The sequence below is a fragment of the Tachyglossus aculeatus genome, chromosome 22, assembly GCF_015852505.1.
Source record: "Tachyglossus aculeatus isolate mTacAcu1 chromosome 22, mTacAcu1.pri, whole genome shotgun sequence".
Classification (NCBI taxonomy): Eukaryota; Metazoa; Chordata; class Mammalia; order Monotremata; family Tachyglossidae; genus Tachyglossus; species Tachyglossus aculeatus.
The window spans coordinates 49537175-49591041 of record NC_052087.1 but is presented as its reverse complement, the minus strand read 5'-3'; the positions used below and the strand labels follow the sequence as shown (position 1 = coordinate 49591041).

The window sequence follows — 53867 nt, the reverse complement described above, 5'->3', positions numbered from 1 at the left end:
TTGCCAACTTGTTCTTCCCAAGCGCTTAGTACAGCGCTCTGCACACAGTAAGCGCTCAATAAATACGATTGAATGAATGAATGAATGAATTTTCCGGGCTCTTGCCACTAAGAGCCCAAGCCCGGGCTCTTGCCACTAAATTATACTGGATAAAGTTCAACGTTGGGGCCGACAAGGGGAATGCTCAGCAGGTTCGTGCTACTCCAATAATAATAATAATAATAATAATAATAATAATAATAATAATAATAATAATAATAATAATAGTGGCATTTGTTAAGCGCTTACTTGATGCCAAGCACTGTTCTAAGCACTGGGGGGGGATACAAGGTAATCAGGTTGTCCCACGTGGGGCTCATAGTCTTCATCCCCATTTGACAGATGAGGGAACTGAGGCCCGGAGAAGTGAAGTGACTCGCCCAAAGTCTCACGGCTGACAAGTGGTGGAGCCGGGATTAGAACCCACAGCTTTTGAATCCCAAGCCCGGGCTCTTTTCCACTGAGCCACTAAAGCATCTGGAACTAAAATAGAAGGAAGTTGAGGCCTGGGATCACGACCCCGGCCTTGGCTCCAGAGGCAAATTGGAGATGTGGCAGAATCGCTTTTGCGGCATAATATCTGAGAGACTTTGGGAAGCACAGACAGGGAACAAAGAATAGAAGAGCAAGGGGTTTCCCGGGAGGAAGTGATTTTCCTTCTAAGGAAGTGCTTAACAATGTGCTAGACACTGTATCGGTCAATCAACGGTATTTATCAAACGGTTACTATGTGCAGAATAATCATACTGATGGGTTTCTTGGGAGGAAGTGATTTTCCTTCTAAGGAAGTGCTTAACAATGTGCTAGACACTGTATCGGTCAATCAACGGTATTTATCAAACGGTTACTATGGGCAGAATAATCATACTGATGGGTTTCTTGGGAGGAAGTGATTTTCCTTTTAAGCAAGTGCTTAACAATGTGCTAGACTCTGTATCGGTCAATCAACGGTATTTATCAAACGGTTACTATGGGCAGAATAATAATGCTGATGGGTTTCTTGGGAGGAAGTGATTTTCCTTTTAAGGAAGTGCTTAACAATGTGCTAGACACTGTATCGGTCAATCAACGGTATTTATCAAATGGTTACTATGGGCAGAATAATAATACTGATGGGTTTCTTGGGAGGAAGTGATTTTCCTTCTAAGGAAGTGATTAACAATGTGCTAGACACTGTGTCAGTCAATCAACGGTATTTATCAAACGGTTACAGTGTGCAGAATAATAATACTGATGGGTTCAATCGTATGACACTGTATCGGTCAATCAACGGTATTTATCAAACGGTTACTGTGGGCAGAATAATAATACTGATGGGTTTCTTGGGAGGAAGTGATTTTCCTTCTAAGGAAGTGCTTAACAATGTGCTAGACACTGTGTCGGTCAATCAACGGTATTTATCAAACGATTACTATGGGCAGAATAATAATACTGATGGGTTTCTTGGGAGGAAGTGATTGTCCTTCTAAGGAAGTGCTTAACAATGTGCTAGACACTGTATCGGTCAATCAACGGTATTTATCAAACGGTTACTGTGTGCAGAATAACAATACTGATGGGTTTCTTGGGAGGAAGTGATTGTCCTTCTAAGGAAGTTCTTAACAATGTGCTAGACTCTGTGTCGGTCAATCAACGGTATTTATCAAACGGTTACTATGTGCAGAATAATTAATACTGATGGGTTTCTTGGGAGGAAGTGATTGTCCTTCTAAGGAAGTGCTTAACAATGTGCTAGACATTGTATCGATCAATCAACGGTGTTTATCAAACGGTTACTGTGTGCAGAATAATAATACTGATGGGTTTCTTGGGAGGAAGTGATTTTCCTTCTAAGGAAGTGCTTAACAATGTGCTAGACACTGTGGTCAATCAACGGTGTTTATCAAACGGTTACTGTGTGCAGAATAATAATACTGATGGGTTTCTTGGGAGGAAGTGATTTTCCTTTCAAGGAAGTGCTTAACAATGTGCTAGACACTGTATCGGTCAATCAACGGTATTTATCAAACGGTTACTGTGTGCAGAATAATAATACTGATGGGTTTCTTGGGAGGAAGTGATTGTCCTTCTAAGGAAGTGCTCAACAATGTGCTAGACACTGTATCGGTCAATCAACGGTGTTTATCAAACGGTTACTATGTGCAGAATAATTAATACTGATGGGTTTCTTGGGAGGAAGTGATTTTCCTTCTAAGGAAGTGCTTAACAATGTGCTAGACACTGTATCGGTCAATCAACGGTATTTATCAAACGGTTACTGTGTGCAGAATAATAATACTGATGGGTTTCTTGGAAGTGATTTTCCTTCTAAGGAAGTGCTTAACAATGTGCTGGACACTGTATCGGTCAATCAACGATATTTATCAAACGGTTACTATGTGCAGAATAATAATACTGATGGATTTCTTGGGAGGAAGTGATTGTACTTCTAAGGAAGTGCTTAACAATGTGCTAGACACTGAATCGGTCAATCAACGGTATTTATCAAACGGTTACTGTGTGCAGAATAATAATACTGATGGGTTTCTTGGGAGGAAGTGATTTTCCTTCTAAGGAAGTGCTTAACAATGTGCTAGACACTGTATCAGTCAATCAACGGTATTTATCAAACGGTTACTGTGTGCAGAATAATAATACTGATGGGTTTCTTGGAAGTGATTGTCCTTCTAAGGAAGGGCTTAACAATGTGCTAGACACTGTATCGGTCAATTAACGGTATTTATCAAACGGTTACTGTGTGCAGAATAATAATACTGATGGGTTTCTTGGGAGGACGTGATTTTCCTTCTAAGGAAGTGCTTAACAATGTGCTAGACACTGGATCGGTCAATCAACGGTGTTTATCAAACGGTTACTGTGTGCAGAATAATAATACTGATAGGTTTCTTGGGAGGAAGTGATTGTCCTTCTAAGGAAGTGCTAACAATGTGCTAGACTCTGTATCGGTCAATCAACGGTATTTATCAAACGGTTACTATGTGCAGAATAATTAATACTGATGGGTTTCTTGGGAGGAAGTGATTTTCCTTCTAAGGAAGTGCTTAACAATGTGCTAGACACTGTATCGGTCAATCAACGGTATTTATCAAACGGTTACTGTGTGCAGAATAATTAATACTGATGGGTTTCTTGGGAGGAAGTGATTTTCCTTCTAAGGAAGTGCTTAACAATGTGCTAGACACTGTATCGGTCAATCAACGGTATTTATCAAACGGTTACTGTGTGCAGAATAATAATACTGATGGGTTTCTTGGGAGGAAGTGATTTTCCTTCTAAGGAAGTGCTTAACAATGTGCTAGACACTGTATCGGTCAATCAACGGTATTTATCAAACGGTTACTGTGTGCAGAATAATAATACTGATGGTATTTGTTAAGCGCTTACTATATGCCAAGTACTGTTTTAAGCGCTGGGGTAGATACAAGGTAATGAGGTTGTCCCATGTAGGGCTCACAGTCTTAAAGCAGCGTGGCTCAGTGGAAAGAGCCCGGGCTTTGGAGTCAGAGGTCATGGGTTCGAATCCTGACTCTGCCAATTGTCGGCTGGGTGACTTTGGACAAGTCACTTCACTTCTCCGGGCCTCAGTTACCTCATCTGTAAAATGGGGATGAAGATTGGGAGCCTCATGTAGGACAACCTGATCACCTTGTAACCTCCACAGTGCTTAGAACAGTGCTTTGCACGTAGTAAGCGCTTAATAAATGCCATTATTATTAATCCCCCTTTTACAGATGAGATAACTGAGGCCCAGAGAAGTCAAGTGACTTGCCCAAAGTCACCCATCTGATAAGTGGCGGAGCCGGGATTAGAACCCATGACCTCTGACTCCCAAGCCCAGGCTCTTTCCACTAATGATAATAATAATAATTTTGGTATTTGTTAAGCACTTACTGTGTGCAAAGCACTGTTCTAAGCGCTGGGGAGGCTACAAGGTGATCACTTTGTCCCACGTGGGGCTCACAGTCTTCATCCCCATTCTACAGATGAGGTAACTAACTGAAGCACAGAGAAGTTAAGTGACTTGCCCAAGGTCACACAGCTGACAAGCGGCAGAGCAGGGATGTACTGGGGAGGTTACAAGGTGATCGGGTTGTCCCACAGGGGGCTCACAGTCTTCATCCCCATTTTCCAGATGAGGTAACTGAGGCACAGAGAAGTGAAGTGACTTGCCCGAAGTCACACAGCTAATTGGTGGAGCTGGGATTCGAACCCATGACCTCTGACTCCAAAGCCCGGGCTCTTTCCACTGAGCCACACTGCTTCTCTGAGCCACACTAAGCGTTGGAAGGAGTACAAAGAAGAAGAAGAAGAGAAGCAGCGTGGCTCAGTGGAAAGAGCGTGGGCTTGGGAGGCAGAGGTCATGGGTTCGAATGCCGCCTCCCCCACATGTCTGCTGTGCGACCTTGGGCATGTCACTTCACTTCTCTGTGCCTCAGTTCCCTGATCTGTAAAATGGGGATTAAGGCTGTGAGTCCCACATGGGACAACCTCATCTCCTTGTGTTCCCCCCCAGCGCTTAGAACAGTGTTTTGCACATAGTAAGCGCTTAACAAATACCAACATTATTATTATTATTATTACAAATACAGCGGAATTAGCAGACATGTTCCCTGACCATAACAAGTGTACAGTGTAGAGCGGGGAGACAGATATTAATATGAAGAAATAAGTAGTTTATAATATATTATTTAACGATAGGCAGATAAGTGCTGTGGGGTTGGGGCCATCATCATCATCAATCGTATTTATGGAGCGCTTACTGTGTGCAGAGCACTGTACTAAGCGCTTGGGAAGTACAAATTGGCAACATATAGAGACAGTCCCTACCCAACAGTGGGCTCACAGTCTAAAAGGGACTAAAAGTCTAAAAGGCCACTATCAAATGTCCAAAAGTCACCGTTCCAAGTGCTTAGACGCTGTACTGAGCGCTGGGGTAGATAGAAGCTAATCAGGTTGGACACAGGCCCTGTCCCACACGGGGCTCACAGTCTTAATCCTTATTTTAAGAGAAGCTTTAAGAGAAGCAGCGTGGCTCAGTGGGAAAGAGCCCGGGCTTTGGAGTCAGAGGTCATGGGTTCAAATCCCGGCTCTGCCAATTGTCAGCTGTGTGACTTTGGGCAAGTCACTTAACTTCTCTGGGCCTCAGTGACCTCATCTGTAAAATGGGGATTATGACTGGGAGCCCCCCGTGGGACAACCTGATCACCTTGTAACCTCCCCAGCGCTTAGAACAGTGCTTTGCACATAGTAAGCGCTTAATAAATGCCATTATTATTATTATTATTATTTTGTAGATGAGGCAACTGAGGCTCAGGGAAGTTAAATGACTTGCCCAAGGTCACACAGCAGACGTGGGGGAGCCGGGATTAGAACCCATGACCTCTGACTCCGAAGCCCGGGCTCTTTCCGCCGAGCCATGCCGCTCATTCGCCAAAGTGACACTGCATGTCACAGTCCTACATTGCTCCTACAACAAGAGTCCCGGAAAGGTAGATTTTTGAGTCTGATATTCCCCAGACTGACTTGGACTGCCCAAGCGCTTAGTCCAGTGCTCTGCGCACAGTAAGCGCTCAATAAATACGATTGAATGAATGAATGAGTGAATGATCCGGGCAGGAGCGGCGTGTGAGTCCTCAAGAAAGAGCAGGGTGGGGGGTTTTGAGTTCGTTCAGTCGTGTGGGCAAGACACTTGACTCCTCTGGGCCTCAGTTACCTCATCAGGAAAATGGGGATTAAGAATGGGAGCCGCATGTGGGATATGGATGGTGTCCCATCTGATTAGCTTGTATCTACCCCAGGACTTTTTAGACTGTGAGCCCACTGTTGGGTAGGGACCGTCTCTAGATGTTGCCAATTTGTACTTCCCAAGCGCTTAGTACAGTGCTCTGCACACAGTAAGCGCTCAATAAATATGATTGATGATTGATGATGATGATGACTTAGTAAGCACTTAACAAATGTCCTTTAAAAAAAGGGAATCAATCGATCGTATTTATTGAGCTTTTACGCTACGCAGAGCCCTGACTAGACTCTAGACTGTAAGCTTATTGTGGGCAGGGAATGGGTCTGTATATTGTTATATTTTACTCTCCCAAGCGCTTAGTATCTATTTATTTTACTTGTACATATCTATTCTATTTATTTTATTTTGTTAATATGCTTTGTTTTGTTCTTTGTCTCCCTCTTCTAGACTGTGAGTCCACTGTTGGGTAGGGACCATCTCTAGATGTTGCCAACTTGGACTTCCCAAGTGCTTAGTACAGTGCTCTGCACATAGTAAGCGCTCAATAAATACGATTGACTACAAAGCGCTTGGCAGAGTACAATATAACACTACAATTATTTGTACATATTTATTGCATTTATTTTATTTTGTTAATATGTTTTGCTTTGTTCTCTGCCTCCCCCTTCTAGACCATGAGCCCACTGTTGGGTAGGGACCGTCTCTATATGTTGCCAACTTGGACTTCCCAAGCGCTTAGTACAGTGCTCTGCACACAGTAAGCGCTCAATAAATATGATTGATTAGTACGGTGCTCTGCACATAGTAAGCGCTCAATAAATACGATTGACTACAATCAATCAATCGTATTTATTGAGCGCTTACCGTGTGCAGAGCACTGTATTAAGTGCTTGGGAAGTACAAGTTGGCAAAATATAGAGACAGTGCCTACCCAAACAATGGACTACAAAGTGCTTGGGAGAGTACAATATAACACTATAATTATTTGTACGTATTTATTCTATTTATTTTATTTTGTTAATATGTTTTGTTTTTTTCTCTGTCTCTCCCTTCTAGACCGTGAGCCCACTGTTGGGTAGGGACCGTCTCTATATGTTGCCAACTTGGACTTCCCAAGCGCTTAGTACAGTGCTCTGCACACAGTAAGCGCTCAATAAATACGATTGATTGATTGATTAGTACGGTGCTCTGCACATAGTAAGTACTCAATAAATACGATTGACTACAAAGTGCTTGGGAGAGTACAATATAACACTATAATTATTTGTACATATTTATTGTATTTATTTTATTTTGTTAATATGTTTTGCTTTGTTCTCTGTCTCCCCCTTCTAGACCGTGAGCCCACAGTTGGGTAGGGACTGTCTCTAGATGTTGCCAACTTGGACTTCCCAAGCGCTTAGTACAGTGCTCTGCACACAGTAAGCACTCAATAAATATGATTGATTAGTACGGTGCTCTGCACATAGTAAGTGCTCAATAAATACAATTGACTACAATCAATCAATCATATTTATTGAGCGCTTACCGTGTGCAGAGCACTGTATTAAGCGCTTGGGAAGTACAAGTTGGCAAAATATAGAGATGGTGCCTACCCAAACAATGGACTACAAAGTGCTTGGGAGAGTACAATATAACACTATAATTATTTGTACGTATTTATTCTATTTATTTTATTTTGTTAATATGTTTTGTTTTGTTCTCTGTCTCCCCCTTCTAGACCGTGAGCCCACTGTTGGGTAGGGACCGTCTCTAGATGTTGCCAACTTGGACTTCCCAAGCGCTTAGTACAGTGCTCTGCACACAGTAAGCGCTCAATAAATACGACATTGATTGATTAGTACGGTGCTCTGCACATAGTGAGTGCTCAATAAATACGATTGACTACAAAGCGCTTGGGAGAGTACAATATAACACTATAATTCTTTGTACATATTTATTGTATTTATTTTATTTTGTTAATATGTTTTGCTTTGTTCTCTGTCTCCCCCTTCTAGACCGTGAACCCACTGTTGGGTAGGGACCGTCTCTATATGTTGCCAACTTGGACTTCCCAAGCGCTTAGTACAGTGCTCGGCACACAGTAAGCGCTCAATAAATACGATTGATTGATTGATTGAGTTTACACTCTAATGAGGGGGGTGAGGGTGGGGACAGGCGCTGCAGTAGGAGAGTTCTACTTTCTAGACTGAGCCCGTTGTTGGGTAGGGACCGTCTGTATATGTTGCCGACTTGTACGTCCCAAGCGCTTAGTACAGTGTTCTGCACACAGTAAGTGCTCAATTAATACGACTGAATGAATGAGAGGTAGGGACCATCTGTATATGTTGCCGACTTGTACTTCCCAAGCGCTTAGTACAGTGCTCTGCACACAGTAAGTGCTCAATAAACACAGTATGCGCTCCCCACAGCACCTGTATATAGTAATAATAATAATAATAGCATTTATTAAGCGCTTACTATGTGCAAAGCACTGTTCTAAGCGCTGAAATACGATTGAATGAATGAATATGTTTGTACAGATTGATTACTCTATTTTAACTTGTACATATTTACTCTTCTGTTTATTTTGTTAATAATAATAATAATAATAATAATAATAATAATAATAATGGCATTTGTTAAGCGCTTACTATGTGCAAAGCACTGTTCTAAGCGCTGGGGGGGATACAAGTTGATCAGGTTGTCCTGTGTGGGGCTCACAGTCATCATCCCCATTTTACAGATGAGGGAACTGAGGCTCCGAGAATTTAAGCGACTTGCCCAAGGTCACACAGCAGACACGTGGTGGAGCCGGGACTCAAACCCCTGACCTCTGACTCCAAAGCCCGGGCTCTTTCCACTGAGCCACGCTGCTTCTCTAATGATGTGCCTTTAGCTGTAATTCTATTTATTCCGAGGACTTGAATGAAGGAGAGGTAGGGCTCAACATGGCGAGTAAGATAGAGGCAACCCTTCCTTCGCTAAGCGGCAGTTGGGGGGTCTGATAAGAGAGAGGGAGAGAGAGATGGAGTGGTTGGTTTGACAAGGACAATTGTCTTTCCGGGAAAACGGGTGGGTGTATTAGGCCTCGAGGTGGAAGCAAGCTAAGAGAGCTCAGTGGCTTCCGAAACGGTTGTGCGCGGGCAATTTTTTTTTTTTTTAATGGCATTTGTTAAGTGCTTACTACGTGCAGAGCCCTGTTCTAAGCGCTGGCGGGGGGGCGGGGGGAGATACAAGGTGATCAAGTTGTCCCACGTGGGGCTCACAGTCTTAATCCCCATTTTACAGATGAGGTAACTGAGGCTCAGAGAAGTTAAGTGACTTGCCCAAGGTCACACAGCAGACGTGGGGCCTCCTCCAAGAGGCCTTCCCAGACTGAGCCCCTTCCTTCCTCTCCCCCTCGTCCCCCTCTCCATCCCCCCATCTTACCTCCTTCCCTTCCCCACAGCACCTGTATATATGTATATAGGTTTGTATATATTTATTACTCTATTTATTTATTTTACTTGTACATATCTATTCTATTTATTTTATTTTGTTAGTATGTTTGGTTTTGTTCTCTGTCTCCCCCTTTTAGACTGTGAGCCCACTTTTGGGTAGGGACTGTCTCTATATGTTGCCAATTTGTACTTCCCAAGCGCTTAGTCCAGTGCTCTGCACATAGTAAGCGCTCAATAAATACGATTGATGGTGATGATGATGAACTGTCTTTCCGGGAAAACAGGTGGGTGTATTAGGCCTCGAGGTGGAAGCAAGCTAAGAGAGCTCAGTGGCTTCCAAAACGGTTGTGCGCGGGCAAACAATTTCAGACGCGTGGCTTCGGTTTCGCCGTGAAGTTTAGAATCCGGATGAACTTGCAAGAATCTGCCCTCGGTCTCACTAATAATAATAATGATGGGATTTGTTAAGCGCTTACTATGTGCAAAGCACTGTTCTAAGCGCTGGGGAGATACAAGGTGATCAGGTTGTCCCACGTGGGGCTCACAGTCGTAATCTCCATTTTACAGATGAGGTAACTGAGGCTCAGAGAAGTTAAGTGACTTTCCCAAGGTCACACAGCAGACATGTGGCGGAGCAGGGACTCGAACCCATGACCTCTGACTCCAAAGCCCGGGCTCTTTCCACTGAGCCACGCTGCTTCTACTACTAATGCGAAGCAGCGTGGCTCAGTGGAAAGAGCCTGGGCTTTGGAGTCAGAGGTCATGGGTTCCAATCCCGGCTCCGCCAACTGTCAGCTGGGTGACTTTGGGCAAGTCACTTCACTTCTCTGGGCCTCAGTTCCCTCATCTGGAAAATGGGGATTAAAACTGTGAGCCCCACGTGGGACAACCCGATCACCTTGGATCTCCCCAGCGCTTAGAACAGTGCTTTGCACATAGTAAGCGCTAAACAAATACTATCATCATCATTATTATTATTATTAAATCCCGGCTCCACCAATTGTCAGCTGTGTGACTCTGGGCAAGTCACTTCACTTCTCTGGGCCTCAGTTCCCTCATCTGGAAAAATGGGGATTAAGACCGTGTGCCCCCCCGTGGGACAACCTGATAATAATAATAATGTTGGTATTTGTTAAGCGCTTACTATGTGCAAAGCACTGTTCTAAGCGCTGGGGTAGATACAAGGCAATCAGGTTGTCCCACGAGGGGCTCACGGTCTTCACCCCCATTTGACAGATGAGGGAACCGAGGCCCAGAGAAGTGAAGTGACTTGACAAGTGGTGGAGCTGGGATTTGAATCCACAGCCTCTGACTCCAAAGCCCGTGCTCTTTCCACTGAGCCCCGCTATCCCCCCAACGCTTAGAACAGTGCTTTGCACATAGTAAGCGCTTAACGAATACCATCATTATTATTATTATTAATGTGAGCCACAGAAATGGTGACGCGCGGGAGGCCCGTGTTGCTAGGGAAGCAAGGAGCGTCGGAGGGACCCAGTAGACGTAACACTAGTGAATGGCTCAGTTCAGTGGTTGGTCGGCGGGAGAGAAATACGGCCCCTTTTTAGAGCAGTGACCCTTCGGCTCGTTCCGGGGAGCCCTGGGGGTCCGGTTTTAGGGTTCGCCGAAAACCACGATAGCGGCCGCTGAATCTAGCGATTTAAAACAGGGCCTGGGGAGGGAATGCTGCATCTGAAGCATTCTGCTCTTTGTCGTTTGTCGCCTTCCTCCTGTGGAACGTCCTTCCCCGACATTTGCTTTCCGAAGGGACGAACGCCCGTTGGCCACCCCCCGGGGAGACGGTGCGGCTCACGGACCGGCGGGGTGGAGGGGAGAGGCGTTCCGCGCGGCGCAGAAAACAACCGAGGCCCTCGCTTCGATCTCGGCTCTGGGCTCCTTCAATCAGTGGGAAGCGGGGCTCCTGGAGGGAAAAGGGGGTCCCCGCTTCCAAATCCAGACCACATCGAGATCCAGCGAGGATCACCCGGGGAGGCGAAGGTCCGCTCCCCGAGGGCAGGCCGGAGGCGGGGAGGCGTCCTCGCTCTTCTTACCCGACGGCGCCCGGCGGGCCGCGGGGTTCTCGGGGTACCGGTTCCTTCCCGGAGGCGGAGCTGGGGGGGCTAGGAAGCCGGGGAGGACGAGGGGGAGGCCGCCCTGGGGGCCCGCGGGACCTTGGGGCTGGGCGCCCCGACTAGGGGTCGCAGCCTGGCGCGCAGGGGCCCGTGGACCAGGTCTCCGGCCCGCCGCTCCTGCTGCAGCCAGAAGAGCATCTCCACTTTGTCCCGCTTCATCTTGTCCAGGTAGGGCCGCCCTTTGAGGGTGACGGGCTCCCCGAAGGTCACCTGGATCTCCTCCAGGAGACGGCCCAGGGACCCCTCGGCCTCGGCCAGCTGCGCGTGCAGGAAGGCCCGGACCTGGGCCTCCTGGGGCCGGCGGCCGGGCCGGCCCTCGCCCGGCAGGAAGAAGCGGTTGGGGTCGGAGGCGCGCGTCTCGAAGCGCTCCAGCCGGGCCAGGGCGGTCTCCCGCTCCTGGATGGGCCGCAGGGCCCGCTCCCAGGCGTCCACCAGGTAGGGCAGCTGGCCCAGGCGGGCGTCCGAGCTGTACTTGATGGCCATGTCCAGCCGCTCCGGCTCGGGCACCTGCAGGACGGCCCACACCCGCTCCAGGCGCTTCTGCAAGAGGGGCAGCGGCGTCTCGGCCCCCGGCCCCTCGACCGGCAGGGTGCCGGGGTCCCACAGGCCCGGCACGAAGGCCGCGGGCCGCTCCCTCTCCCCTCCCTCGCCCTCCTCGCCGTCGCCCGGGCCCAGCGGCGGGGGCACCGGCGGCAGGGCCAGGGGGTCGACCTTCGGGGCCGGGGGCGCCTCCTCGGGGGGCTCCTCCAGGTAGAGGCGGTAGATGACCCGGAGGAAGTCGCCGCCCTGGGTGGCCAGGAACTCGAAGTAGTCGTCGGCGTCCGTCGAGGCACTCCCGCGGCGCCCGATCCCCTTCAGCTGGGGGTTCAGGACGGTCCGGCTGCTCGGGCGGAGGCTCGGGGCGGCGGAGGCCAGGTAGCAGGCCCAGTCCACCTCGGAGGCCGGCTCCACCAGCGGGCCCTGGTCGAAGCCCAGGTGGTCGGCGGACAGGCAGCCCAGCAGCTCCCGGTAGACGTCGCACATGGCCTCGCCGGACCAGAGCGAGGCATCCAGGTCGGCGACCAGCTCGGGGCCCAGCTCGCCCGTCAGGTGGTTGTAGAGGACCCGGGTGCAGGGGACGTGCAGGGGCTCCGAGAAGGCCCGGGCAGGGAGGCGGCGGGCCGCGGCCCGCACCGTCCGGCCCCTCAGCTCCAGGGTGACGGTGGCGGGCTGGGGGTGGACCGGAGCGGGCCCCGGCGGGCGGCGATCCCACCGCCCCGACCGCTCTTCGGCCTGCAGGGCCTCTAAGGCCTCCTGCAGCTTCTCCAGCCGGGGGCCGGCGGCCAGGGGCCGGGTCAGGGCTCCCAGGAGAGGGTCCAGGCTGGAGGTGGCACTGATGGCGGTCACGGTGCTGGGGGGCTGTTGCGGCTGCCCGGCGGGGACCCTCGTGGGGAGCTGGGCCCGCCGCAGCAGCCTCCGCAGGTCTTCGGCCCCGGTCCCGGGGGATGGGGAGGTGGCCCCCGTCGGGGTCGGTTGGCTGTCCCGGCTGAGGACCAGAGGGGTGAGGGGCCGGGGGGCCGGCGGGGGGAGGCACAGCTCGTCGGCCAGCATCCAGCCCTGACGCAGGCCGGGCAGGGACCGGACCCGCCGGGGCTGCCCGACGGCTGAGGCCTGGGCTTGGGCAGGAGGAGGAGGAGGAGGAGGGGGTCGGCTGGAGCCGGTGTCCGTCGGTGGGGCCCGGGAGGGGGCCGTCGGGCCGGTCCTGCAGCCCCGGAGCCGTCCGGGCCCCGTCGAGGGGAAGGCCGTCCGGTTCCTTGGGGGTTTGGGGGGCCCGGTGCCATGGAGGACGCCCGGGCTTAGGGCGGAGCGACGTTGGCCCCGGGCCCGGCCGGCCGAGGATGGAGGGCTCCCCGGAGGCGGCCCCCGGGCCTGGCGGCCCTCGGGGGCGGGGGCGGGGCGGCCCGGGGCCAGCCCCAACGCCGGAGACAGGCTCAGCGGCTCCAGGAGGCGGTGGTACAGCCGGCGCAGCGCCGGACCCTCCGCCTCCTTCTCCATCTCTCCGGGCTCCGTCGGCCTCCCGTCGCCGTGGCAACCGTCGCCGCGGCAACCGACGCCGTGGCAACCGACGCCGGAAGAGGGCGGCCGGCCGGAGGCGGAAGCGCGGGGATGGGGCTGCTCCTCCTCATTCATTCATTCATTCATTCATTCATTCATTCATTCATTCATTCATTCATTCATTCACTCACTCACTCACTCATTCATTCATTCAATCATTCATTCATTCATTGAATCATTCATTGAATCATTCATTGAATCATTCATTCAATCATTCAATCACTCATTCATTTATTCAATCATTCAATCACTCATTCATTCACTCATTCATTCATTCACTCATTTAATCATTCAATCATTCATTCACTCATTCATTCATTCACTCATTTAATCATTCACTCATTCATTCACTCATTCATTCATTCATTCATTTAATCATTCAATCATTCATTCACTCATTCATTCATTCATTCATTCAATCATGGATGCAAGCTATAATTCTATTTATCCTAACGGTTTTGACACCTGTCTACATGTTTTGTGTTGTTGTCTGTCTCCCCCTTCTAGACTGTGAGCCCGCTGTTGGGTAGGGACTGTCTCTATGTGTTGCCAACTTGGACTTCCCAAGCGCTTAGTACAGTGCTGTGCACGCAGTAAGCGCTCAATGAATACGATTGAATGAATTACTCTATTATTATTATTACTCTATATTTGTACATATTTATTTTCTTTTGTTAATATGTTTTGTTCTCTGTCGCCCCCTTCTAGACTGTGAGCCCACTGTTGGGTAGGGACCGTCTCTCTCTGTTGCCAACTTGTACTTCCCAAGTGCTTAGTACAGTGCTCTGCACACAGTAAGCGCTCAAAAAATACAATTGAATGAATGAATGAATGAATCATTCATTTACTCATTCATTCAGTCATTCATTCTATCATTCCTTCATTCACTCATTCATTTATTCAATCATTCATTCATTCATTCAATCATTCAACCACTCATTCACTCATTCATTCATTCACTCATGCATTTACTCATTCATTCATTTACTCATTCATAGCACCTGTATATATGTATATATGGTTGTACACATTCATTACTCTATTTATTTATTTTACTCGTACATTTCTATCCTATTTATTTTATTTTGTTGGTATGTTTGGTTCTGTTCTCTGTCTGCCCCTTTTAGACTGTGAGCCCACTGTTGAGTAGGGACTGTCTCTAGATGTTGCCAATTTGTACTTCCCAAGCGCTTAGTACAGTGCTCTGCACATAGTAAGCGCTCCATAAATACTATTGATTGATTGATTGATATGTATATATGGTTGTACATTTATTACTCTATTTATTTATTTATTGATTTATTTTACTTGTACATTTCTATCCTATTTATCTTATTTTGTTGGTATGTTTGGTTCTGTTCTCTGTCTCCCCCTTTTAGACTGTGAGCCCACTGTTGGGTAGGGACTGTCTCTATGTGTTGCCAATTTGTACCTCCCAAGCGCTTAGTACAGTGCTCTGCACATAGTAAGCGCTCAACAAATACGACTGATTGATTGATTGATATTGATTGATTCACTCATTCATTCCCGCAGGCGGAAGTTCCGGGCTCGCCCCTCCTCCCCGGCGGTTTCTCCGTCCCCCCCCCCTTCCCTTTTTTTCAGCGCGCGCCGGCTCGGTGGTCGCCTTGGCAACCGGCTCGGTGGTCGCCTTGGCAACCGACTCGTTGGTCGCCTTGGCAACCGACCGCCGGAAGCGGAAGTGCGGGATTCCCGGATTGACATCTCCTCATCCTCGGCCTCTTCCTGCTCCTTGTCGGCCCGTCTGAGGCCCAAGGATGGCGGCCGCCACGGCCTGCACGGTGAGGGCGCCAGGGCCGAGGGCATTTACTCATTTTATTTAGCATAATAATAATAATAATAATAATATTTATTAAGCGCTTACAAATAATAATAATAATGGTATTTCATTCATTAAATCGTATTGAGCGCTTACTGTGTGCAGAGCCCTGGACTAAGCTCTTGGGAAGGACTAGATGGGTATTTGTTAAGCGCTTCGTGGCTCAGTGGAGATAATAATAATAATAATAATGTATTTATTAAGCGCTTACTATGTTCAAAGCACTGTCCTAAGCGCTGGTGACTTGCCCCAAGTCACACAGCTGACAAGTGGTGGAGCGGGATTTGAACCCATGACCTCTGACTCCAAAGCCCGTACTCTTTCCACTGAGCCACGCTACTACTAATAAAGATGGTATTTGTTAAGCGTTTGCAACTACTACTAATATATGTTGCCGACTTGGACTTCCCAAGCGCTTAGTACAGTGCTCTGCACACAGTAAGCGCTCAATAAATACGACAATGAAGGAATGAATAATAATGATGGTATTTGTATATATGTATATCCTGTATATATGTATATATGTTTGTACATATTTATTACTCTATCTTGTACATATTTATTCTATTTATTTTATTTTGTTAGTATGTTTGGTTTTGTTCTCTGTCTCCCCCTTCTCGACTGTGAGCCCGCTGTTGGGTAGGGACCGTCTCTATGTGTTGCCGACTTGTACTTCCCAAGCACTTAGTCCAGTGCTCTGCACATAGTAAGAGCTCAATAAATACGATTGATGATTGATGATGATGATGATATGTTGCCAACTTGGACTTCCCAAGCGCTTAGTACAGTGCTCGGCACACAGTAAGCGCTCAATAAATACGACAATGAATGAATGAGTAATAATGATGGTATATGTATATATGTATATCCTGTATATATGTATATATGTTTGTACATATTTATTACTCTATTTATTTATCTTGTACGTATCTATTCTATTTTATTTTGTTAGTGTGTTTGGTTTTGTTCTCTGTCTCCCCCTTCTAGACTGTGAGCCCGCTGTTGGGTAGGGACTGTCTCTATGTGTTGCCGACTTGTACTTCCCAAGCTCTTAGTACAGTGCTCTGCACACAGTAAATGCTCAATAAATGCGATTGATTGATTGATTAGCGCTTACTATGTGCCAAGCACTGTTTTAAGCGCTGGGGGGATACAAGGTGATGAGGTTGTCCCACGGGGGGCTCACAGTCTTCACCCCCATTTTCGAGATGAGGGAACTGAGGCACAGAGAAGTGTAGTGACTTGCCCAAAGTCACACAGCTGACAAGAAGCAGTGTGGCTCAGTGGAAAGACCCCGGGCTTGGGAGTCAAAGGTCACGGGTTCAAATCCCTGCTCTGCCGCTTGTCAGCTGTGTGATTTTGGGCAAGTCATTTAACTTCTCTGTGCCTCAGTTCCCTCATCTGTAAAATGGGGATTAAGATTGTGAGCTCCACATGGGACAACCTGTTCACCTTGTATCCTTCCCAGCACGTAGAACAGTGCTTTGCACACAGTAAGCGCTTAACAAATACCAAAATCATGATTTTCTAGACTGTGAGCCTGTTGTTGGGTAGGGACTGTCTCTATACGTTGCCAACTTGTACTTCCCAAGCGCTTAGTCCAGTGCCCTGCACACAGTAAGCACTCAATAAATACGATTGAATGAATGAATGAAGTGGCGGAGCTGGGATTTGAGCCCATGACCTCTGACTCCAAAGCCCGTACTCTTTCCACTGAGCCATGCTACTACTATAATAATAATAATAATAATGGCATTTGTTAAGCGCTTACTATGTGCAAATCACTGTTCTAAGCGCTGGGGGGGATACAAGGTGATCAGGTTGTCCCACGTGGGGCTCACAGTCATCATCCCCATTTTACAGATGAGGTAACTGAGGCTCCGAGAAGTTAAGTGACTTGCCCAAGGTCACACAGCAGACACGTGGTGGAGCCGGTACTCGAACCCATGACCTCTGACTCCAAAGCCCGGGCTCTTTCCACTGAGCCACGCTACTACTAGTAATGATGGCATTTGTTAAGTGCTTACTACTACTATTAATAATAATAATGTTGGTATTTGTTTAGCGCTTACTATGTGCCAAGCACTGTTCTACGTGCTGGGGGGATACAAGGTGATCAGGTTGTCCCCCGTGGGGCTCACAGTCTTCATCCCCATTTTCCAGATGAGGGAACTGAGGCCCAGAGAAGTGAAGTGACTTGGCCAAAGTCACCCAGCTGACAAGTGGCGGAGCCGGGATTAGAACCCATGACCTCTGACTCCCAAGCCCGGGCTCTTTCCACTGAGCCACGCTGCCTCTAGTAGGATACACAGTAAGCGCTCAATAAATACGATGGAATGAATTAATGGAAACCTTTAGAGAAGCAGCGTGGCTCAGTGGAAAGAGCCCAGGCTTGGGAGTCAGAGGTCCTGGGTTCTAATCCCAGCTCCGCCGCTTGTCAGCTGTGTGACGTTTGGCAAGTCACTTCACTTCTCTGGGCCTCAGTTACCTCATCTGCCCCACTTGGGACAACCTGATCACCTTGTATCCTCCCCAGCGCTTAGAACAGTGCCCGGCACATAGTAAGTGCTTAACAATTACCAAAATTATCATTATATAATAATAATAATGGCATTTATTAAGCGCTTACTATGTCCAAAGTGCTGGGGAGGTTACAAGGTGATGAGGTTGTCCCACTGGGGGCTCACAGTCCTAATCCTTATTTTACAGATGAGGTAACTGGGGCCCAGAGAAGTTGTGGCTTGTCCAAAGTCACCCAGCTGACAATTGGCAGAGCTGGAATTTGAACCCGTGACCTCTGACTCCAAAGCCCGGGCTCTTTCCACTGAGCCACGCTGCTTCTGATTATCACCATAATTATAATTATGTAATTATAATTTTTATAATAATACAATCATTTTAATAATATAAATAAATACAATATAAAATATTAATATATAACAATATAAATAAATAAATAATAATATAATATAATAATCCCCTTTTAGACCCCCTTTTGCACCCCCTATTAGACTGTGAGCCCACTGTTGGGTAGGGACTGTCTCTATATGTTGCCAACTTGTACTTCCCAAGCACTTAGTACAGTGCTCTGCACACAGTAAGCACTCAATAAATACGATTGATGATGATGATGATGATGATGATTATAATTATATAATCCCCTTCCTTCCTCTCCCCCTCGTCCCCCTCTCCACCCCCCCATCTTACCTCCTTCCCTTCCCCACAGCACCTGTGTATATGTATATATGTTCATGCATATTTATTCCTCTATTTATTTATTTATTTTACTTGTACATATCTATTCTATTTATTTTATTTTGTTAGTATGCTTGGTTTTGTTCTCTGTCTCCCCCTTTTAGACCGTGAGCCCACTGTTGGGTAGGGACCGTCGCTATATGTTGCCAACTTGGACTTCCCAAGCGCTTAGTCCAGTGCTCTGCACACAGTAACCACTCAATAAATACGACTGATTGATTGATAATTATAATTATATTATTATTGTTATTATTAACAACGACCTGGGCAGCAGGGTGAAATTTGGACCGGAGCATCATCATCATCGATCGTATTTATTGAGCGCTTACTATGTGCAGAGCACTGGACTAAGCGCTTGGGAAGTACAAATTGGCAACATACAGAGACAGTCCCTACCCAACAGTGGGTAGGGAGCAGGGAGGTCAGCGAGGAGGCCGACGCAGTAGTGAAGGAGAGGCGCTTAGTTCAGCCTCCCCCTACTTCCCGCCCTCCTCTTCTTTCCTCTCTCCCCCCCCTCCTCATTCTTCCCCTTTTCCGAGGAGGGCAGACCCTCCCCACCTGACTCCCCCCCCCCCGCCGTGATTCCCCCCAGCTGGAGTTTGCCGTGGAGATGAGCTGCGAGAGCTGTGTGGACGCCGTCCGGACGTCGTTGCAGGACGTAGCAGGTATGGTGAACCCCTCAATTCCCCAGCCCACGGGCATTCCCACCCCGGATCCAAGGAGCGTCCTGGCCGGAGCGTGGTGGGCACCGTGCTCTCCCTGAGACGGCGCTGCCTAGGAGACGGGAGGCTGGGTTTATTGGCACTGGGAAGAAACAGCATCATCATCATCAATCGTATTTATTGAGCGCTTACGATGTGCAGAGCACTGGACTAAGCGCTTGGGAAGTACAAATTGGCAACATATAGAGACAGTCCCTACCCAACATCATCAATCGTATTTATTGAGCGCTTACGATGTGCAGAGCACTGGACTAAGCGCTTGGGAAGTACAAATTGGCAACATATAGAGACAGTCCCTACCCAACATCATCAGTCGTATTTATTGAGCGCTTACGATGTGCAGAGCACTGGACTAAGTGCTTGGGAAGTACAAATTGGCAACATATAGAGACAGTCCCTACCCAACAGTGGGCTCACAGTCTAAATGACTGTTCAGTGGATGACAATATTTATTTTACTTGTACATATCTGTTCTATTTTATTTTGTAGTATGTTTGGTTTTGTCTCCCCCTTTTAGACTGTGAGCCCACTGTTGGGTAGGAACTATCTCTAGATGTTGCCAATTTGTACTTCCCAAGCGCTTAGTCCAGTGCTCTGCATACAGTAAGCGCTCAATAAATACGATTGATGATGATGATGATAATAATAGTAATGAAGGTGTTTGTTAGCGCTTACTATGTGCTCCATATGTTGCCAACTTGTACTTCCCAAGTGCTTAGTCCAGTGCTCTGCACACAGTGAGCGCTCAATAAATGCGATTGATGATGATGATGATGACAATAATAATAACAAGGAAGGCGTTTGTTAGCACTTACTATGTGCTCCATGTGTTGCCAACTTGTACTTCCCAAGCGCTTCGTCCAGTGCTCTGCACACAGTAAGCGCTCAATAAATACGATCGAATGAATGCTAAGCACTGTTCTAAGCACTGAGGAGGTTACACGGTAATCAATCAATCAGTCGTATTTATTGAGTGCTTACTGTGTGCAGAGCACTGTACTAAGCGCTTGGGAAGTCCAGGCTGGCAACATATAGAGACAGTCCCTACCCAACAGTGGGCTCACAGTCTAAAAGATACAATACAAAACATGTAGACAGGTGTCATAGTACATACTAAGTGCTGAACAAATACCACAGTTACTGTGATCATCAGTGGAAATAGTACTGGACACTTGTACATATTTACCATTCTATTTATTTTATTTTGTTAATATGTTTTGTTCTGTTGTCTGTCTCCCCCTTCTAGACTGTGAGCCCGCTGTTGGGTAGGGACCGTCTCTAGATGTTGCCATCAGGTGGTCCCACGGGGGTGCTCGCAGTCTTCATCCCCATTTTACAGTCGAGGTCACTGAGGCCCAGAGAAGTGAAGTGACTTGCCCAAAGTCACCCAGCTGACAATTGGCAGAGCCGGCATTGGAACCCACGACCTCTGACTCCAAAGCCCGGGCTCTTTCCACTGAGCCACTCTGGAGCCCCAGACTGAGCCCCCATTTCATTCATTCATTCAATCGTATTTATTGAGCGCTTCCTGTGTGCAGAGCACTGGACTAAGCGCTTGGGAAGTACAAGTTGGCAACATATAGAGATGGTCCCTACCCAACAGTGGGCTCACAGTCCTCCCCATCCCCCCCACCCTAACTCCTTCCCCTCCCCACTGCACCTATATATATGTTTGTACAGATTTATTACTCCATTTATTTTACTTGTACATATTTACTACTCTATTTACTTCGCTAATGATGTGCATCTAGCTTTACTTCTATTTATTCTGATGACTTGACACCAGTCCACATGTTTTGTTGTCCGTCTCCCCCTTCTAGACTGTGAGCCCACTGTTGGGTAGGGACTCACAGTCTCTCCTCGACCCCCTCCAGTCTGGCTTCCGTCCCCTACATTCCACGGAAACTGCCCTCTCAGAGGTCACCGATGACCTCCTGCTTGCCAAATCAAACGGCTCATACTCCGTCCTAATCCTCCTCGACCTCTCAGCTGCCTTCGACACTGTGGCCCACCCCCTTCTCCTCAACACGCTATCCGACCTTGGCTTCACAGACTCCGTCCTCTCCTGGTTCTCCTCTTATCTCTCCGGCCGTTCATTCTCAGTCTCTTTTGCGGGCTCCTCCTCCCCCTCCCATCCCCTTACGGTGGGGGTTCCCCAAGGTTCAGTGCTTGGTCCCCTTCTGTTCTCGATCCCGTCTGGACTACTGCATCAGCCTTCTCTCCGATCTCCCATCCTCGTGTCTCTCCCCACTTCAGTCCATACTTCATGCTGCTGCCCGGATTGTCTTTGTCCAGAAAAGCTCTGGGCATGTTACTCCCCTCCTCAAAAACCTCCAATGGCTACCAATCAATCTGCACATCAGGCAGAAACTCCTCACCCTGGGCTTCAAGGCTGTCCATCCATCCATCCATCCATCCCCTGGCCCCCTCCTCCCTCACCTCCCTTCTCTCCTTCTCCATCGCAGCCCGTACCCTCCGCTCCTCCACTGCTAATCTCCTCACCGTACCTCGCTCTCGCCCTTCCCGCCATCGACCCCCGGCCCACGTCATCCCCGGGCCTGGAATGCCCCCAATCCCTCTGCCCATCCGCCAAGCTAGCTCTCTTCCTCCCTTCAAGGCCCTACTGAGAGCTCCCCTCCTCCAGGAGGCCTTCCCAGACTGAGCCCCTTCCTTCCTCTCCCCCTCGTCCCCCTCTCATCATCAATCGTATTTATTGAGCACTTACTATGTGCAGAGCACTGTACTAAGGGCTCTCCATCCCCCCATCTCACGTCCTTCTCTTCCCCACATCACCTGTATATATGTTTGTACATATTTATTACTCTATTCTACTTGTACATATCTATTCTATTTATTTTATTTTGTTAGTATGTTTGGTTTTGTTCTCTGTCTCCCCCTTTTAGACTGTGAGCCCACTGTTGGGTAGGGACTGTCCCTATATGTTGCCAACTTGTACTTCGCAAGCGCTTAGTCCAGTGCTCTGCACACAGTAAGCGCTCAATAAATGCGATTGATTGATTGATAGGCCCCTATTTCTTGTTACTGGCCCAAACGGCGTAAATAATAATGGTAGTGTCTAAACAAGAGAAGCTAGAGAAGCAGCGTGGCTCAGTGGAAAGAGCCGGGGGTTGGGAGTCAGAGATCGTGGATTCTAATCCCGGCTCAACCACTTGTCAACTGGGTGACTTTGGGCAAGTCACTTCACTTCTCTGGGCCTCAGTTACCTCACCTGGAAAATGGGGATGAAGATTGTGAGCCCTACGTGGGGCAACGTGCCTCTTCCTGCCTTCAAAGCCCTACTGAGAGCTCACCTCCTCCAGGAGGCCTTCCCACACTGAGCCCCCTCCCCATCCCCCCCCCGCCCTACCTCCTTCCCCTCCCCACAGCACCTGTATATATGTTTGTACAGATTTATTACTCTATTTTACTTGTACATATTTACTATTCTATTTAGTTAATGATGTGCATCTAGCTTTACTTCTGTTTATTCTGATGACTTGACACCTGTCCCCATGTTTTGTTTTGTTGTCCGTCTCCCCCCTCTAGACTGTGAGCCCGTTGTCGGGTAGGGACCGTCTCTAGATGTTGCCAACTTGGGCTTCCCAAGCGCTTAGTCCAGTGCTGTGCACACAGTAAGCGCTCAATAAATACGATTGATGCTGATGATGAATTAGCTTTACTTCTATTTATTCTGATGACTTGACACCTGTCCGCATGTTTTGTTCTGTTGTCCGTCTCCCCCCTCTAGACTGTGAGCCCGTTGTCGGGTAGGGACCGTCTCTAGATGTTGCCAACTTGGGCTTCCCAAGCGCTAGTCCAGTGCTCTGCACACAGTAAGCACTCAATAAATACGATTGAATAAATGAATCCCCCTGACTCCCATGTGCCTCGTTCCAGGTATCCTGGGAGTGGAGGTGGATCTGATGGCCCAGAGCGTCCTGGTGAAGACCACCCTACCCAGCCTGGAGGTGCAGGCCCTGTTGGAGAGCACGGGCCGCCAGGCCATCCTCAAGGGCATGGGGAGCAGCCCTCTGTGTGAGAACCGCGGGGTTTGGGTTCGGGGAGCTGCCGGGGCTTGGGGGGGACGCCCCCGGGGTCTCAGGCAGGGAGGGCTGCCTTCTTAGGGGAGAACGGGCCTGGTTAGGAAAGGGTGAAGAGGGAATACCCATCAATCGATCAGTTAATCAGTGATATGTTTCGAGTGCTCACCATGTGCAGAGCACTGCACTACACTCTTGGGAGAGCAGAATTAGCGGACACGTCCCCTGCCCACAAGGAGCTGACAGTCTAGACAGGGAGACGGACGTTAATAGAAATAAATGAATGACGGACATGGACGGAAATGATGTGGGGGTGAGGGGAGGGGCCACTATGTTACCAACTTGAACTTCCCAAGCGCTTAGTACAGTGCTCCACACATAGCGCTTAACAAATGCCATTATTATTGAGCGCTTACTGCGTGCGGAGCATTGTACTAAGCACTTGGGGAGTACAAGTTGGCAACATATAGAGTTGGTCCTTACCAACAACGGGCTCACAGTCTAGAAGGGGGAGATTGAGCACTTACTAGGCGCAGAGCACTGGACTAAGCGTTTGGGCGAGTTCAGGATGAAAGACTTAGAAACGTTCCAAGGATGAGGCAGAGGAGACGGGGAGGGGACCCCTTGGGTTCTGGGATGTTAAACGGGGGGTAGGCGAGTGGTGGATAGAAGTGCCGTGGGGTGAGGGAGGGGCGGAAAGAGGGAGCGGAGATCCAATAAATTAGTGCTATTTATTGAGCACTTACGAGGCGCAGAGCACTGGACTAAGCGTTTGGGCGAGCTCAGGATGAGAGACTTAGAAACGTTCCAAGGGCGATGCAGAGGAGAGAGGGAGGAGACCCCTTGGGTTCTGGGATGTTAAACGGGGGGCACGTGAGCGGCGGATAGAAGTGCTGTGGGGTGAAGTGGGGGCGGAAAGAGGGAGCGGAGATCCAATCAATTAGTGCTATTTATTGAGCACTTACGAGGCGCAGAGCACTGGACTAAGTGCTTGGGTGAACTCAGGATGAAAGACTTAGAAACGTTCCCAGGACGACGCAGAGGAGAGAGGGAGGAGACCCCTTGGGTTCTGGGGTGTTAAACGGGGGGCAGGCGAGTGGCGGATAGAAGTGCCGTGGGGTGAGGGAGGGGCGGAGATCCAATCAATTAGTGCTATTTATTGAGCACTTACGAGGCACAGAGCACTGGACTAAGCATTTGGGCGAGTTCAGGATGAAAGACTTAGAAACGTTCCAAGGGCGACGCAGAGGAGAGAGGGAGGAGACCCCCTTGGGTTCTGGGGTGTTAAACGGGGGGCAGGCGAGCGGCGGTTAGAGGTCCCCATTTCGGCCCCGGGGGAGCCTTCCGGGGGTCCGGGGGCACCGGAGCGAGCCGCGGCGATGTCTCCCCCCCGCAGGGAACCTGGGGGCGGCCGTGGCCATGATGGGCGGCCCCGGGCCGGTGCAGGGGGTGGTACGCTTCCTGCAGGTGTCCCCCAACTGCTGCCTCATCGAGGGGACCATCGACGGGCTGGAGGCCGGGCCTCACGGCCTCCACGTGCACCAGTACGGGGATCTCACCCACGACTGTGCCAGGTGGGCAGCAGTCGCCATCGGAAGGACAGTTGTCAATCAATCAATCGATCAATCGTGTTTATTGAGCGCTTACTGTGTGCAGAGCACTGCACTAAGCGCTTGGGAAGTCCAAGTTGGCAACATCTAGAGACGGTCCCGACCCGACAGTGGGCTCACAGTCGAGAAGGGGCCAGGCACCGTGCTAAGCGCTGGGGTGGATACGAGCCGATCGGGTTGGACGTGGGGCTCACCGTCTCAATCCCCGTTTTACCGACGGGGATTGAGAAGCCGCGTCTTTAGAGAAGCCACGTGGCTCAGTGGAAAGAGCCCGGGCTTTGGAGTCAGAGGTCACGGGTTCAAATTCCGGCTCCGCCCCTTGTCAGCTTGGGGGCCTTGGGGCAAGTCACTTCACTTCTCTGGGCCTCAGTGACCTCATCTGGAAAATGGGGATGAAGACTGTGAGTCCCCCGTGGGGCCACCTGATCAACTTGTAACCTCCCCAGCGCTTAGAACAGTGCTTTACACACAGTATGCGCTTAATAAGTGCCATCATTATTATTGAGTCACTTCACTTCTCTGTGCCTCAGTTCCCTCATCTGGAAAATGGGGATTAAGACTGTGAGGTCCCCCATGGGACAACCTGATCACCTTGTAACCTCCCGAGTGCTTAGAACAGTGCTTTGCACACAGTAAGCACTTAATAAGTGCCATTATTATTATTTATTATTAAGTCACTTCACTTCTCTGTGCCTCAGTTCCCTCATCTGGAAAATGGGGATTAAGACTATGAGCCCCTCATGGGACAACCTGATCACCTTGTAACCTCCCCAGCGCTTAGAACAGTGCTTTGCACATAGTAAACGCTTAATAAATGCCATCATTAGTATTAAGTCACTTCACTTCTCTGTGCCTCAGTGACCTCATCTGTCAAATGAGGATGAAGATTGTGAGCCCCCCATGGGACAACCTGATCACCTTGTAACCTACCCAGCGCTTAGAACAGTGCTTTGCACAGAGTAAGCGCTTAATAAGTGCCGTCATTATTATTTATTATTAAGTCACTTCACTTCCGTGTGCCTCAGTTCCCTCCTCTGGAAAATGAGGATTAAGACTGTGAGCCCCCTGTGGGACAACCTGATCACCTTGTAACCTCCCCAGCGCTTAGAACAGTGCTTTACATTGTGCTTTGAATGAGCAGGGTAGCGGTTTGGATGGAGAGGAAAGGGCGGATCTTGGCAATGTTGCGGAGCTGAGACCGGCAGGTTTTGGTGACGGCTTGGATGTGAGGGGTGAACGAGAGAGCGGAGTCGAGGATGACACCGAGGTTGCGGGCTTGTGAGACGGGAAGGATGGTAGTGCCGTCAACAGAGATGGGAAAGTCAGGGAGAGGGCAAGGTTTGGGAGGGAAGACAAGGAGCTCAGTCTTTGACATGTTGAGCTTTAGGTGGCGGGCGGACATCCAGATGGAGATGTCCCAAAGGCAGGAGGAGATGCGAGCCTGGAGGGAGGGGGAGAGAGCAGGGGCAGAGATGGAGATCTGGGTGTCATCAGCGTAGAGATGAGAGTTGAAGCCGTGGGAGCGAATGAGGTCACCGAGGGAGCGAGTGTAGATCGAGAACAGAAGGGGACCAAGCACTGAACCTTGGGGAACCCCCACAGTAAGAGGATGGGAGGGGGAGGAGGAGCCCGCAAAAGAGACTGAGAAAGAACGACCGGAGAGATCAGAGGAGAACCAGGAGAGGACGGAGTCTGTGAAGCCAAGGTCAGATAGCGTGTTGAGGAGAAGGGGGTGGTCCACAGTGTCGAAGGCAGCTGAGAGGTCGAGGAGGATTAGGACAAATAGCATTATTATTATTATTATTTTCTGGGCCTCAGTGACTTCATCTGTAAAATGGGGTTTGAGACTGCGAGCACCCCGTGGAACAACCTGAGTACCTTGTAAACTCCCTAGCGCTTAGCCAAGCACTGTTCTCTGTGCTGGAGTAATAATAATAATAATAATGATAGCGTTTATTAAGCGCTTACTCTGTGCAAAGCACTGTTCTAAGCACTGGGGAGGTTACAAGGTGATTAGGTTGTCCCACGGGGGGCTCACAGTCTTAATCCCCATTTTCCAGATGAGGGAACTGAGGCCCAGAGAAGTGAAGTGACTTGCCCAAAGTCACCCAGCTGACCTGCTGTTGGGTAGGGACCGTCTCTATATGTTGCCAACTTGTCCTTCCCAAGCACTTAGTCCAGTGCTCTGCACACAGTAAGCGCTCAGTAAATACGATTGAATGAATGAATGACGGCGGAGCCGGGATTTGAACCCAGGACCTCTGACTCCCAAGCCCAGGCTCTTTCCAACTGAGCCACGCTGCTTCTCCAAGTGAATTATTATCTAGCTTTATTTCTATTTATTCTGACGACCTGACACCTGTCCACATGTTCTGTCTTGTTGTCTGTCTCCCCCTTCTAGACTGTGAGCCCGTCGGTGGGTAGGGACCGTCTCTAGATGTTGCCGACTTGGACTTCCCAAGCGCTTAGTCCAGTGCTCTGCACACAGTAAGCGCTCAATAAATACGATCGAATGAGTGAATGAATGCAAAGCACTGTTCTAAGCACTGGGGGGGATACAAGGTGATCAGCATTTAGCTTTAATTCTGTTTGTTCTGACGACTTGACACCCGTCCACATGTTTGGTTTTGTTCTCCGTCTCCCCCTTCTAGACTGTGAGCCCGCTGTTGGGTAGGGGCCGTCTCTATCTGTTGCCAACTTGGACTTCCCAAGCGCTTAGTCCAGTGCTCTGCACACAGTAAGCACACAATAAATACGATTGATTGATTGATTCGTACATATTTATTACTCTATTTTATTTTACTTGTACATATCTATTCTATTTATTTTATTTTGTTAATATGTTTGGTTTTGTTGTCTGTCTCCCCCTTCTAGACTGTGAGCCCGTCGTTGGGTAGGGGCCGTCTCTAGATGTTGCCGACTTGTACTTCCCAAGCGCTTAGTCCAGTGCTCTGCACACAGTAAGCGCTCAATAAATACGACAATGAATCCGCCTAGCTAGCTCTGCTTCCTCCCTTCAAAGCCCTCCCGAGAACTCACCTCCTCCAGGAGGCCTTCCCACACTCAGCCCCCTCCTTCCTCTCCCCCTCCTCCCCATCCCTCCTTCCCCTCCCCACAGCACCTGTATATATGTATATATGTTTGTACGTATTTATTACTCTATTTTATTTGTACATGTTTATTCTATTTATTTTATTTTGTTACTATGCTTTGTTTTGTTGTCCATCTCCCCCTTCTAGACTGTGAGCCCGTCGTTGGGTAGGGGCCGTCTCTAGATGTTGCCGACTTGGACTTCCCAAGCGCTTAGTCCAGTGCTCTGCACACAGTAAGCGCTCAATAAATACGACAGTGAATCCACCAAGCTAGCTCTGCTTCCTCCCTTCAAAGCCCTCCCGAGAGCTCACCTCCTCCAGGAGGCCTTCCCACACTCAGCCCCCTCCTTCCTCTCCTCCCCTCCCCATCCCTCCTTCCCCTCCCCACAGCACCTGTATAGATGTATATATGTTTGCACATATTTATTACTCTATTTTATTTGTACATATTTATTCTGTTTGGTTAATATGTTTTGTTTTGTTGTCCGTCTCCCCCTTCTAGACTGTGAGCCCGTCGTCGGGTAGGGGCCGTCTCTATATGTTGCCGACTTGGACTTCCCAAGCGCTTAGTCCAGTGCTCGGCACACAGTAAGCGCTCAATAAATGCGACAATTAATGAATGAATTGACTTGCCCAAGGCAAGCATGTGGCGGGGAGGGATTAGAACCCATGACCTTCGGCCTCCCGGGCTGTATCCACTCCACCACCCTGCTTTTTAGAGCTGTGTAGCCTCCCTTGAGGAGGCCCTGCCCTCACCCCCATCCCTGCCTTTGCGTTTCAGCTGTGGGGAGCACTTCAACCCCACTGGAGCTTCGCACGGGGGACCCCAGGACCCGCACAGGGTAAGTCCGGGGCCCCGCAGAGAGGCGGGCGGGATGGGGATATGTTGCCATCTTGTACTTCCCAAGCGCTTAGTACAGTGCTCTGCACACAGTAAGCGCTCAATAAATATGATTGATTGATTGGGGAGCCCCCCGCGACCCCCCCTTTGATCCGAAGAATCAGCCCTGGATGGCTCAGTGGCGGCGGCAGGCTGCCTCTGCCCTCTCCCCTGCTCTGCGTCCCTTCAGTCCTATTTATTGAGCGCTTACTGTGTGCAGAGCACTGGACTAAGCGCTTAGTACAGTGCTCTGCACACAGTAAGCGCTCAATAGATACGATTGATTGATTGATTGATTGACCACTGTCCTTCCCTCATCCTCTGCCGCTAATCTCACCGTGCCTCGTTCTCGCCTGTCCCGCCGTCATCCCCCTGGCCTGGAATGCCCTTCCTCCCCACATGATGATGATGATGATGATGATGATGATGGCATTTATTGAGCGCTTACTATGTGCAAAGCACTGTTCTAAGCGCTGGGGAGGTTACAAGGTGATCAGTTTGTCCCACCGGGGGCTCACAGTCTTCATCCCGATTTTACAGATGAGGGAACTGAGGCCCAGAGAAGTGAAGTGACTTGCCCAAAGCCACACAGCTGGCAATTGGCAGAGCTGGGATTTGAACCCATAACCTCTGACTCCCAAGCCCGGGCTCTTTCCACTGAGCCATGCTGCTTCTCCACATCCGCCAAGCTAGCTCTCTTCCTCCCTTCAAAGCCCTACTGAGAGCTCACCTCCTCCAGGAGGCCTTCCCAGACTGAGCCTCCTCCTTCCTCTCCCCCTCCTCCCCCTCTCCATCCCCCCGGCCTTACCTCCTTCCCCTCCCCGCAGCACCTGTATAGATGTATTTATGTTTGTACAGATTTATTACTCTATTTATTTTACTTGTACATATTTATTCTATTTTATTTCGTTAATATGTTTTGTTTTGATCTCTGTCTCCCCCTTCTAGACTGTGAGCCCACTGTTGGGTAGGGACTGTCTCTAGATGTTGCCAACTTGGACTTCCCAAGCGCTTAGTACAGTGCTCTGCACACAGCGCTCAATAAATATGATTGAATGAATGAATGAATGAATAAACGCCATTATTATTAGTAGAGCCACATAATTAATGACCGACAAATAGCACAGTCATCACCATCCACTTGGAATCTTTCCAATTCAAGCCGGCTGATTTTTTTAAAACCAGCCCCATCCTTTCCCTCACTACCCATTGCTCCTCCTCACACTCTTTTAATCATAATGATGACATTTAATAATAATAATAATAATAATAATAATAATAATAATAATAACATTTATTGGCATTAATGGCTTTGTACTTGTACTTCCCAAGCGTTTAGTACAGTGCTCTGCACACAGTAAGCGCTCAATAAATACGATTGATGATTATATATAATAATAATAATGGCATTTGTTAAGCGCTTACTAAGTGCAAAGCACTGTTCTAAGCACTGGGGGGATACAAGGTGATCAGGTTGTCCCACGTGGGGCTCACAGTCATCATCCCCGTTTTACAGATGAGGTAACTGAGGCTCCGAGAAGTTAAGTGGCTTGTCCAAGGTCACACAGCAGACGTGTGGTGGAGCCGGAATTCGAACCCATGACCTCTGACTCCAAAGCCCGAGCTCTTTCCACTGAGCCACGCTGAGCTCACTATGTGCCGAGCACTGTTCTAAGCGCCGGGGTAGATACCAGGTAATCAGGTTGTCCCATGTGGGGCTTACGGTTTGACTCCCCATTTTACAGATGAGATAACTGAGGCAGAGAGACTTGCTGAAGGTCACATGGCAGGCAAGTGGCGATCTGGGATTAGAACCCACGTCCTCTGACTCCCAAGCCCGGGCTCTTCCCACTAAGCCACGCTGCTTCTCCGTCAAGTTCTGAGCAAACCAGAGCTTCCTTTTATAATAATAATAATGATGGTATTTCTTAAGCGCTTACTATGTGCAAAGCACTGTTCTAAGCGTTGGGGAGATTACGAGGTGATCAGGTTGTCCCACGGGGGGCTCACGGTTTTTAATCCCCATTTTCCAGATGAGGGAACTGAGGCCCAGAGAAGTGAAGTGACTTGCCCAAAGTCACACAGCTGACAATTGGCGGAGCCGGGATTTGAACCCGTGACCTCTGACTCCAAAGCCCGGGCTCTTTCCACTGAGCCACGCTGCTTCTCCTTTTATACAGTGCAGCATCTGATTTAATCGAAGTACAATACAGGATAAATCTGTCAGAATGGGCAGCAACACCCCTGCGTTGGAGTTTCTTACCTTGTTCTCGAGGTAATGAAGCGCTTAGTACAGTGCTCTGCACACAGTAAGCACTCAATAAATACGATTGAATGAATAATTAGACCTAATCATTCCCACTTAAAGGGGCAGCGTCATCTTTTTTTCAGCTACGGTTACAAAAACCAAAGTGAAGATGTGGTGTGAACTAGGTTGCCTTGGTAACCAGAGGCAGGCCTGCAGCTCAGTTGGCCCGGAGAGGAGGGAAGGGGGCTAATAATAATAATGATGGTATTTGTTAAGCGCTTAACTTGTACTTCCCAAGTGCTTAGTACAGTGCTCTGCACACAGTAAGCGTTCAATAAATATGATTGATTGTGTTGTGAACTAGGTTGCCTTGGGAACCAGAGGCAGGCCTGCAGCTCAGTTGGCCCACAGAGGAGGGAAGGGGGCTAATAATAATAATGATGGTATTTGTTAAGCGCTCAATTTGTACTTACCAAGCGCTTAGTACAGTGCTCTGCACACAGTAAGCGTTCAATAAATACGATTGATTGATTGATTGTGTTGTGAACTAGGTTGCCTTGGGAACCAGAGGCAGGCCTGCAGCTCAGTTGGCCCAGAGAGGAGGGAAGGGGGCTAATAATAATAATGATGGTATTTGTTAAGCACTTAACTTGTACTTCCCAAGCGCTTAGTACAGTGCTCTGCACACAGTAAGCGTTCAATAAATATGATTGATTGATTGATTGTGTTGTGAACTAGGTTGCCTTGGGAACCAGAGGCAGGCCTGCAGCTCAGTTGGCCCAGAGAGGAGGGAACGGGGCTAATAATAATAATGATGGTATTTGTTAAGTGCTTAATTTGTACTTCCCAAGCACTTAGGACAGTGCTCTGCACACAGTAAGCGTTCAATAAATACGATTGATTGTGTTGTGAACTAGGTTGCCTTGGGAACCAGAGGCAGGCCTGCAGCCCAGTTGGCCCAGAGAGGAGGGAAGGGGGCTAATAATAATAATGATGGTATTTGTTAGGCGCTTAACTTGTACTTCCCAAGCACTTAGGACAGTGCTCTGCACGCAGTAAGCATTCAATAAATACGATTGATTGATTGATTGTGTTGTGAACTAGGTTGCCTTGGTAACCAGAGGCAGGCCTGCAGCTCAGTTGGCCCAGAGAGGAGGGAAGGGGGCTAATAATAATAATGATGGTATTTGTTAAGCGCTTAACTTGTACTTCCCAAGCGCATAGTACAGTGCTCTGCACACAGTAAGCGTTCAATAAATACGATTGATTGTGTTGTGAACTAGGTTGCCTTGGGAACCAGAGGCAGGCCTGCAGCTCAGTTGGCCCAGAGAGGAGGGAAGGGGGCTAATAATAATAATGATGGTATTTGTTAAGCACTTAACTTGTACTTCCCAAGCGCTTAGTACAGTGCTCTGCACACAGTAAGCGTTCAATAAATATGATTGATTGATTGATTGTGTTGTGAACTAGGTTGCCTTGGGAACCAGAGGCAGGCCTGCAGCTCAATTGGCCCAGAGAGGAGGGAGGGGGGCTAATAATAATAATGATGGTATTTGTTAAGCGCTTAACTTGTACTTCCCAAGCGCTTAGTACAGTGCTCTGCACACAGTAAGCGTTCAATAAATACGATTGATTGATCGATTGTGTTGTGAACTAAGTTGCCTTGGTAACCAGAGGCAGGCCTGCAGCTCAGTTGGCCCAGAGAGGAGGGAAGGGGGCTAATAATAATAATGATGGTATTTGTTAAGCACTTAACTTGTACTTCCCAAGCGCTTAGTACAGTGCTCTGCACACAGTAAGCGTTCAATAAATACGATTGATTGATTGATTGTGTTGTGAACTAGGTTGCCTTGGGAACCAGAGGCAGGCCTGCAGCTCAGTTGGCCCAGAGAGGAGGGAAGGGGGCTAATAATAATAATGATGGTATTTGTTAAGTGCTTAATTTGTACTTCCCAAGCACTTAGGACAGTGCTCTGCACACAGTAAGCGTTCAATAAATACGATTGATTGTGTTGTGAACTAGGTTGCCTTGGGAACCAGAGGCAGGCCTGCAGCCCAGTTGGCCCAGAGAGGAGGGAAGGGGGCTAATAATAATAATGATGGTATTTGTTAGGCGCTTAACTTGTACTTCCCAAGTGCTTAGTACAGTGCTCTGCACGCAGTAAGCATTCAATAAATACGATTGATTGATTGATTGTGTTGTGAACTAGGTTGCCTTGGGAACCAGAGGCAGGCCTGCAGCTCAGTTGGCCCAGAGAGGAGGGAAGGGGGCTAATAATAATAATGATGGTATTAAGCGCTTACTATGTGCCAAGCACTGTTCTAAACACCGGGGTAGATACAAGGTTATCAGCTTGTCCCCCGCCTACACCAGCGCTTAGAGCAATGCTTGACACATAATAATAATGGTAGTTGTTGAGCACTTACTACCACTAATAATAATGAAGGCATTTATTAAGTGCTTAGTATGTGCAGACCACCGTTCTAAGCGTTGGGGAGATTACAAGGTGATCAGGTTGTCCCACGGGGGGCTCACGGTCTTAATCCCCATTTTACAGATGAGGGAACTGAGGCACAGAGAAGTGAAGTTACTTACTATATGCAAAGCACTGTTCTAAGTGCTGGGGGGATACAAGGTGATCAGATTGTCTCATGTCGGGCTCACAGTCTTCATCCCCAGTTGACAGATGAGGGAACTGAGGCCCAGAGAATAATAATAATAATGACATTTATTAAGCGCTTACTATGTGCAAAGCACATGTCCCCGTGGGACAATTTCTTCACCTTGTAACCTCCCCAGCGCTTAGAACAGTGCTTTACACATAGTAAGTGCTTAATAAATGCTATCATTACAAGGAGATCAGGTTGTCCCATGTGGGGCTCAAATTCTTAATCCCCATTTTACAGATGAGGGAACTGAGGCCCAGAGAAGTGAAGTGACTTGCCCAAAGTCACCCAGCTGACAGTTGGCGGAGCCGGGATTTGAACCCGTGACCCCCGACTCCAAAGCCCGGGCTCTTTCCACTGAGCCACGCTGCTTCTCATAGTAAGCGCTTAACAAATACTACAATAATTGTCTCCACCTTCTAGACCATGAACCCGTTGTTGGGTAGGGACCGTCTCTAGATGTTGCCGACTTGGACTTCCCAAGCGCTCAGTCCAGTGCTCTGCGCACAGTAAGCGCTCAATAAACACGACTGAATGAATAATAACTTCTCTGGGCCTCAGAGAAGTTACTGAATAATAACAGTAAATTATTCTGTTATTCTGTAATGTTACCGAATAATAACAGTAAATAATAATAGACGGGGAGAGAGACATTAATCAAAATAAATGAAACGACAGCTAGAAATGATGTGCCAAGTGCCTGGGGGCGGGGGGGGACATGAGGTCTCACAAGTATTAGGCTCCCTTTTTACAGATGCGGAAACTGAGGCACACTGAAGTGAAGCGACCTGCCCGGGGTTGCCTGGCGGGCGAGTGGCGGAGCCGGGATTAGAACCCACATCCTCTGACTCCCTTGCCACTATGTTTCCCCCATAATAATGGTGGTCAGGAGACCACAGTAAAGTTGCCAACTTGTACTTCCCAAGCGCTTAGTGCAGTTGCTCTGCACACAGTAAGCGCTCAGTAAATACGATTGAATGAATGAATGAAAAGTGGCGTGCCCCAGATTCATTCATTCATTCATTCAGTCGTATTTATTGAGCACTTACTGTGTGCAGAGCACTGGACTAAGCGCTCGGGAAGTACAAGTCGGCAACATATAGAGACGGTCCCTACCCAACAGCGGGCTCATGGTCTTGAAGGGGGAGACAGACAACAAAACAAAACGTATTAACAAAATAAAATAGAGTAATAAATATGTACAAACATATATACAGATAATATATATAGTATAGTATATATTCATTCATTCAATCGTATTTATTGAGCGCTTACTGTGTACAGAGCACTGGACTAAGCGCTTGGGAAGTCCAAGTCGGCAACATATAGAGACAGTCCCTACCCAACAGCGGGCTCACAGTCTTGAAGGGGGAGACAGACAACCAAACAAAACATATTAAAAAAATAGAGTAATAAATATGTACAAACATATATACAGATAATATTTATAGTATATATATATATATATATATACATATATATATATATAGTATAGTATACATTCATTCAATCGTAGTTATTGAGCGCTTACTGTGTGCAGAGCACTGGACTAAGCGCTTGGGAAGTACAAGTTGGCAACATCTAGAGACAGTCCCTACCCAACAGCGGGCTCACAGTCTTAAAGGGGGAGATGGACAACAAAACAAAACATATTAACAAAATAAAATAGAGTAATAAATATGTACAAGCATATATACAGATAGTATATATAGTATAGTATATATTCATTCATTCAATCGTATTTATTGAGCGCTTACTGTGTGCGGAGCACTGGACTAAGCGCTTGAAGTACAAGTCAGCAACATCTAGAGACGGTCCCTACTCAACAGTGGGCTCACAGTTTTGAAGGGGGAGACAGACAACAAAACAAAACATATTAACAAAATAAAATAGAGTAATAAATATGTACAAACATATAGATATATATATAGTATAGTATATATTCATTCATTCAGTCGTATTTATTGAGCCACAGAGCACTGTACTAAGTGCTTGGGAAGTACAAGTCTGTAACATATAGAGACGGTCCCTACCCAACAGCGGGCTCACCGTCTTGAAGGGAGAGATGGACAACAAAACAACATATTAACAAAATAAAATAAATAGAATAAATATGTACAAGTAATATAAATAGAGTAATAAATATGTACAAACATCTATACAGGTGCTGTGGGGAGGGGAAGGAGGTAAGGCGGGGGGGATGGAGGGGGCGAGGAGGGGGAGAGGAAGGAGGGGGCTCAGTGTGGGAAGGCCTCCTGGAGGAGGTGAGCTCTCAGGGCTCCCACGACAGACAAATGGCCAAGCCGGGATTAGGACCCAAGTGCTCTGCCGCCCGGGCCCGGGTGCCTCCCGTGTACTTCCCAAGCGCTTAGTCCAGTGCTCTGCACACAGTAAGCGCTCAATAAATACGATTGATTGATTGATCACCGACTGCTCTAACCCCCCTCTACTCTCCCTCAGCATCTCGGGGACCTGGGTAACATCTACGCCGACGCCCAGGGGAGAGCCGTCTTCAGGCTGGAGGACGGGCAACTCAAGGTGAGTGGGCCCAGCCTGCGGGGCGGGTCAATCAATCAATCAGTCATATTTATTGAGCGCTTACTGTGTGCAGAGCACTGGACTAAGCGCTTGGGAAGTACAAGTTGGCAACAATGAGAGATGGTATCTACCTGACAGTGGGCTCACAGTCTAGAAGGGGGAGACAGACAACAAAACAAAACATTCATTCATTCATATTTATTGAGCACTTACTGTGTGCAGAGCACTGTACTAAGCACTTGGGAAGTCCAAGTTGGCAACATCTAGAGACGGTCCCTACCCAACAACGGGCTCACAGTCTAGAAGGGGGAGACAGACAACAAAACAAAACATTCATTCTTTCATTCAGTTGTATTTATTGAGCGCTTACTGTGTGCAGAGCACTGTACTAAGCGCTTGGGAAGTCCAAGTTGGCAACATATAGAGACGGTCCCTACCCAACAGCGGGCTCACAGTCTAGAAGGGGGAGACAGACAACAAAACAAAACATTCATTCATTCATTCAATCATATTTATTGAGCGCTTACTGTGTGCAGAGCACTGTACTAAGCGCTTGGGAAGTCCAAGTTGGCAACATATAGAGACGGTCCCTACCCAACAGTGGGCTCACAGTCTAGAACAAAATAAAATAAATAGAATAAATATGTACAAATAAATAAATAGTGTAGTCAATACGTGCAAACATATATACATATATATATATATATGTATATATATATATATGTTTGTACATATTCGTTACTCTATTTTACTTGTACATATCTATTCTATTTATTTTATTTCGTTAGTATGTTTGGTTTTGTTCTCCGTCTCCCCCTTTTAGACAGTGAGCCCACTGTTGGGTAGGGACTGTCTCTAGATGTTGCCAACTTGGACTTCCCAAGCGCTTAGTACAGTGCTGTGCACACAGTAAGCGCTCAATAAATAAATAAATACGATTGATTGATATACAGGTGCTGTGGACTTAGAGCTCACCTCCTCCTCACCTCCTACTTAGAGCTCACCTTCTCCTCCAGGAGGCCATCCCAGACTGAGCCCCCCCTTTTCCTCTCCTCCTCCCCATCCCCCCAGCCCTACCTCCTCCCCCTCCCCTCAGCACCTGTATATAGATTTGTACAGATTTATTACTCTATTTGACTTGTACATATTTACTATTTATTTTGTTAATGATGTACATATGTTTGTACAGATTTATTACGCTGACTTGTACATATTTACTATTCTATTTATTTTGTTAATGATGTGCATCTAGCTTTACTTCTGTTTATTCTGATGACTTGACACCCGTCCACATGTTGTGTTTTGTCATTTCATTCATTCATTCAATCGTATTTATTGAGCGCTTACTGTGTGCAGAGCATTGGACTAAGCGCTTGGGATGTTCAAGTTGGCAACATCTAGAGACGGTCCCTACCCGACAGCGGGCTCACAGTCTAGAAGGGGGAGACAGACAACAAAACAAAATGTATTAACAAAATCAAATAGAATAAATATGTACAAGTAAAATAAAATAAGTAGAGTAGTAAATACGTGCAAACATATATACAGGTGCTGTGGATTCACCTACTGAGAGCTCACCTCCTCCTCCAGGAGGCCTTCCCAGACTGAGCCCCCTTTTTCCTCTCCTCCTCCCCATCCCCCCCCGCCCTACCTCCTTCCCCTCAGCACTTGTATATAGATTTGTACAGATTTATTACTCTATTTATTTTGCTTGTACGTATTTACCATTTTATTAATGATGTACATATGTTTGTACAGGTTTATTACTCTGGTATACATTTACTATTCTATTTATTTTGTTAATGAGGTGCATCTAGCTGTCCATATTTACTATTTTGTTAATGATGTACATATGTTTTCACAGCTTTATTACTCTGGTACATATTTACTATTCTATTTATTTTGTTAATGAGGTGCATCTAGCTGTCCATATTTACTATTTTGTTAATGATGTACATATGTTTGCACAGCTTTATTACTCTGGTACATATTTACTATTCTATTTATTTTGTTAATGAGGTGCATCTAGCTGTCCATATTTACTATTTTGTTAATGATGTACATATGTTTGTACAGATTTATTACTCTGGTACATATTTACTATTCCATTTATTTTGTTAATGAGGTGCATCTAGCCTTAGGGATTTACTATTTTGTTAATGATATACATATGTTTGTACAGCTTTATTACTCTGGTTCATATTTACTATTCTATTTATTTTGTTAATGAGGTGCATCTAGCTGTCCTATTTACTATTTTGTTAATGATGTACATATGTTTGTACAGATTTATTACTCTGGTACATATTTACTATTCTGTTTATTTTGTTAATGAGGTGCATCTAGCTGTCCTATTTACTATTTTGTTAATGATGTACATATGTTTGGACAGATTTATTACTCTGGTACATATTTACTATTCCATTTATTTTGTTAATGAGGTGCATCTAGCTGTAGGGATTTACTATTTTGTTAATGATATACATATGTTTGTACAGCTTTATTACTCTGGTTCATATTTACTATTCTATTTATTTTGTTAATGAGGTGCATCTAGCTGTCCTATTTACTATTTTGTTAATGCTGTACATATGTTTGTACAGATTTATTACTCTGGTACATATTTACTATTCTGTTTATTTTGTTAATGAGGTGCATCTAGCTGTCCTATTTACTATTTTGTTAATGATGTACATATGTTTGGACAGATTTATTACTCTGGTACATATTTACTATTCCATTTATTTTGTTAATGAGGTGCATCTAGCTGTAGGGATTTACTATTTTGTTAATGATATACATATGTTTGTACAGCTTTATTACTCTGGTTCATATTTACTATTCTATTTATTTTGTTAATGAGGTGCATCTAGCTGTCCTATTTACTATTTTGTTAATGCTGTACATATGTTTGTACAGATTTATTACTCTGGTACATATTTACTATTCTGTTTATTTTGTTAATGAGGTGCATCTAGCTGTCCTATTTACTATTTTGTTAATGATGTACATATGTTTGGACAGATTTATTACTCTGGTACATATTTACTATTCCATTTATTTTGTTAATGAGGTGCATCTAGCTCTCCTATTTACTATTTTGTTAATGCTGTACATATGTTTGTACAGATTTATTACTCTGGTACATATTTACTATTCCATTTATTTTGTTAATGAGGTGCATCTAGCTTTACTTCTGTTTATTCTGATGACTTGACACCCGTCCATGTGTTTTGTTTTGTCGTCCGTCTCCCCCTTCTAGACCGTGAGCCCGTCGCCGGGTAGGGACCGTCTCTACATGTCGCCAACTTGGACTTCCCAAGCGCTTAGTCCAGTGCTGTGCACACAGGAAGCGCTCGATAAATCAATCAATCGTGTTTATTGAGCGCTTACTGTGTGCAGAGCACTGGACTAAGCGCTTGGGAAGTCCAAGTTGGCAACATATAGAGACAGTCACTACCCAACAGTGGGCTCACAGTCTAGAAATCAATCGTATTTATTAAGCGCTTACTGTGTGCAGAGCACTGGACTAAGCGCTTGGGAAGTCCAAGTTGGCAACGTATAGAGACAGTCCCTACCCAACCGTGGGCTCACAGTCTGGAAATCAATCAATCAATCAGTCGTATTTATTGAGCGCTTACTGTGTGCAGAGCGCTGGACTAAGCGCTTGGGAAGTACAAGTTGGCAACATATAGCGTGGCTCAGTGGAAAGAGCACTTTGGAGTCAGAGGTCATGGGTTCGAATCCCGCTCCCCCACATGTCTGCTGTGTGACCTTGGGCAAGTCACTTCACTTCTCTGAGCTTCAGTTACTTCACCTGTAAAATGGGGGTTAAGACTCTCAGCCCCACATGGGACAACTTGATCACCTTGTAACCCCCCCAGCGCTTAGAACAGTGCTCTGCACAGAGTAAGCGCTTAACAAATGCCATTATTATTATTATTATTATATAGAGACAGTCCCTACCCAATAGTGGGCTCACAGTCTACGATTGAATGAATGAATTAAGCTCGTCGTGGGAGGGGAATGGGTCTGTTTATTGTTGTCTGCCCGCCCAAGCGCCTAGTAGGGTGCCCCGCACACGGTAGGCGTTGAATAAATAGGACCGACTGAGTGAATGACGGTGTCCCTCCGCAGCTGGGGGACGTGATTGGCCGCAGCCTGGTTGTGGACGCCGGTGAGGATGACTTGGGCCGCGGCGGCCACCCCCTCTCCAAGATCTCGGGGAACTCGGGGGAGAGGTGAGTCTCCGCACCTCCCTGCGCCTGAGGGAGCCCCTCCGGTCGCCCCCCAAACTCTGCAGCCACCCCCACCTACCCTCCTTCCGCCGGGAAGCAGGCCTGCGAGTCAGGGGGTCATGGGTTCTATTTATTTATCTACCTTATTTATCTACTCTATTTATTTATTTGACTTGTCCATATCTATTCTATTTATTTTATTTTGTTAGTGTGTTTGGTTTTGTTCTCTGTCTCCCCCTTTTAGACTGTGGCCCTGCTGAGAGCTCACCTCCTCCAGGAGGCCTTCCCAGACTGAGCCCCTTCCTTCCTCTCCCCCTCGTCCCCCTCTCCATCCCCCTATCTTACCTCCCTCAATCAATCAATCAATCAATCGTATTTATTGAGCGCTTACTATGTGCAGAGCACTGTACTAAGCGCTTGGGAAGTACAAATTGGCATCACATAGAGACAGTCCCTACCCAACAGTGGGCTCAAAGTCTAAAAGGGGGAGACAGAGAACAGAACCAAACATACCAACAAAATAAAATAAGTAGGATAGAAATGTACAAGTAAAATAAATAAATAAAAAAATAAATAAATAGAGTAATAGAGTCCCTCCCTTCCCCACAGCACCTGTATAGATGTATATATGTTTGTATATATTTTTTTTACTCTATTTAATTTATTTGTACATATCTATTCTATTTTATTTTGTTAGTATGTTTGGTTTTGTTCTCTGTCTCCCCCTTTTAGACTGTGAGCCCACTGTTGGGTAGGGACTGTCTCTATGTGTTGCCAATTTGTACTTCCCAAGCGCTTAGTCCAGTGCTCTGCACATAGTAAGCGCTCAATAAATACGATTGATGATGATGATGATGTGAGCCCAATGTTGGGTAGGGACTGTCTCTAGATGTTGCCAATTTGGACTTCCCAAGCGCTTAGTACAGTGCTCTGCACAAAAGTAAGCGCTCAATAAATACGATTGATGATGATGATGATGGGTTCGAATCCCGGCCCCGCCACCCGTTCGCTGTGTGGCCTTGGGCGAGTGGCTTCACTTCTCCAGGCCTGTTACCTCAACTGTAAAATGGGCATTAATAATCAGAATCGCTTTACAGCCTCTAAAGCGGCGTGGCTCAGTGGAAAGAGCCTGGGCTTTGGAGTCAGAGGTTATGGGTTCGAATCCCGGCTCCGCCAATTGTCAGCTGGGTGACTTGGGCAAGTCACTTCACTTCTCTGGGCCTCAGTTACCTCATCTGTAGAATGGGGATTAAGACTGTGAGCCCCCCGAGGGACAAACTGATCACCTTGTAACCTCCCCAGTGCTTAGAAGAGTGCATTGCTCATAGTAAGCGCTTAATAAATGCCATCATCATTATTCAGAGCTCAGAACAGTGCTTTGCACAGAGTAAGCGCTTAATAAATGCCATTATTATTATTATTATTATTATTAATTACCCCTCTGGTGGGACGCTCTGAGCTGGGGAGCTCCATAAATTTCGGAGTTAATCACAGTAACGCGCCTGAAACGTATGCTGCATTTTTTTTGTTTTTTTCCTCCTCTCGTCTCAGTTTCTCCCTCCGTCTGGAGTCCTGGGTTTGGTATTTGCTTAGTACTGAACTTTACTAGACTGTGAGCCCACTGTTGGGTAGGGACCGTCTCTATATGTTGCCAACTTGGACTTCCCAAGCGCTCACTACAGTGCTCTGCACACAGTAAGCACTCAATAAATACGATTGATTGATTGATTGAATAATGTTGGTCTTCGTTAAGCGCTTACTGTGTGCCAAGCACTTCTCTAAGCACTAGGGTAGATACAAGGTAATCAGGTTGTCCCATGTGGGGCTCACAGTCTTCATCCCCATTTTGTAGATGAGGTCACTGAGGCCCGGAGAATAATAATAATAACAATAACGATGGTATTTGTTAAGCGCTTACTCTGTGCAAATAACAATAATAATAATGATGGCATTTATTGAGCGCTTACTATGTGCAAAGCACTGTTCTAAGCCCTGGGGAGGTTACAAGGTGATCAAGTTGCCCCACGGGGGGCTCCCAGCCTTCATCCCCATTTTACAGATGAGGTAACTGAGGCATGGAGAAGTGAAGTGACTTGCCCAAAGTCACACAGCTGACAATAATAATAATGATGGTATTTGTTAAGTGCTTATTCTGCAAATAACAATAATAATAATGATGGCATTTATTAAGTGCTTACTATGTGCAAAGCACTGTTCTAAGCACTGGGGGGGTTACAAGGTGATCAAGTTGTCCCACGGGGGGCTCCCAGTCTTCATCCCCATTTTACAGATGAGGTAACTGAGGCCCAGAGAAGTGAAGTGACTTGCCTAAAGTCACACAGCTGACAATAATAATAATGTTGGTATTTGTTAAGCGCTTACTCTGTGCAAAGCACTGTTCTAAGCGCTGGGGGGATATAAGGCAATCAGGTTGTGCCGTGGGGCTCACAGTCTTAATTCCCATTTTCCAGATGAGGGAACTGAGGCACAGAGAAGTGAAGTGACTTACCCGAAGTCACACAGCTGACAATAATAATAATAATGATGGTATTTGTTAAGCGCTTACTATGTGCCAAGCACTGTTCTAAGCGCTGGGGAGGTTACAAGGTGATCAGGTTGTCCCACGGGGGGCTCACAAGTCTTAATCCCCACTTTCCAGATGAGGGAACCAGAGAATTGAAGTGACTTGCCCAATGTCACACAGCTGACACAGTCTGAACTTCTAGACTGTGAGCCCACTGTTGGGTAGGGACCGTCTCTATATGTTGCCAACTTGGACTTCCCAAGTGTTTAGTCCAGTGCTCTGCACACAGTAAGCGCTCAATAAATGCGATTGAATGAATAATAGGAACCCATGACCTCTGACTCCAAAGCCCATGCGCTTTCCACCGAGCCACGCTGCTTCTCTAAGACTCTGAGCCCGCTGTGGGGTGGGAACTGAGTTCAACCCGATTTGCTCCTATCCTCATCATCAATCGTATTTATTGAGCGCTTACTGTGTGCAGAGCACTGTACTAAGCGCTTGGGAAGTACAAGTTGGCAACATATAGAGACAGTCCCTACCCAATCCCCCCCAGCGCTTAGTACAGCGAAGCAGCCTGGCTCAGTGGAAAGAGCCCGGGCTTTGGAGTCGGAGGTCATGGGTTCATATCCCGACTCCGCCAACTGCCAGCTGTGTGACTCTGGGCAAGTCGCTTCACTTCTCTGGGCCTCAGTTCCCTCATCTGTCAAATGGGGATGAAGACTGGGAGCCCCCCGTGGGACAACCCGATCACCTGGTCACCTCCCCAGCGCTTCGAACAGTGCTCTGCACATAGTAAGCGCTTAATAGCTTAGCTCTCTTCCTCCCTTCAAGGCCCTGCTGAGAGCTCACCTCCTCCAGGAGGCCTTCCCAGACTGAGCCCCTTCCTTCCTCTCCCCCTCGTCCCCCTCTCCATCCCCCCATCTTACCTCCTTCCCTTCCCCACAGCACCTGTATATATGTATATATGGTTGTACATATTCATTACTCTATTTATTTATTTATTTATTTTACTTGGACATTTCTATCCTATTTATTTTATTTTGTTAGTATGTTTGGTTCTGTTCTCTGTCTCCCCCTTTTAGACTGTGAGCCCACTGTTGGGTAGGGACTGTCTCTATGTGTTGCCAATTTGGACTTCCCAAGCACTTAGTACAGTGCTCTGCACATAGTAAGTGCTCAATAAATACGATTGATTAATAAATGCTGTTATTATTATTATTACAGTGCCTGGCACACAGTCAGGGCTTAACAAATAGCACCACGGTGGTGGTTCTTTTTTTTCTTTTCCCACCTCTCCCCGGGCAGGTTGGCCTGCGGCATCATCGCCCGCTCTGCCGGCCTCTTCCAGAACCCCAAGCAGATCTGCAGCTGCGATGGGCTGACCATGTGGGAGGAACGCCACCGGCCTGCCGCTGGGGAGGGGCGGAAGGGGCCGGCCCAGCCCCCCGCCCACCTCTGACCCCCTCTTCGTCTTCACTAAAGGGTGTCCTAGCCCCCCAACCTGCTGGTAGTCTTGGATAAAGGGTCTCCCAGCCCCCATCCCGACGCCCGGCTCGCTCCCGACCTGCACTTAATCATCCATAGAGGATCACCCGGCCCCCTAGGACTGGCCCGCCTAGGAGGAAACTAGCTGAGGGCCCCCTGACCGTTGTGCCGTTAATTCCTGCCAAGCAAAATCACACTGCCGCCAGCTTCCCAGGGAGGGCGGGAAAGGTGGCGGTGGCCCTGCCGATCAGCATTCCCAGATGCCTCATCTCAGTTTTCTCTGCAAAGTAATTAAAGATTTATTTTCCTACCGAACTCCGTTTTACTTCCTTTCCTCCACCCCAATTTGTTTTCCTACTGACCTCCGTTTTATGTCCTCCCCTGCCCCACCTTTTTTCATACCAAAAAAGGGGTCATCCTCACCTGTCTTGCCGTCCATCCTTCTCCCATTCTTCCCAAAAGTATCCTCAGAGGAGCTCTCCTCCCTCCTCTCAAGTGCTACTCCGGCCACCTGTGCTTCTGACCCCATTCCCTCTCATCTCATGAAATCTCTCGCTCCGTCCCTTCTCCCATCCTTAACTTCCATCTTCAACCGCTCACTCTCCACCGGTTCCTTCCCCTCTGCCTTCAAACATGCCCATGTCTCTCCCATCCTAAAAAAACCCTCTCTTGACCCCACCTCACCTTCTAGTTATCGTCCCATATCCCTCCTACCATTCCTTTCCAAAATCCTTGAACGAGTTGTCTACATGCGCTGCCTCGAATTCCTCAACAACAACTCTCTCCTCGACCCCCTCCAGTCTGGCTTCCGTCCCCTTCATTCCACGGAAACTGCCCTCTCAAAGGTCACCGATGACCTCCTGCTTGCCAAATCAAACGGCTCATACTCCGTCCTAATCCTCCTCGACCTCTCAGCTGCCTTCGACACTGTGGCCCACCCCCTTCTCCTCAACACGCTATCCGACCTTGGCTTCACAGACTCCGTCCTCTCCTGGTTCTCCTCTTTATCTCTCCGGTCGTTCATTCTCAGTCTCTTTTGCAGGCTCCTCCTCCCCCTCCCATCCCCTTACTGTGGGGGTTCCCCAAGGTTCAGTGCTTGGTCCCCTTCTGTTCTCGATCTACACGCACTCCCTCGGTGACCTCATTCGCTCCCACGGCTTCAACTATCATCTCTACGCTGATGACACCCAGATCTCCATCTCCGCCCCTGCTCTCTCCCCCTCTCTCCAGGCTCGCATCTCCTCCTGCCTTCAGGACATCTCCATCTGGATGTCTGCCCGCCACCTAAAACTCAACATGTCCAAGACTGAACTCTTTGTCTTCCCTCCCAACCCCTGCTCCCTCCATGATGTTCCCATCTCTGTTGACAGCACTACCATCGTTCCCGTCTCACAAACCTGCAAACTTGGTGTCATTCTCGACTCCGCTCTCTTGTTCACCCCTCACATCCAAGCCGTCACCAAAACCTGCCGGTCTCAGCTCCGCAACATTGCCAAGATCCGCCCTTTCCTCTCCATCCCAACCGTTACCCTGCTCATTCAAGCTCTCATCCTATCCCGTCTGGACTACTGCACCAGCCTTCTCTCTGATCTCCCATCCTCGTGTCTCTCTCCACTTCAATCCATACTTCATGCTGCTGCCCGGATTATCTTTGTCCAGAAACTCTCCAGGCATGTTACTCCCCTCCTCAATAATCTCCAGTGGCTACCAATCAATCTGCGCATCAGGCAGAAACTCCTCACCCTGGGCTTCCAGGCTGTCCATCCATCCCCTCGCCCCCTCCTCCCTCACCTCCCTTCTGTCCTTCTCCAGCCCAGCCCGCACCCTCCACTCCTCCGCCGCTAATCTCTTCACCGGGCCTCGCTCTCGCCTGTCCCGCCATTGACCCCCGGGCCTGGAATGGCCTCCCTCTGCCCGTCCGCCAAGCTAGCTCTCTTCCTCCCTTCAAGGCCCTACTGAGAGCTCACCTCCTCCAGGAGGCCTGCCCAGACTGAGCCCCTTCCTTCCTCTCCCCCTCCTCCCCCTCTCCATCCCCCCATCTTACCTCCTTCCCTTCCCCACAGCACCTATATAGATGTATATATGTTTGTACATATTTATTACTCTATTTATTTTACTTGTACATATCTATTCTATTTATTTTATTTTGTTAGTATGTTTGGTTTTGTTCTCTGTCTCCCCCTTTTAGACTGTGAGCCCACTGTTGGGTAGGGACTGTCTCTATATGTTGCCAATTTGTACTTCCCATGCGCTTAGTACAGTGCTCTGCACACAGTAAGTGCTCAATAAATGCGATTGATGATGATGATGATGATCCATCCATCCATCCAATTGTATTGAGTGCTTACTGTGTGCAGAGCACTGTACTAAGCGCTTGGCAAGTACAATTCGGCAACATATAGAGACGGTCCCTACCCAGCATTGGGATCACAGTCAAGAAGGGGGAGACGGACAACAAAACGAAATAAGTAGGTGTCAAAAACCGTCCGAATAAATAGAATTATCTATCCATCCATCCGTGGTATTTACTGAGCATTGACTTCGTGCACGGGACTGTACTGAAAGCTTGGGAGAGGACAATACAAGAGAGTTTGTAGTCCCGATCCCCACCCTCCGGGATCTTACAGTCTAGTGGGGGGTCAGAGGACAGTGCATACAATAAGATAAATTGATGATGATGATGATATTTGTTCATTTCATTCATTCAATCGTATTTATTAAGCACTGTGTGCAGAACACTGTACTAAGCACTTGCAAAGTACAATTCGGCAACATACAGAGACGGTCCCTACCCAACAATGGGCTCACACTCTAGAAGACTGTTTTTGTAAAGCGCTTACAATGTGCCAGGCACTGTTCTAAGCACTGGATAGTTACAAAGTAATCAGGTTGGACAGGACATGAGTCATGCCTATCTTCTCTAGCATGGTGTTCTCTTCCAAGTGCTTAGTACAGTGCTCTGCACATGGTAAGTGCTCAGTAGATACCATTTCTTAAGTGCTTACTGTGTACAGAGCACCATTCATTTGATTGTATTAAGTGCAAATAAGTTGCTAAGCACTTAGGAGAGAACACTGCAATAATAATAATGGCATTTATTAAGTGCTTACTATGTGCAAAGCACTGTTCTAAGCGCTGGGGAGGTTACAAGGTGATCAGGTTGTCCCACGGGGGGTAATCACAGTCGTCACCCCCATTTTCCAGATGAGGGAACTGAGGCCCAGAGAAGTGAAGTGACTTTCCCAAAGTCACACAGCTGACAAGTGGCAGAGGCAGGATTTGAACCCATGACCTCTGACTCCAAAGCCCGGGCTCTTTCCACTGAGCCACGCTGCTTCTCTATACGCAATACAGTAGATAGATACAATTCCTGCTCTGCACATGGTCAGTGCTCAGTAGATACCATTTCTTGAGCGCTTACTGTGTACAGACCACCATTCATTCATTATTGAGTGCAAATAAACTGCTAAGCACTTGGGAGAGAACACCACAATAATAATAATAATGATGGCATTTATTAAGCACTTCCTATGTGCCAAGCACTGTTCTATCAATCAATCAGTCGTCTTTATTGAGCTCTTACGGTGTGCAGAGCCCTGTACTAAGTGCTTGGGAAGTACAAGCTGGCAACATATAGAGACAGTCCCTACCCAACAGTGGGCTCACAGTCTAGAAGGGGGAGACAGAGAACAAAACCAAACATACTAACAAAATAAATAGAATAGATAGGTACAAGTAAAATACATAAATGAATAGGGTAATGTGTACAAACATATATACAGGTGCTGTGGGGAAGGGAAGGAGGTAAGATGGGGGGGATGGAGAGGGGGACGAGGGGGAGAAGAAGGAAGGGGCTGAGTGTGGGAAGGCCTCCTGGAGGAGGTGAGCTCTCAGTAGGGCCTTGAAGGGAGGAAGAGAGCGAGCTTGGCGGATGGGCAGAGGGATTGGGGGCATTCCAGGCCCGGGGGAGGACGTGGGCCTGGGATTGATGGCGGGACAGGAAGGCTGAGTAGGTGCGAATGAGGTTGTCCTTAATGTAACTTGGTGATAACAAGGGCCTTTTTCCCGGGGTGGGGGTGGGGGTGGGGAGTCAGTCAGGACCGGACCGGGAAGCGGGGTTGGGGGGCACTAGAAGGAAGGTCGCTTAAGTGGGGGGGCCGGGGGGTGGAAGCAGGGGGCGTCTATGGTGGCGCTCGGAGGAGAGGAGCCTTCCGGGAGCAGCAAGGCCGCGCGCTGTGATGGCGGGCGGGGAGGTGACAAGGTGATCCGGTTGTCCCACGTGGAGCTCATTAATCCCCATTTTACAGATGAGGGAACTGAGGCACAGAGAATTTAAGTGACTTGCCTAGAGTCACCCAGCTGACAAGTGGCAGGGCCGGGATTCGAACCCATGACCCCTGACTCCAAAGCCCGGGCTCTTTCCACTGAGCCACGCTGCTTCTCTATGCACAATACAGTAGGTAGACACGATTCCTTTCCGCAGGGAGAAGTCCAGGCCCAGGACTCATTCATTCATTCATTCATTCAATCGTATTTATTGAGCGCTTACTGTGTGCAGAGCACTGTACTAAGCGCTTGGGAAGTACAAGTTGGCAACATATAGAGACGGTCCCTGCCCAACAGTGGGCTCACGGTCTAGAAGGGGGAGACAGAGACTCAGAGGACTAGGGTTCTAATCCCTGCTCTGCCACTTGTCTGCTGTGTGACCTTGGGCAATCAATCAATCAATCAAACAAATCGTATTTATTGAGCGCTTACTGTGTGCAGAGCACTGGACTAAGCGCTTGGGAAGTCCAAGTTGGCAACATATAGAGACAGTTCCTACCCAACAGTGGGCTCATAGTAGACTAGAGTAGACTAGACCTCTAGACAGTCTAGAAGGGGGAGACAGAGAACAAAACCAAACATATTAACAAAATAAAATAAATAGAATAGATATGTACAAGTAAAATAAATCAATAGGGCACATAATAATAATAATGATGGCATTTATTAATCATCATCAATCATATTTATTGAGCGCTTACTATGTGCAGAGCACTGTGCTAAGCGCTTGGGAAGTACAAATTGGCAACATATAGAGACAGTCCCTACCCAACAGTGGGCTCATAGTAGACTAGAGTAGACTAGACTTCTAGACAGTCTAGAAGGGGGAGGCAGAGAACAAAACCAAACATATTAACAAAATAAAATAAATAGAATAGATATGTACAAGTAAAATAAATAAAGAAGTAGGGCACATAATAATGATAATGATGGCATTTATTAATCATCATCAATCATTTATTGAGCGCTTACTATGTGCAGAGCACTGTACTAAGCGCTTGGGAAGTACAAATTGGCAACATATAGAGACAGTCCCTACCCAACAGTGGGCTCACAGTCTAAAAGGGGCAGACAGAGAACAAAACCAAACATACTAACAAAATAAAATAAATAGCGCTTACTATGTGCAAAGCACTGTTCTAAGCGCTGGTAGTAATTGCCTAACAGTACCATTATTATTATTATGTGGGACGCGGACTGTGTCCAACCTGATTACTTGTACATATTTACTGTTCTATTTATTTTGTTAATGATGTGCACATAGCTCTACTTCTATTAGTTCTGACAGTTTTGACACCTGTCTACGTGTTTTGTTGCCTGTCTCCCCCTTCTAGACTGTGAGCCCACTGTTGGGTAGGGACCGTCTGTATATGTTGCCAACTTGGACTTCCCAAGCGCTTAGTACAGTGCTCTGCACACAGTAAGCGCTCAATAAATACGATTGATTGAATGAATGAATGGGGAGGGGTGAGGGGGCGAGGCCTCTGATTGGTCCCTGACACAGGGTGGGGCGGGGTGAGGAGGCGAGGCTTCTGATTGGTCCCTGACAGGGCGGGGCGGGTGAGGGGGCGAGGCCTCTGATTGGTCCCTGACACAGGGCGGGGCGGGGTGAGGGGGCGAGGCTTCTGATTGGTCCCTGACACAGGGTGGGGCGGGTGAGGGGGCGAGGCCTCTGATTGGTCCCTCTCCCAGGGCGGGGCGGGGTAAGTAGGATGACGCCTCTGATTGGTCCCTGGCGCAGAGAGGGGCGGGGCGAGGAGGGCGATGACTCTGATTGGTCCGTGGCGCGGGGCGGGGCGGGGTGAGGGGGAAGAGGCCCTTCTTCCTCTGCCCTTCGTCCCCTCTCCATCCCCACCGTCTTACTTCCTTCCCTTCCCCACAGCACCTGTATATATGTATATACGTTTGTACAGATTTATTACTCTATTTATTTATTTTACTTGTACATATCTCTTCTATTTATTTATTTTAATTGTACACATCTATTCTATTTATTTTATTTTGTGAATATGTTTGGTTTTGTTCTCTGTCTCCCCCTTCTCGACTGTGAACCCACTGTTGGGTAGGGACTGTCTATATATGTTGCCAACTTGTACTTCCCAAGCGCTTAGTCCAGTGCTCTGCACACAGTAAGCGCTCAATAAATACGATTGATTGATTGATTGATTGATTGGTCTGTGACGCAGGGCGGTGCGGGGTGAGGGTGCGAGGCCTCTGATTGGTCCCTGGCGCAGAGAGGGGCGGGGTGAGGGTGCGAGGCCTCTGATTGGTCCCTCGCGCAGGGCGGGGCCGGGGACAGAGGCCTCTGATTGGTCCTTGGCACAGGGCGGGGCGAGGTGAAGAGACGAAGCCTCTGATTGGTCCCTAGCGCAGAGGGACGGGGTGAGGGGAGGGGGGGACGACTCTGATTGGTCCCGGGCGGAGGGCGGGGCGGGGTGAGGGGGCGAGGCCTCTGATTGGTCCCTGGAGCAGAGAGGGGCGAAGTGATGGAGGCGTTGGCTCTGATTGGTCCGTGGCGGAGGGCGTGGCGGGGTGATGGGGGGGGAGAGGCATCTGATTGGTCCCTGGCGCAAAGCGGGACTAGAGCGGGGCGGGATGAGGGGGGCGAGGCCTCTGATTGGTCCCTGGTGCAGAGCGGGTCGGGGTTCAAATCCCTGCTCTGCCAACTGTCGGCTGTGTGACTTTGGGGAAGTCACTTCACTTCTCTGGGCCTCAGTTCCCTCATCTGTAAAATGGGGATTAAAACTGTTAATCCCCCGGGTGACAACATGATCACCTTGTAACCTCCCCAGCGTTTAGAACAGTGCTTTTTATATAGTAAGCGTTTAATAAATGCCATTAAAAACAAAAAGAAAAACAAAGCAGGGCGAGGCCTCTGGCCGGTCCCTGGCGCAGAGCGGGGCTTGGTGAGAGGGCGATGACTTTGATTGGTCCGTGGCGCGGGGCGGGGTGAGTGAACAGAGGTCTCTGATTGGTCCCTGGCTCAGGGCGGGGCGGGGTTGAGGGGGAAGAGGCCTCTCATTGGTCCCTGACGCAGGGCGGTACGAGGTGAGGGGACGAGGCCTCTCATTGGTCCCTGACGCAGGGCGGGGCGGGGTGAGGAGACGAGGCCTCTGATTGGTCGCTGGCGCAGAGAGGGACGGAGTGAGGGGGGGAAGACGACTCTGATTGGTCCCTGGCGCAGGGCGGGGCGGGGTGAGGGGGCTAGGCCTCTGATTGGTCCCTGGCGCAGAGAGGGGCGGGGTGAGGTGGGCGATGGCTCTGATTGGTCCGTGGCGCAGGGCGGGGCGGAGTGAGGGGACGAGGCCTCTGATTGGTCTCTGTCGCAGGGCGGGCGGGGTGAGGGGGGCGAGGCCTCTGATTGGTCCCCGGCGCAGGCGGGACGGGGTTCAAATCCCGACTCTGCCAATTGTCATCTTTGTGACTTTGGGCAAGTCACTTCACTTCTCTGTGCCTCAGTTCCCTCATCTGTAAAATGGGGATGAAGACGGTGAGCCCCCCGGGTGACAACCTGATCACCCTGTAACCTCTCCAGCCCTTAGAACATTGCTTTTCATATAGTAAGCTCTTAAAAACAACAACAAAGCAGGGCGAGGCCTCTGATTGGTCCCTGACGCAGGGCGGGGCGGGTTGAGTAGGATGACGCCTCTGATTGGTCACTGACACAGAGAGGGGCGGGGTGAGGGGACGAGGCCCCTGATTGGTCCCTGGTGCAGGGCGGGGCGGGGTGAGGGGGCGAGGCCTCTGATTGGTCCCTAACGCAGGGAGGGGTGAGTAGGATGACGCCTCTGATTGGTCTCTGGCTCAGAGAGGGGAGGGGTGATTGGGGCGATGGCTCTGATTGGTCCCTGGCGCAGAGCGGGGCGGGGTCAGCTGGGAGGCCTCTGATTGGTCCCTGGCGCAGAGAGGGGCGGGGTGAGGGGGGCGATAGCTCTGATTGGTCCGTGGCGCAGGGCGGGGCGGGGTGAGGTGACGAGGCCTCTGATTGGTCTCTTTCGCAGGGCGGGCGGGGTGAGGGGGCGAGGCCTCTGATTGGTCCCTGGAGTAGAGCGGGACGAGAGCGGGGCGGGCTGAGGGGGGCGAGGCCTCTGATTGGTTCCTGACGCAGGCGGGACGGGATTCAAATCCCGGCTCTGGCACTTGTCAGTTTTGTGACTTTGAGCAAGTCATTTCACGTCTCTGTGCCTCAGTTCCCTCATCTGTAAAATGGGGATGAAGACTGTGAGCCCCCCGGGTGACAACCTGATCACCTTGTAACCTCCCCAGCACTTAGAACTGTGCTTTTCATATACTAAACTCTTAGAAACAAAAACATAGCAGCGCCTCTGATTGGTCCCTGACGCAGGTCGGGGCGGTGTGAGGGGGCGAGGCCTGTGATTGGTCCCTGACTCAGGGCGGGGCGGGATGAGTAGGATAACACCTCTGATTGGTCCCTGTCACAGAGAGGGGCGGGGTGAGGGGACGAGGCCTCTGATTGGTCCCTGGCGCAGGGCGGGGCGGGGTGAGGGGGCAAAGCCTCTGATTGGTCTCTGACGCATGGCGGGGTGAGTAGGATGACGCCTCTGATTGGTCCCTGGCGCAGAGAGGGGCGGGGTGAGGGGGCGATGGCTCTGATTGCCCCTGGCGCAGGGCGGGGCGATGTGAGGGGGCGAGTCCTGTGATTGGTCCCTGACGCAGGGCGGGACGGGATGAGGGGACGAGGCCTCTGATTGGTCCCTGGTGCAGGGCGGGGCGAGGTGAGGGAGCGAGGCCTCTGATTGGTCTCTGGCGCAGGGCGGGGTGAGGGGGATGAGGCCTTTTATTGGTCCCTGGCGCAGGGCGGGGTGAGTCGGATGACGCCTCTGATTGGTCTCTGGCGCAGAGAGGGGCGGGGTGAGGGGGGAGATGGCTCTGATTGGTCCCTGGCGCAGAGAGGGGCTGGGTGAACAGGGCGAGGCCTCTGATTGGTCTCTGGGGCAGGGCGGGGCGGCGGTGAGGC

General features: G+C 48.6%; 2 protein-coding genes across 3 annotated transcripts; one reads left to right on the top strand and one right to left on the bottom strand.

The window, feature by feature from the left end:
• Nucleotides 1-11228: 11228 nt before the first annotated feature.
• On the bottom strand, nucleotides 11229-13367 carry CCDC87 (coiled-coil domain containing 87). Its single transcript, XM_038765359.1, has one exon. It carries the CDS (start codon nucleotides 13365-13367, stop codon nucleotides 11322-11324), a length of 2046 nt encoding a protein of 681 aa, XP_038621287.1. The 3' UTR covers nucleotides 11229-11321.
• Nucleotides 13368-15122: 1755 nt separating this feature from the next.
• CCS (copper chaperone for superoxide dismutase) lies at nucleotides 15123-44895 on the top strand. 2 transcript variants are annotated; one of them, XM_038764616.1, is made up of 8 exons: nucleotides 15123-15226; nucleotides 19112-19184; nucleotides 23139-23276; nucleotides 24678-24855; nucleotides 28765-28825; nucleotides 36239-36316; nucleotides 40454-40557; nucleotides 44384-44895. In XM_038764616.1, the coding sequence occupies exons 1-8, from the start codon at nucleotides 15203-15205 to the stop codon at nucleotides 44535-44537; spliced, it is 810 nt and encodes a 269-aa protein (XP_038620544.1). In that variant the 5' UTR covers nucleotides 15123-15202; the 3' UTR covers nucleotides 44538-44895. The 2 variants fall into 2 exon arrangements, with proteins under 2 accessions (XP_038620544.1, XP_038620546.1); XM_038764618.1 differs by lacking the exon at nucleotides 40454-40557.
• The last annotated feature ends 8972 nt before the right edge of the window (nucleotides 44896-53867 follow it).

Coding starts and splice junctions, on each gene's coding strand:
- CCDC87 (XM_038765359.1), bottom strand. CDS start 13,367: ATGGAGAAGGAGGCGGAGGGTCCGGCGCTGCGCCGGCTGTACCACCGC.
- CCS (XM_038764616.1), top strand. CDS start 15,203: ATGGCGGCCGCCACGGCCTGCACG. Junction 15,227..19,111: donor CGGCCGCCACGGCCTGCACG/GTGAGGGCGCCA, acceptor GATTCCCCCCAG/CTGGAGTTTGCCGTGGAGAT. Junction 28,826..36,238: donor GACCCCAGGACCCGCACAGG/GTAAGTCCGGGG, acceptor ACTCTCCCTCAG/CATCTCGGGGACCTGGGTAA.